This window comes from Canis lupus, chromosome 15 (genome assembly GCF_048164855.1).
Source record: "Canis lupus baileyi chromosome 15, mCanLup2.hap1, whole genome shotgun sequence".
Taxonomy (NCBI): Eukaryota; Metazoa; Chordata; class Mammalia; order Carnivora; family Canidae; genus Canis; species Canis lupus.
In genome coordinates this window covers 36759957-36832045 of record NC_132852.1, presented here as the reverse complement: position 1 = coordinate 36832045, position 72089 = coordinate 36759957, and the positions used below count along the sequence as shown (strand labels likewise).

The 72089-nt window shown below is 40.6% G+C and overlaps 1 long non-coding RNA gene across 1 annotated transcript; it reads left to right on the top strand.

The window, feature by feature from the left end:
* Positions 1 to 29174: 29174 nt before the first annotated feature.
* Positions 29175 to 60892, top strand: LOC140604897 (uncharacterized). Its single transcript, XR_012007716.1, has 3 exons — positions 29175 to 29221; positions 33661 to 33700; positions 60636 to 60892. It is a non-coding gene; the product is annotated as an uncharacterized lncRNA (long non-coding RNA).
* Positions 60893 to 72089: the final 11197 nt, after the last annotated feature.

The following is a 72089-nucleotide window of genomic DNA, read 5'->3' as shown; positions in this document are numbered from 1 at the left end:
ACAAAAGTCCTCATTCAGTATGCTGCCACCAAGTCTGCTAGGCATCCCCAGGGTCTGGAAAGATCTAGGCAAAGAAAGCCAGAGGTGTTCCAGATGTCCTTGTGCCACTAATGTAGGAGGTTGAGTGTAAGAAGGCTGCACCATAAATTCTGTGGCTGAACCTCAAATGGATGGCAGAGCTAGATGGTTGTACCTAAGGAGAGAGTCTGGTAATGATGAAAACTGGGACACTGAACAACCATCTTGGGCATTCCAGGATTGTCACAGTCAAGGTCAAAGCTCTGACAAGGTGTTCGGGGTACCCTGGAGCCTTCCACAGCTGTTATTTACATCTGATGCTTCAGTATACCTGAGACTCAGCAGTTGGGGAGAGAGAGCTACAGAATGATTGCTTATATTTTTCAGATGGGAAAAGCAAGTATTGGCTTATTAGAATCAAAGTATAGAAATGGAAGAGATCTTGGTTATAAATGCTTACCAAAGGGATTTGCAATGGCTCACCATAAACACAGAGATCCTTATATACTGAAGCTGTTAACAAAGACTGAAAAGGTGAAAGGGACAGAAGAAGGAAGAGACATAAACAAACCCAAACCCCAAACTCCTCTTTAAAATCTGTAGCAACTGGAGCTTAAGCTTCCTAGCAACCAAAACAAAGAAGAACAAATGACCTCCAAGAGCATCTAATCCAACCCTTCATTTTATGGATTAGGAAATGAAGGCCTATATTATTTTTAAAAGCTTTTCATCAATGAAATGTGTTTCTGTAGTCTGTAGCTAAGCATGGAATTATTTCCACTTTAATGTTTCAGATTGATTTTTTTCAAATGGGCTTTTTCACAGGGCACTTCTGACCTCCCAGAAACCAATTATGCACGGGAGCATTGCAGAGTGCTACATGGAAAGTTAACCTTCCAGGTGCTATAACATTTCATGCAACAACAACAACAACAACAACAAAAAGAAACAGTGCCTTTACCATGAGTGCCATTCTCCTGAGAGTCACATATTCTAGAAGCCCTCTCTGCTTTATTTCCTTCTGTCAAATCACCCCAGAGCCCTATATCCTTTCATCGTTGTCACCATACTGCCCTCATATCTCCCCACCTCTCCACTTCTGCTCATTGTTGTTGGGTATAGGGCAAAGTGAGAGAGGCCCCCTGAGAACCCTGGTGTGATGTTGAATATTCGCTTAAACTTATCTCAGGAGTTGGGCAATCTACCAGGTTATCTGACAAGTCAGAGAACAGAGTCCTAGTCCATTTGACCTAGACAAGGAACACTGCCTTTTGATAGTATTTGAGAGGCAACAACCGGTCCATGGAGACCTGAAGACTCTGAGGCAGGAGAGAGGTAAATCTTTGGGATAGAGCCCCTTTGTATCACTGAAGTGATGGGAATTGTGACGTTTGGCTGCTGTTAGGTTTTTTCCAAAATGAAGGGTGGAGAAATAAAAGAAAAAACAGCAGAGTCAGGCAGTAGGTTCAAGAGTGCTTTTAATGGGGAGCGCTCCCGGGCAAGGTTCCGTGACTCTGAGAGGTGGCCCGAGTCAGGGAAGTCGCACCTGGGTTGGGGAGTGTGGGGGTTTTTAAGCCTTATTGGTTCCGGGTCCAGATCCGGGTGGGTCTCTTGCCAAATTAGGCAAGGAACATGGTGTCCCTAGGTGATTGGCTGGGGGTGGGGATAGTACAGACGATGGGGCAGTGGTCCCTGGCTGGAAAGTCCTGGCTGGAAAGTTTTGGTTTCCTGTCTAGGCTTCGATTTACTGGAGATGATGTGGTGGTCATGGCTGCTTTGGCGGGAATATCAACCATTTTGACCCAATTTGAGATGTCTGCCATTTTGGGTGCCCCTCTCAGCCAGCCCAACAGCTGCTAGCATCACAGAGAGCACTCTGGAATAAAGTGAGGAATTGTCATGCATTCTGCACCCATGAGTCTCCCTATCTAAGGCATAGTATTAGATCTGCTGCATCTCACTCACTTCTTGTCTCAGCTGCCATTGCAGCAACCAGCTCTACATGGGTTGCAAACACCTTCACACAAGTACAGCCTTGCAGAATCTCACTTGGCCCCCGTGCCCCTTGCTCCCTTTTTCAGAGTGTCTTGGCTTGGCAACCAGTATGTATGACCTGTGGGTTAAAACTTTGCTCAGGGGGAAATAAGGGCAATTTGTACCACTTCCTCTGTGGATTGTCCTCAAAGGCACAATGACTGGTCATGTTTAATGATGACTCTTTCATTAGGGTGTTTTGGATTGTCTCTCTCCCCTTCCCTTCTTCATTCTCCTCACTCCTATGTCCTGCTCTATGAAGTTCCCTAGCGAATTAAAAAAATGAAAGCCTCTGCTTTAGGCCCAGCTCCTTGGGTAACCTGGCCATAGACAAGTATTCACCTTCTGGGCCATTTCTCCTGCTTTCAATTATACTGGATTGGGCTTTCTGGTCAGGGTCACTGAGAGAAGGAGTTATATTCTATGGCAAATTTGATTTTTAATTTTGGTCACCTAGAATTGACTTCTTTTTAAAAAAATCTATTTTCTTGTGGCAGTCATCTCTTCTCCACCCTTGGTTATGCAGATCCAGTGAAGTTCATTCCAAATCTAGCTCAAGGAGTGAATATGTGGTTTGACTCCAGCCCATCAGGACACTGTATACCCCCAATCCGTGGCTGATCAAGGTTGGTCACATGACCCAAACCAAGCCAATGCAATACTATAAAAAATATTTACCAGGACTATTGGATAAGAGGCATATTTTCTTTCCACTGCACTTGAAGGCCTGTACCTAGAAAATGTGGGAATAGAGCTGAGGCAGCCATCTTGCCAACCCAACAGGGAAAGCCACCTCAAGATGGCTCCAACATAGGGACAGCAGAGCTCAGAGAAATCAGGATCTGGTGACATAATTTGACCACAGTCTTCCTTTCTGTTCTCCCCATCAAGCTATAGCTGAGGCCCTAGACTTTTCATTTATTTGAACTAATAAATTGTAGGCCTTTTTTATTGTTGTTATTATTCATTTGCCACCTAAAGAATCTTGACTGATGTAGGGATACAAATTTGCAACTAATGGATAAATAAATCTTGGAGATATTATGCACAGTATTGTGACCGTAGCCAATAATACCGTATTACAAACATCAGATTTGCTGAAGACTAGATTGTAAGTATTCCAGGCACAAAAAATAAATGATAATTATGTGACTTAATAGGGGTATTAATTAATGCTACAATGGCAATCATACTGCTCTATATAAATGTATCAAATCAACCCATTGCTCACCTTAAATTTACACAGTGTTATATATTACAATTTAAAAAAAAATTCTTGACTGATATATGAAGCTCCTTCTGACTCAGATTCTTTATTTTTATGGTCCATTTTGGTTGTTACCACCAGAATGTTTTAAAATTTATTTGTATTAAATGTTAGAGATAGGAAAAATAATACTTGTAAGATTTAAAGAATAGCCGCAATTCAAACTCCCAATTATTTGCTATCCAGTTTAAGAAAGAAAACATGGCTGTTTGAAGTTCTGTCTACCCTTTCTGTATACATTCAGAAGTAATCACTATCTTGAATTTTAAGTTAGATTGCCTTGCTTTTCTTCATAATTTTATGACGTTTGTATTTCTAAATAATTTTTTGTGGGTTTGTATGATTTTCAACATCATATAAATGCAAACATGGTATATACATATATATATATTATTGTTTGACTTGCTTTTTAAATTCAATATTATATTCTGGGATTCTTTGGTATTGTTGTATACAGTTATAATATACTTATTTTTGATGTTGTATGCACATACAACAATTTTTTTCCTGCTGTTAGCAGACATTTTTATTTCTAGATTTTTTTTGCTTGATATTACAAACAACTTTGATATGAAGATTCTTGCACATGGGTCCTCATGCATATGGGCATAGGTTTCTTTAGGGTTGGTATGTAGGAGAAGACTCTATCATAGTTTACCTGAAGTTTCTTATTACTAGATAAGTACAAATTGTTTTTTTAGAGTGATTTTACTATAGTATAATTCCACAAGTCATTTTAAGTATAGTTTCTTTCATAATTTCTCCTAAAGTTGGTATTATTGGACTTTACTGTTTTCCAATGATGATGGCAGTGAAATTGTATCTCTTGTGTGATTTCAACTTACATATATAGTTTCTGATCAGTAATAATGTTGAAATCATAACTGCATTATAAAGATTTGATCAATGTTTCCTCTAAAGGTAAAAAATATATATTATCATCTTTTATTTTAAAGTGAACATTTGACAGATATGTTTAATTAACAAGAAAACCAACAAAATAGTGAAGCTGTTCCTGAGAAAAGGAAGAATTTGTTGTGGCTGATGCTTGGATGGCTAAAGTTCATACAAAACTAGTTAACACCCTATCATGTAATAAAACTCCAATTTGGGGGATTATTCTTCCTATAATACAGAAATCACTTGCATCTATGCCAAACAAACAAAAAAGTTGACATTTCCATCAGATAAAAATCATTTGTAGTGCTATAAGGTTTTCTTTCATAAGTTATCTTCTATACATACAGAGTTGAAAACTCCCCTAATCAATAGTAAATAACAAGTCAAACAGAGAATAACATTCCAAAAGGAGACATTGGCACAATTTTTCTGTAAAACAACAAGATAGTAAATATTCAGGGCTTTGTGGACCATATGGTCTCAGGTGCAACTATTCATCTCAACCCATGAAAGCAACCATAGATGATATGTAAATAAATGAACATGGCTGTTCCCATTACATTTTATTGATCTATAAGAAAAAAGTGATGGCAGTGTTTAACCTGTAGACATACTTTGTAGACTCCTGACCTGAAGAATCAGACAATCTGCAGCTGGGCCTGCCAGAAGATATTCATAAAGAACATTTAATAATCCTTTTAGTCTTTTTTTATAGTTTAGGTAATTTTCTTGAAAGTCTCCCTTTTGATCATAAATCATCTCCAAAGATTATTCTTGACCATGGAAAAGCTGGCTCATTGTGCTAAGGCCTAATCCATTTACATAGTTGCAGTAAAAGATGTTAATTTACATATATAAGACACCTTTTGATGCTGTCAGCAAATCTAGGGCCCTATGGTGTTAAGCAACTTGTAAAGCCAGAAAATGAACTTCTGCCTGGAGAAATGGAAATGTTGCAGTATATCACAGACATTTTACATTGTTCTTACTTTCTCTTCTAATTTGAGTCCAGGGAATCACACTCAAGACATTCATCTCTACTAGTTTTATCTGCAATATGTATAAAGACTGATGTATATAAAAAAGGGAGTCCTTTACTAAAGTTCATGGCCGGTCAGAATGCAGCCTTTCCTTACTACCCATATCAATAGTAAGATTTAAGGCAGGGGTCAGCAAACTCTCTATAATGGTCCAAATTGTAAATATTGTATACTTTGAGGGCCATGAGGTCTGTGTTGTAACTACTCAACTCAAGTGTTGTAGCACAGAAACACAACATGTAAATAAATGGGTGTGCTTGTGTTCTACAAAAATAGTTGGTAAGTTGAATTAGGGCCACAGCCCTACTTCTACTTTAAGTCATAGGACAGATACTAGCCAGTTTTCTTCTCATATTTCATAGAAAATAAAGAAGAATTGACCAATATTCCAAGACAAAGTTGTCACTTTAACAGAGAGAAAAACCTAATTCCAGGTTTACATCAATATAATATATCTTTTTACAGATTTTACTTATTTATTCATGTGTCTCTCATGAGAGGCAGATACATAGGCAGAGGGAGAAGTAGGCTCCCTGCAGGGAGCTTGATGCGGGACTTGATCTCAGGACCCCAGGATCATGACCTGAGCCAAAGGCAGATGCTCAACCACTGAGCCACCCAGGTGCCTCATCAATATAATATTAGATGCTAAAGGAATGACAGCTCTTTAGAAAGATCTTTTGAATAAATTCATTAAGACCAAACACCTTTGGCAATATGATAATACATTTTATGACTTCTTTTCAGGCTTATACCATATACCATGGTATATACCATGCATATACCATAATTCAAGGCAAATAAAATTCCCTTCTGCAAAAGGAATTCAGTTTTGCTCTTCACTATCCTTTTTCACATTTTAGAAGGATCATTCACTTTATTTTTTAAAAAATTATCTTCTTTTTTCACTTAAGTCAACAAAGACACATTTACCTTACATACTAAGTTGTACCTCTGTGCTGCTATTGCTTCTAGTAACCTCATAGTTGTGCATGCTAATTATACCTTTACACCAAAGTGTACATCTATTTGACAGAAAGAGCTAGGAGGTAGGTGACAGCTGTTATATCAAGCATTTTAGCAGAACTGCAAAGCTCATTTACATATATAACATGACTCTTACAACCACAAATATTTATTTTCTACACGTTTTTACTTTTGTAAAGTTGCAAAAATGAACACGTTTGTTGACATTGCCCAGTGAAGTAGCCACTCTATACTGCATAAAAATAAAAAGCTAAGAAGATTTTCTTGATAGTATTCTATCTTACTCAGAAATTAGCCAATTAATATAAGGGAAGGGGGAAGAAATGTGTGGGAAATATCAGAAAGGGAGACAGAACGTAAAGACTGCTAACTCTGGGAAACGAACTAGGGGTGGTGGAAGGGGAGGAGGGCGGGGGGTGGGAGTGAATGCGTGACGGGCACTGGGGGTTATTCTGTATGTTAGTAAATTGAACACCAATAAAAAATAAATTAAAAAAAAAAGAAATTAGCCAATTATTCAAAGATTATATATATTAAGCCACACAATTAATACTGCCTTAAGATCTTAAAATTAACTATGGGATTTGGCAATTATGTTTAAATTGACATACTTCCAAACATAATAACTAGTGATATAAAAACATTTGTCAGAATTATAATTCAACTTAAGCATATCATTTTATGTTTTTCATGATCTGAAACATTTATGGGAGTAATATAAGCTTCTTTAGTAAATAAACCAGCATAAGAAGTTTAAGAAGATTAAATCCACCAGCCTCTTCACTAAAAACATAGAAATAAAGCACAAAAAACCAACCCACATCTCCCTTTAAAAAATAAAGTGTGTATTTGTATTACACTCGGCACTGGTAAAGCCAGGGAAATACATATCACTGTTCTGAAAGCAAATTTATCACATCAGTCTGATCTGCTCAAGGATTCATTTTTATGACAGGAGCATAGCTTCTGATTTAGCAGTTTTATGAGATGCTTTTTTTTCCCCCCTTTAAAAGTTAGCACATTTGAAGCATTAGTTCAGTTTCTTTGTTTTCTGGGAATTATGAGATTATTGAATTTAAATAAATTCTTATTAATGTTTGTAAACAGATGAGAACAAAGCTTATTTATTTGAAGGGAATTTATGAATTAATTTATTAATATATTCTGTATATTAATATAAATGCACACATGCACAAAACACAATGGGAGGAAAAGGTTTTTCCCAGGTGCAAACACAGAAACCTTGCAGTTTATGCTTTACACCAGGACAGAATAACATAGAAAGCAAAATGCACCAATACCAATGTTAAAGATTTATTCTCATTTCCAGTGGAAGCAAGACATTTTCTTGCATAAACACACAAACAAAAAAAAAAAATCTAAGAAACCAAAAATCTCTGTTACTGAGACTAGATCCCTATCTTTGTCTGATAGAGATTACGTAATGGTCCGATCATGAACCAGCCCACCAGTCATCCTTGCCACCAGTGAGCAATAGCTTATGCAATATATGCAAATAAGAACTAGAGCCCAACTGAGCCAAGAACCAGAAGCAAAGAGAAAACAAAACAATACAACATCCAGCAGAGTTAAGAAGAAAAAGTAGAAAAGAAAGGAAGGAACATATGAAGGGAGAGAGAGAGAGAGAAACAGGTAACAAAAGCAAATTTTCATTGCCTCTGAGGAGTCATCCTTATAAGTCAAGAAAAGACTTGTTTTTTAGTCTTAAACTGACATGAGGGGCACCTCTTGGGCAGCACAGTTTAATCAGCTATAGAAGGCAAGCTAACTGGACATCTCAGTGGGACTTCCAAAAGCATCAAATATAATTTTCAAAAAGCTAAAATCTATGTCTTCTATGCAAACATGAAGTAAGCATGTGTTAAAGATTTATGTAACTCATTAATGATAGAAGGAGCTAGAAAATAAGCTTGGTTCTCTTATCACCATTTAAATACTTACTGGCTCATTTTTCTGCCCAAAACCTTCACTTATTTTCTCTTTCTTTTTCCTTTTTGATTTTTTTTCATCTGATGTGGAAAATCAAAATGAAGAAAATCTTGGATTTCATAGAAAGCAGCATTTACAATAAATTTCCTACTTCTTTATCAGGACTTTTGACTCTGAATCCAGAGTTCCTTCTACTCTATTCTAACTATTTCTGCAGAGATGCAATCCTTGTCTTATAGGAGCTTGGAAAAACTTTGCAAACATGAACAGTGAACAAATAAGTAATCCAGGGTAGAAATTCAGTGGCCATTGTGGAGTGACTTGGTCATTACAATTCTCAGAGCACACAGGAACTGAATGTGTTCTGAAAGTCAAAAGTCCTTCAGTAAGAGAATTTTAATGAGAATAGACACTGATACTTAACTCATAGTATGTTTTGAAAGGATTGAAGCCAAGAAGAATGTGAAATGTCAGTTGAAAACCAAAAAGTTGTCTTTTTTGTGTTCTTCACTAGTAGTAGGTTTTGTCTTTTTTCAGAACAATAGAATATAAAATATTTCCTGGATATCCATATTATCTACAACTTATTTTTATTATGAAAGCTCCAGACATGAGTGAGCAGTAAACTTGCCCATATGCCCTTTATCCCAGAAGCAAAATAATTTTGTATGTCAGCTTGAAGTCAATATAAGAAACTTGAACAAAAATAAGAAAGAAAAAGAGAGATGGGGAGGGGATGGGGAGACAGAGAGAGATGAAACTGGCTTGTCTGCAAAACTTTACAAAACAAAAGAAGAAACCATCTGCTAAATGAGTGGCTTAATGCAGAGCAAGGTATGAGTCAGAAATGTAGCCGGTTTCTAAATCGGAGGTATAGAAGGCAATGCTGGAACCTCAGGAGAACTTCTGTAACATCGATCCTTTGATGGAATTGGATCGAGGTAAACTTGAAATGTTTAAGGTGAGTAAGTGAGAAAGAATGAGCGCTTATATAAAATAAGTTGCTGATCTGGGGGCCTTTCTTTTGTTGTTGCTACCTTTACCAGAGAAAGAAAATATGGTGTCTGGATAAGTCCCTCGTGGAACTACCTGCTGTGAAGCTCCTCTGAAAAATACAGAACTGCTTTTTACATGAAAAGTTAATAGCAAGTACGGTAGAAATTTCTCACTGGAGCAATATTTTTCAAAGAATATAAAACAGATAGGACTTGGCAGCTCCTCACATTAAAAGATTTGAAGTTTAAGTTTAGATTTCATATTACTATAGTTCTGCCAGGTCCAAATTTGACCTTCTACCTATTTTATTTTTATTCCACATTAGTTGTGTCTGTAATTCCCAACGGATGTTGACGATGGCCCATCGTCATAAATGGTGAACTCATTAATGACTTGGAGAATTTTTAAACACAGGAGTCCTGTGGCCTTGTGATATTCTAATTCAATAGGCCTGGAACAGGAAATTGGCATACATTTTTAACTACTCCTTAGAATTTCTGATGACAACAGACTTAGGGACCATTACCTAGAGTGTTGGGAAGAGAATTAAGGATATAGGTCAGTCTGCTTTTCTTGGAACATGCATTCCAGAGGATTGCAGATATGAGTTTTACAGGCAGGGGAGCAGTGGGAAGTTGGAGTAAGAGAAAGGAGGTGTGCTAAATCTGGAGGATGAATGTAAAAAAATTTTTTTAAATGACCTGAGAATTTTATATTTTGGACACTAATGAAGGTAGTCAAACTGTTCAGTTTGACTCTAAACAGCCAAGATCAAAAGTCTGAGTATTTCCCTCAGCCTCTTAGGACACAACTGCAGTGTGTTAGGACAAGCTGGACATGGCCATGGCTGTGAGATTTCCTTCTCTTCCTCAAGAGGGAGGGGCAGCAGGCATGTGTGCATATACTCAATGCAGTGCATACTCCTGGCCATCAGGTCAGGGACACATATCAAATATCTAAGAAAGCATTCTGGCCTACCTGCAAATCAGTACCTTTCTGAAAAAAAGGTCGTTTGGAAAAAAAATATGTTCAGGTAGGGCACAATTTGTTTCACTTTCATCACCTTGTAATTCAGCACTGGATGTCCCTTAATTGAATTTTCTCCATAAAAGAATGTGAGAAACTAAAAAGTGAGCTAAGTAAGAGTTAACACATGGGAACAGAAACATTATCTAAGGAAAAAAGACCTTCTTGCTCCTTGTAATGGGTTGAATTGTGTCCCTTTCCTCTGCACCCCCCCACCAAAGGTATATATCTATGTTCTAATTATTGGAAACTGTGAATCTGACTTTATTTGGTAAAAGGGTCTTTGCAGATGTAATTGAGCTAAGAATCTCCACATGAGATCATCCTGGATTATCTGGGTTGGGTCCTAATCCAATGGCAAGTGTCTCAATAAGAGAAACACGGCTAGAGACACAGACAAGAAGGCCTTGTGAAGACACAGGCAGATCACTGGAGTGATGTGTGCACAAGCCAACGATCACCTGGAACCACCAGAAGCTAGAAGAGATGAGAAAGGAGCTTCCACAAGGATCCTAGTTCTACCAACACTCTGATTTTGGAGTTCTTCCCTCTAAAACTGGGACAATAAATTGTAGTTGTTTTAAGCTGCTCACTTTGTAGTATTTGCTACAGCAGCCCTAGGAAACTGTATACCTCTATCATAACAAAGTGGGGCAATGTTCTCTCACCACTGTTTTGTACAACATGTATACGATGAAGAGGAAAGAAGAGATGAGGCCCATGAGGAGGTAGGTAAAGGTCTAGAATTATTGAGAATAGCAGATGGTCAGAACAATGGTGAAGGGGTGCATTCCAAAGAACCATGCTAGGAAGTGGGATACTATCAATAATGTGCACATGCTTGTCATGCACCCAAGACAGTAGCAAACAGTGGACAAAAACAGTAGGAGAGGAAATAGAAATGGCAGGTTTTGAGAATTTCAGTGGCCCAATGAGTGAGTAAATCTCTTCTGGATTGTTCCTTGGGAATGGAGAATTCATCAGAATATGAATCTCCCATGATTCTTCTAGTGGGAACTCCATGACAGAAATTGTTATTATTGCACCCCTGGTCTCAAATACCAGGCAGGTTGAAGTGAGATGGTACTAGGTTATGCACTCAGCGCTTACTCATTAAATGGTAGGTTCCAGTTTTTCCTGAGTTTTCCTTGGCCAAGATCACTGTTTCAAACAAAACCAAAATGCTTCCTAAAGGGATAATTACTAGAAAAAGAGAAGTGCCTTGGGAGAAATCTATGTTTTTGGATGCTCATTCGACCTTTCTCCTGTGCAGATTGATCAGAAAGAGCATTTCTCCAAATATCGCATTTGAATAATTAAGGGTCAGTATACACCAGGGCCAGATAAATAAAAAAAGGGTATCTTAGACAGCATACCATCTTCAAACTAACACTTTCTAAGTATGTATTCACCATTTATGTAGTAGAGGAGGAAACAAAGAGATTTCTGTTACTAGCTAGCTTGATGGAATTCAATATGCAATTTTTAAAGAAACTCTTCTACTTACTAATTTACTTGTTTTTGCTAAAGCAGAGTCAATATGCATGGGAAAACAAAGAAACAAACTTTGTAAAGTGTTTTCTATTTTTCCTTAATTCTTTGTTCTCCAATTCACTTTCATTATTTTCAGGAGCAGACAACTCCCTGGGACACATTAATAGTTTACAATGTACATAATTAAAAGAGTCATTAACTTTTGGTAAGTCGTGTTACATCCTGCATTGTTTTTCAGCTCTTCAGTTAACTAGGATTGCCAACATGAGTGACACACTCTCAACAAACCTAAGTCAGCACTAAAGAAGAATATTTTTAAATGTCTGCTCCAGACAGAGAAAGGCAAATACCATACCATTTCACTTATATGTGAAATCTAAAAAATAAAACGAATGAATAAACAAACAAAAGACAGAATCAGACCTATAAATACAGAGAACAAAATGAAGGTTGCCTGAAGGAAAAGGAGTGGGGGGAGATGGACAAAATAGGTAAAGGGATGTGGGAGGTACAGGCCTCCAGGTACAGATTGAGTAAGTCACAGGGATGAAAGGTAGAGCGTTGTGAATACAGTCAATGGTATTGTAATTGTGTTGTGTATTATAGATGGTAGTTATATTTGTAGTGAGCATAGCATAAGGTATAGAGAGTTACTTTGAGTTACTTCTTAGTGAATACAACTTAGTGAAGTTTTACACCTGAAAATAATGTAGCAACTTTTAAAAGAAAAAAAAGATCCTTTCCAGACTTGTCTATTTCTACTGGGTTAGAGGCAATTTGTGGGTGACTGGCCATATGAGAGATTGTGCCTGGAAATGAGTCAAGTGATGCACATTTCTTCGATTTTTTTGTTTTTTATAGGCAGAAATCTGGGGCAACTGCCTTTCTTTCTGCCCTTGATTCTGAGTCTGGGACTAATGCCAGTATCTCAGTCTGCTTTCACCAAAGACTTGCACTTACTGACAATTCAGATATGCAGAACATGGCCTACTAGTCCAAATTGTCTCCATCCTCGAAGCACGATACCTGTCCTGTGGTTTCCAACAGGCCTTTCTTTATGCTATAGGTCACACAAAACCCTTCCGTACCAAACCATTGCAATTATTACATATAGGTTAATTTGGGAACTTAGCTAATTAACATTTTCCATTAAAATTCAGAGTTTACAAAGTGCTTATCATGAATTATATATTCTAATCATCATGAAAAACCTGTGAGGTAGGATTTATTATTATTATCTTCTAATTTTAAGATAATGAAATGTGAAGTAATTTGCTCAGGATCACACATGCACTGGGGTAGCTGCCCCAGGATTCTAACCTGAGTTAATCATTCTTTATTCATTCCTAAATACTATGTTTCATTAATTTTAAGATGCATTTTTTGTTTAAATTTTAACATTTCCAGAACGTGTATGATGTGTTTAATTGGCACTGCTTTGTTTCTTAAGAGTATAAAATACAGTGGTTCCTTACAATGACGCTACCTTAGATCAGGTAGCATATTGTATTTTAATAAGGGTTTACCAGGAGCCAGGAGCTGTGAAGCACACTAGAAATAAAACTGTAAGCAACAGTCATATTTCCCACTTTTGTAGAGTTTTGTGTTTTACTTGCATCATTATGCCACCCAACCCTAGCCTGTTGTAAATTGTTTTCTGTTTTGTCCCATATGTTAGAAGCAATGGTCTTAACAAGATTACAAACCACTTGAGGTGCTGTGTCTGGCAGATTTGCCTTCCTTATATGCAACCATAGTGCCTTTCTAGTGTATTTTTTCTGATGCTTGTCTTGACCTTCCACACCAAATAGAATGGGTTCCAGGTGGGAGAATCATTATATTGATCCATATTTTTAAAATACTCTCTCTAGAACTTAGGAAATCACAGCTAGGCCAGTGATGTGGAGACACAGACACCTGTGTAGTTTTGCTATGCTGTAATTTTTCAATATTTAGGATCTGATTCCTTAGGAGCAGAGGAGTAGTTAATAGGTAGCTCCCCACCCCAGGTGTACTGTCCCCAAAATAGCACCATCATATTGCCGAAAACAAGACAAGACAGAAGCAGATTCTGTTTCTTTACAACAGCCTTGGTATTGGCAGCTGCCACATGATCAAATGCAGTGAGGCTCTGAAAAATAGTGCAGCTGAGAAAACTGAGCTTCAGCCTGGCTTTCTTGCTAACCAGCTGTCAGTCTCTGAACCTCCATTTACTTGTCTCTAAGATGAATGTATTAGTGTGAATGATCTCCAAGTCCCTTCGGCCTCTAGCAGTGTCAGGAGTAGAGGCCATCTAGGGCTTGATTTCATTTTTCCACCATGTGCTTTCAATTAAGGGTTACCATTCACAGATGCTGGCCCCTAATTAGAGGAATGTGACAACAGTTGGATAAGAACTGGCTCTTGGAAGATCCCAAATCAGCATAAGGAGTCATGGCTTTCATAATAATTTCTTAATCATTGTAGTAGTATGACACAGAGGAGGCTGATGGCTAAAGGCTCCTGTGACCGCCTGTCTCCTGATGAAAGAAAGTATGAGAAAACCAGGAAAGATCATTGTGGACGGGTAGGATTCTTCTACAGAGATTTGGACACTGTCTCTGTGGCTGCTTTCCCACCCAGGCGAGGTCTCATGGCCAAGCAAGTGACTGATAGGAACAAGCAGCAAATTAGCCTTCCAAGCTGGTATCACCTCAGGGATCTCAGGGATCTCAGGGATATCTGATAGCTAGAATTGAAATACAGGCTTGCAATTTTACTGCTTTCTCTTTGTTTATTTTAATTCTTGAAGTGAGGGACACCTGGGTGCTCACAGTTAAGTGTCTGCCTTCGGCTCAGGGCATGATCCCGGGGTCCTGGGATTGAGTTCCACATCGAGCTCCTTGTGAGGAGTCTGCTTCTCCCTCTGCCTATGTCTCTGCCTCTCTTTCTTTCTGTGTCTCTGATGAATAAATAAATAAAAATCTTTTAAAAAATAATTCTTGAAGTGAGACTATAATTGCATGTATGTGCCTTTGTTTGAAATCATATTTCCTAGAAAATAACCAGATTGCTTCATATATACAAGGCCAAATTTCCTTTCTCTGAACATCTTGTCTCTGAGAAGGGGCCAAAGTGTTGGGGATCCTTGAAATTCCTGAATGCTGATGACTTCCAAGCTACCGTTGCTCATTGAAGGCAATGAAGTAGAGCAAGAGATATAGTCAAAAGACAAACTGAAGCCAGTCAAAAAGTGGGAGGAGAACTTGAGGGTACTTTGACCCAGTGTTGTATTTTAAGAATGTGGTGATCTGACTTGCCCAAGGTTGTTTGATTCTTGAACCAGTGATCCTCTGCTGTCCGTTCCATCTCCTCCTCCCACCAGCCCACCTCTCAGCACTCACAACTGTGTGAAGTGATGAGGTATAGAATTCTGGAATCACGCAAGTCTTCCCAGGGTGTATACTCATCCAGCTGTGAAGTGCTGAGCTAAGAGACAGAGAGTTTGCCCAAGATGTTACCTCAGGGGCAGACACAGGAAGGAAGTGGAAAATATGGAACACCAAGGAGAAAAACATTTTAATCAGCAGAAATACAAAGTCAGAACATTCCCTAAGACTTCCACTTCACATTTTTTATTTTCTCAAATGAGAAGGACAGGTGACTATACTGCAAAGGAAAGCATACTAACCATCACATCAGATACCCATGTTCTAGTTCTAGCACTTTCCACTCGAATGGAGCAGGAATGGTCATACAGCTCAAAGGGAGATGGATGAATCATTCTGCACTACTTGCCACAGACACGTAGACAAATATTTCTAGTGAGTCTCTCTATATCTTGTGACAATGTATGGATTTCTTCTCTCTCTCTCTCTCTTTCTCTCTTCTCTCTCCATATATATATATATATATATATATATCTGCCATGTCTTCAGTGGGTGGATGGTCAGACTGTGGACATCCAAACTGTGGACTGCCATATATATATATATATTTTTTTTTTTTTTTACAATCACATTGATAGCTCCAAACATATGTTTTCTTACCCTTTTCAAACAGGAGTAATAATATATACTTGCAGAAATCTTGGTATAGTTGAAGGAAATGATACCATGTGTGTTGTATGTTGTAGTTGCTCAATAAACAGTTTCATTCCTCTGACCTTGCAGAATTCATCTTTGTTGTCTCCATCTCCTCATCACATAAAAGGGAATAGTGATAATCATAAGCCATAAAGCAGCCAGAATCAAATGACATAAAATATGTGAACATGCTATGGAAATGAAAGGCAGCCCTGTGGGATAGAAAGTCTGAAAGCAATGACATAAAAACCATGGAAATTATAATGTAAAAAAAAAAAAGAAATTATAATGTAATGCTATATAAGTTGGCATAAAATAACGCCTATTCCATAAGAAGATACCACTATCACTATACACACACTAGAATGGGTGATTTTTTTTTTTTTTAGAGAGAGAGAGAGCATGCATGCGAGCAGGGCTGAGGGGCAGAAGGAGAGAGCGAGAATTATAGGCAGGCTCCATGCTGAGCACAGAGCATGACTGAGCCAAAATCAAGAGTCAGATGCTCAATCGACTCAGTCACCAGGCATCACCTAAAGTTTTTAAAAGTGATAATACCAAATGCTGACAAATGTACAGAGCAACTGGATCACTCATACACTGCTGGTGGGAAAGTAAAATGCTACAGCTACTCTGGAAAACAGTTTGGCAGTTCCCTACAAAACTAAATATGCAATTACCATATGAACCAGTAATTATACTCTGAGGCATTTATCCCAGGGAAATTGAAACTTCTATTTACACAAAAATCTGCACATGAATATTCCAGTAGCTTTATTCGTAATAGCCAAACATAGGAAAAATCCGCCATGTCTTCAGTGGGTGAATGGTCAGACTGTGGACATCCGAACTGTGGACTGCCACCATAGCACTAAAAAAGGAAGGAGCTACTGAAACACGCAGTAATCTGGACTGATCCGTGGAGTGTTATGTTGAGCGAACATGTATCATGTGATTCTATTCATTAAAGCATTCTTGAATGACACTGCCGCTGAACGGGAGAACAGATCAGAGACTGAAGGAGTCAGAGATTGGAGAGGAGGTTGGGATGTGGTTACAAAAAGGCAACATGAGGGATCCAGGTGGTGTTGCAGCTGCTCTGCACCTTGACTGTAGTGATGGGTACATAAACCTATGAATGTGATAAACAGCACTGACCTACACATACACACACACACACACACACACACACACACACACACACACACCCCGGAGCACAGGTGAAACCATGAACCTCTGGATACAATCAGTAGATTGCATCAGTGTCAATATCCTGCTTGTGACATTGCACTATAGTTTCCCAAGATATTACCATGGGGAAGCCAGTAAAAGGTACATGGAATCCCTCTGTATTACCTGTGACAACTGGATGTGAAACAAAAATTATCACAACGTAAGTTTAATTTAAAAATGATGCCTACATTATTTACATGAAAAGGGAGCCTGCTTTTATAAAACATGCATACTGAAAGTTGGAAGAACACACAGGTTTCAGTTGGCCGTACCAGAATCCACTCTAGCTATTTAGGCACAGAGAAATTTAACACAGGAAATGAAGTGCTCACAAAGGCATTGGGAAGGAGTGGGCAGCAGGCTCCAGCCTGAGCTTCTGGTGGTGACTCTCCAAACCACACTGTAGAACACAGGCCACCAAGAAGCTGCTGTCTCTGCCACAATCAGAGGTCTTGCTGGCTCAAGATGCACCTCTTCAGTTGCTCTCATGCCTGCGACATAGGTGTTCTGTGCCTGGCTTGGACTTAACACAACGCAGGCCATGTGCCACTGCTTTTGCTGATTCAACAATCATGCTGCTGTCTGGAGAAACCGCAGACTCAGCAGCAGCTCCAGCTCTAGCTCATTTCCGCCTTCCAGACCTCGCACTGTGCTTTGGCTTAGGGGCCGGTGGGTCACATGGGAAACCCGAAGCTTAATGGAGCCTGAGAAATACTCAGCTTACATGTCCATCTTCTAAAATGAAGTGAAACTTGCTACAGGAATTTAAATAGAGCTCAGGGAGCCATTCTGTAGTACCTGCCACAGACATATATTGAAATTTCTAGTGCATCTATATCTCTATGTCATGTGTTAATGTCGTTTTTAAATTTTTTTTAAATTCCTTTCTCTATGTCTGTTTTTTAAAACCAGGAAAATATATGACAATATTAATAAAATCAAAAAGCAATTCTACTTTTGAAAGGCCAAACTAAACAAGTATTGAGTAAACAAGTTTGTGGGGTGGAAATAGGGCCATGGGGATTAGACTGATCACTCTTTAAAGTAACTTTTGAGTTCAAGAGCCTACATTTTCATGATAAATGGCCACTGCAGCCCAGAAAACTTTAGGTCCAAGGTTGAAAACTAGAATGTCTGCAATAAAAAAGTAATATAAATGAGTGAAACCAGCCAGATCAGATAATGGAAAATGGTGATGACTATGGCAAATATTCCATGTCCGAAGTGGAAAGTCACTATTTTGCTCCAGTTCATTACTGTCATGTGGAAATTCAGGCCCAGAAGTATCCAACTTCTGGTTTCTTTTTAAAGGAAAGTAGGAACAAAGGACTTTTATAGAAGATATGATGATTTAAAATGTTGGGTCCAATGCATTTAAAACTTGGCTTCTACTGATTGCCACAAAGACAACAGCTCCTTAACAGCCTATTGTTTAGGGACTCACTTCTGGAAGCTCAAGTTGAAATATTTTTACTAACACAGTAAAGTCCAAACAGAGTGCCCCTGTAAGCTAGATCTGTCCAGAGAGCCCCCAGTATGAAAGCTCTGCTATAGGCCCTTGCCACACCTGCATCTCAGTCTTTGAGGTTCTAGTAGATACTTTTCTGAACAACAGTGACTCCATTAGAGGAAATCCAGGCAGGCAGTCGGTATAGCTACCACGAGAACTCATAGGCTTTGATAAGTTTCCCCAGAGAACACGTTGGGACTAAGGCAGAGATGAGTTTAGTGGCTGTTTGGTGGTACCAATTGCTTTGTCTCTGCCTCTCCCATGAGTGTCATGTCAACTGTTATGTCAGATGAGGCACAAGGCAAGAAGGACACTCATGCTTTGAGACATCATTCAGTACTGAATTCAGCCTTACAGTTTCACCTTTGAATTTATTCCTAAAAGGAAACATAAAAGGATAAGAGTAGGCTACTGGGAAAGGTAGACCTGACTACACACAAGAACTGCTATGACTTTTCTGATACCAATAGCTAACATTTGACTATGTTTTCTGTGTACCAGGCATCGTTCTAAGCACATTACACATGTTAACTTGTTCAGTCCTTACAATCAGCAGTGAGATAGGCAGGTAGTTATTATTTCTGCCTTAAAGATGAAGTCACTGAGGCACAGAGACTTCTGGCAATGTGCTGGATTCAGTATACACGTCACTGGAGATCCAGGCCCTGTCTGGCCAGAGCTGGCCTAGCAAAGGATAACATTGCTCTCAGCATCATGGAACCAGGTCATTGATACTATTTCTACTCCCGCAGGCCAAAGGGCCACGTGTAGCAGCTTCCTACGCCTTTCCTTCTGCTTATGGACACAACCCCACCGTTTTTGCCTCATTGGGCTACCCATCACTCAGCTCCTACCTGGGCTTCCCTGTGGCCTCTCAGGAGTGAGGCCTACTAGTCACTCTTGCATGGACAAACTAGAAGTTGGGGGAGTTAACTCTCAGTGGTAGGGAACTTTGATCAATGGAAGGCAAGAATCTGTAGATAATTTCTCCTTTCTTCCCACAGGAAATAGTTTCCTACTGCTTCTTTAAAGCTATCTAGCAAGTCTGAGAAATGAGCTTGTCATGAAGCTACAATCAGCCCAGGCCTACACTTCCTTCTATCTATTCTCCTTTCCCTGCCTCACTCCCCTTTGCCCTTATTCCTCCTGTAGGGACTATGCTCCCCAGTGAGGGGTGAGTACAGAATCTTGTACCTTTGGCTCTGGCTTCTAGAGAACCCCACTAATGCAAGTAACTCACCCAAGTTTCCATGGCAAGTAAGTGCCAGTACTGGGGCTGGAGTCTGTCCCCAGGGTTCATGTTGTCTCATCACTCAGTATGCCACCTCTAAAGGGAAAACATAAAACCCTGGGTTGCAAAGTTCATGTCATCTTTAAAACTAACCTCTCCCTATCTGCCTGGTGTGTTGTTGCAATTTCCTGTCTTTCTCCAAACTTAAATCGAACCTTAACTTTACTAAAGGGGTGTTGGAAGTTTCCTCTGTAGAGTGCTGACCTTGTTTATTCTGTATCATCCAACTAAAGGATGCAGGCTGTTAGAGGGCAAGGTATACTTGACTGCAGTTGAGAAATCTCATAAACTTGTAACATGAAGTCATTAAATGATGGTCACACAGTTGTGTTTCAGAGTACATCTTTGTTTAGGTTGGGAAATTATCCCAACTTCTCTCCAAAAAGAAATAAATAAACCAACAACAGCAAACACAGAAACCCCCAACTTATTCTATTCTTATTATGAACCAAATAAAAGGACAAATACAAAAACATGTAGCCAGGTCAAACAGCCCTGTGCTCGAAGAAAGCTCCTTCTAGTGGGGAGGACAGCTATGTTAGGAAACAAGTTCAGCAGTGTGACCATTGTCCCTAATGAACTCTTGTTTTGTTTTGGGATTTTTTTGTGCTTTGTTTTCTTTCTTTTTTTTTTTTTTTAAAGAGGACTTTGTTTATTTGCTCAATTGAAAAATTTCAGGTAATAAGTAATGAGGATGCTAGTATTTTTTTAAAGGTGTGACATCCCAGATCCATGTAAAACATAGAAGTGTATGGACTATTCAGACACAATAAGCAGAATCACAACATATTTTATCTCATCCACAGGTAAATCATGTTCAACTACCAATCCATTAATAAATACTGTCTCTATCAAGTTCTTGCTTCATGTCAGGCTTGGCAAAGTCTCTACCTATTTTACCTCTTTTGAATCTCACAAGGGTAGGCACTATTAATTCTTTTCATTTTATGAGTGAGAAACTGGAGCACAGAGAGGTTAGGTAGTTAGTCTAAGGACACACAGAAAGCAGGTATATAATCAGCAACTGAGCACTGCAAGCTTGGCTGCAGAACCACCCTGAACCCCCATGCTGCCTACCTCCTCTCTCAGATGTGATTATCCATAGCCAGTAGTTGGAGACTTTCTAGCTTCTCTTAAGAATGATTTCTGGCTTTCTTTTCCAAACTATTCCATTAACCTTTTAGCAATAATTTTGAATTTCTCCATATATAACCTCTCGCAGTGATGAAATAATATTGAGTGTCCAATGTGGGATGCTTTTGAGAATAAAAGGGGAGCACTATTAATAATTAAACCAGGACAACAAGTGAAACCAGGACTGTTTCAAATAAACCAAGATGAAGAGTTACCTGAACATATAACATTTGCCCTCAAAGAGAAACAGCAGAATCTGTGCCATGTTGCATTAATAGTGTGAAATCCTGAAAAAGCTGTGAGACTATGACAGAGTTAGTAGGAGGAATCAAGGGCTCCTTGGAATGGAACCCTTCAAAGCCTTTCCAATTTCTTTACAGATATTTCAAACTTCTTAGTATGTCACAAAAGGTCTCTTATTTTCTGGCTCCTTGCCTACTTTCCTACCTTATCTCCAAACTCTTTCTTCCTTCCTAATACTGTGTTCTGGTTATGTTGGTTTATACTAATTGTTCCATTCTTTCCACACCTCTGTGTCTTACGCCTACCATTGCCTTTTCTTAAAATGTCATTTACATCTTTGAAGAACCGATTCAGAGCTGACCTATTTTTTTTTTCTTTCACTAGAATGTGAATCCCTTACCTAAAAACCTGGATCCAAGTTATACAAATAATAAGCAGTAGAGCCAAGAGGTTAACTTGGATTTAACTGGCTTCGAAATCAGGTGACCCAGCTCTCAAAGGATTAGGAGGAAGATTTTTCAATAGGAAAGTTGGAAAAGGAGGGAACCAAATTCAGGCCAAGGAACAGCATACAAAAAGACTGGGAATTCAGGAACATTGTGATGGAAAAAGGATGGGAAACCCAGAAAAGCAGGAGATGAGGCTGGCAAGGAGGAGGGGCCAGGTTGTCCAGGGCCTTGCTAACACACCTCATCACGGTAGTAGACTGAGTCACACGCATTGCCAAGGGTGATCCTACAAAGATACTCATTTCTCAACTTCATTCCTGAGAGTATCAGATTGCTCCTAAGATGGAACTATCAAACTCTCTTATACACCATAAAGAAGAACATAGTCTCTACATCTCCATTATTGCTTTGATTAGAAAAATGTTATTAACCTTTCAAAAACTTACTATTTTGTTTTCTTAGAGTTTGGTTAAGGTCCCACACTTATCTTGAAAATGCTAGTTTCTGCACTTTTTTTTAATTGAAGGGCTTTAGGGCACATTCAATTAAGTTGTGGTATATGAACTGAAACTTGCAATATATTAAAAATATTCTACTGCACAGTTCACCAATTACCCAAGTTCTAATTTGAGTCCCATTGTCATTCCAAATTTGCACTAAAACTCAGAAGTTATACTCAGAAGGAATGACTGAGGGCTTCAGCAATCACAGATATGTCCCCAATGCATTTGGGCTTACTTAAAGACAATCTATCTAAAATAATTCTAGTCCCAACTTTTACTTAGAGAATCACAAGGCTGGGAGGGAACTCATAGACCTTCTTTCAAATTCTTCCTCTTATAGATGAACAAACTGAGGTTTAAAGAGGGTTAACCATTCAACAAAGGTAACTGAGCTAAGGGTCAAAGCTCTCCTAGGGTTGGTTGGCTTCCTATGCCTGTTTTTGGGTGACATTCACTTTCTAGAGAACCTGTAATAAGGGTCCGGTGTTTTAGGCTGGAGTTCTCACAGCCCTAATCTGAGCCTGGTTCTCCTTCCCAGCTCCTTACAAACTACACAATCTACATCATTGGACTCATAATTTATTGCCTCCAGCCAGAACAGGATCCAGGCCCCACCCGTGCAGCATGCTCCCAGATTGCCTCTGGAACTATCTCCTCAAAATGTCCAGCCAGGAGGATGAGTAAGGGGGTGAAGTAGGCATAAGGCTGTAGGTCTGTATCTCTATTTAAGTCACTCTGTGTACTGGCAATACCAAAATGCACTTTAAGGCTAAATTGGAATTATCTATTAGCAATTGTTTTTCATTAACCACTGCTGTCTGCCTCTTGTTAGCAAAGCCAAATCTGAGCTGGTGAACAGCTGCTTCATATCCCCACACAATTGTTAGGGCAAATGTCCATAAATTATTATGCAAATGTGCCGACTGTGACTGAGTAGATAAAATGGTTTTCAATTGAATGTACTGAATTCCACGTGTCAGAAGTTTTTTGACAGGTGGAGCCATACCGCATCCAGAAGAATGCATTGCAGGAAATACTAGGAAGGACTCATAACATGGAAGACAGTAGCAACTTTTCCTCTGCTTAATAAATATTATTACAATTGCTTCTTTTTAATTAAAATAAAATGTTGAGAAACAGGATATAATACTGGTAATCTCATCACTCGACACAACTACTTCATTTCTGCCTACTGCTTTCCAGGCTTGAAAACTATTCTTGAAAATTTAAAAACCATCGTGAATGTGCTCCTTTGCAGTTTTGCTTTATAAAATTTAATATACAATCAGCATTTTTTCCCAATTTCTGGCTTTCACTTCTTACTTTAAATAATTCTAATATTTTACCCAGATGATGTGCTATAAAGTAATGTAACAATTTTTCTCTTTTAACTCTGTTGCTATTAAAAATTGCTACCATTAAATACATGTCCGATTTTTTTTTTCATTTATATAGAATAGCTTTCTTAGGAAAAATTTTCACGTTTGGACTAGAGATGTGAACATGTTTACAGCACTTGCTATTCATTATCATATTGATTTCCAAAAGGGATATACTTAATTTGCAATGCCATCAACACTATGTGTGTGCCAGTTTTCCAGGAATCTTAGCATCTTGTCCTTTATTTATTTATTTTTAAAATGTTACTAATTTGCCAAATTATAAAATGCACTCAGGTTGCTATATAGTTCTTATTTTGTCAATTGATTGATTGATTGGTTGAGTTAGTCAGTCAAGAATTATTTATCAAATGAATGCCTTGCTAGGATCTGGAGAAAGAGAGACAGATGAAGTCCTGTGCCTAAAGAGACCTTAGCATATAAGTTAGTGGCATAGCATAGCATATATAGTAGAGTGTTTTAAGAAATATGATACAGTTATACATAGGGCACTGTGAGAAAGCATGGGGAGGGCACATAATTTGGGTCAGAGGTGTAAAAAAGGATTCCAGAAATGAAGTAACAAATGGGGGGGGCGGTGGGAAGAATCACAGAGAAATCATGGACGAAGGCAAGGCTAGAAGCATGAGAGGGAAGATCAGCTTGGAAGAGCCATGGATCTAGCTGTAGAGATCTACGGAACAGTGCCATCATATGCCTGTAGCATAGACTGCATGGAGTTACGTGGTGAGAGAAGAGACAGGCATATTAGCACTATTTTGGTTTCAAGTGTCATAAATGTCAAGTAGAAATAGTTTAAGCAAGAAGGAGGAAGTAGAAAAGAAGGGAGAGAATTATTTGTCATAAAGGACTATAATATCTCAGTGAGCTTAAGGACAGCAATATATACAGGTCTTAGAAGCAACTATTAACAGAAAACTTAGGCCCTGACAAGCATTTCTCTCTTATCTCCTCTCTGTTTCTTTCTGGATTTCTCTTTCTCCATCTCTATCTCTCTCTCTCCCTCCTTTCCTCCCTTTCCTCTTTCTCCTCTCTCCTTACCAACATTCTTGCCTTTTCAGTTTATTTTGCAGGAAATTTAATCACTAGTGGCTTTACAGTGTACAGTTTAGACATTTAAACAGACTGACATTTCCTCTGACTGTCCTTGCTTGAGTCAGAAACCCACCTCTGAAACAATTTACTGAGGCTATGAAGGCAGGGCATCAAGGTTCTACATGAGCACGAAAGTTCATGCTGAAAATGTGATAGTCCCAGGCAGAAGTGACCATTCCAACAAAGGGATAGGTGAGTATTGAGGTGCTAGGAAAATAAAACAAGAGTCATCCATTATTTTTGAAGAGAAACCATCATTAGTGAAATTGAATAATATGCCAAGGACTTTCAATTTCCTACAGGAAATACAACTTTATTAACTGGCCAAAGTTTGTATCCCCTACTCTTATAGCTCCCTACTCTTCTTGTTTGTTCTGAAGGATTTGGTTTACGTGATCCACTCTTGCAGAGCTGGTGATGAAGAATGAGAGAGCTGAGAACCTCACGAGTCTTCAGTATTGGCACACCAGATGTAGATAAACTATAGTAATTGGAACATGCCTTGACCTTGATCTGAAAAAAGACATTGTGGGGTCCACATGTTTAGCCTCAGACCACACAGTCTGATTAAAGACTTACCCAAGCTGGACCAGAATCACTCCAGAGAGCTGCCATACCTTCTGTTCTCTTAGGCTTTTCTCAGCCTGTCTTGATCTGGAGCAAAGCCAATGCCTTCTCTTTCTCTAATCCCACTCTTTTTCAGTGCTTTCCAAATTAGTATAAACCATAAAGTCATTTTTCATTAACTAGTGGTTAAAAACAGGAAAAAGGAAAAACCTAAAGAAATTTTGAATCAGAATTTGAAATAAGTAGATGTCTTCTCCTTTGCAAAATTTTTTTAAAAAAAGTTTTTTCTTAATGTTAGAAAGGTCACTCTGGCAGCTGCAGAGTATGGATTGCTATAGGTTGAGGTTAGAGGCAGCAACAGCAATTAGGAAGATCGTTCTATTCCAAGTGAGAAATGATGAAAGCCTGAACAAAGACAGTGGTCTTAGAGACAGAGATGGGAAGATAAACACTAGATATTATTAAGACTTGATAAATCATTTAGGAAATTTTTTTGAAACAAATAGTTGGAAAATGAACAGTACAAACTGGCTCTAACAATAAATAAATTTCCTTGCTAACAAGATATTAAGTCCAGAAAGAGTTTAGAAGTCAGTTACTTACCTTGATTTCTACTGTGTATGTCCACTTGATTTTCTGTGCTCACTTCTTTGTGCTGATTTTATTCTCAAGATGGTAGCAAGATGATTATAGCAATTCTAGACCTATTTCCTGTGCATGACATCTTCCATATAAAGAATTATATACAGAAGCTTACCCATTAAATATGAACAAACTTTCCTAGAAGCTCCTATTAAACTTTTCCTTGAGTCTCATCACCCTGGATTGGGTCATGTGCCCATTCCTGAATCAATCAATGACAAGGAAAATGGGATTATGGTTAGGCCAATCAGGAATATTCCTAAAGTTGATGGTGGGATTCACTTCCCCAGAAAACAGTGGACTTCGTGTGTGTATGCGTGTGTGTGTGTGTGTGTGTGTGTGTGTGTTTGTAGGTGGGAAGGTAGTAGTTAGAAATCTGAACAAAATCAGAGTTTCTAGAAATGAGGGAGGTGAATATATATGTGTAGAGACAGTCAACATTATTCAATACGACTGGTAATTATTTTGATGTGGGGAAGTGAAAGGATAAGTCACCATGATTCTGATTTACTAAACTGGGTGATTAGGTAGATTTATCAGGATAAGAAACAGAAGGGGATAAATAGGTTTCAGCAGAAGATCAGTGTTGAAGGGCATGAGACATATCCATGTGAAGTTAGGCAGTTGAGGCAGTTGTAGGCAGTTGAACATGTTGAAGCTAAGGAGAGAATTTGGATGAAAGATATATATTTGGGAGTCATCAGCATATGAAAGTTATATAGCACACAAGTGCACTGCAAGGTCATTGTTGGACAAGATTAACCAAGGAAGTGTGCAAAGTAAAGAGAGACAAAGAATTCATCTCTGGAAAAGGCCAAAGTCTAAGGTTGGAATTAACTAAATTCATTTGCATATCAAAGAGGTGTTTCTTGCATTTGGATAGCTGATGCAATGAACACTTCTGCAAAACTAAATGATTTCTAAGCTCCATTTGACAGCTCATTATTTTTAAAGCAACATTCGCTCGCAACAGAATTCACTTACGCGAAAGAGTATGGAAAGGATTTTGGAGTTAGCAGCAATGAGATTTGACCTAAAGTAATAAATACTTCATAGATTGTAAAAGTGTTTAGAATCCTTTTATGACACAAATAATCAACTACGGTTAATAGACCAATGACTTCTCTTGGAATGAAGAAATGTTTGGTGAACCTGTAGTTGGTGGCTTTGCTTTTAGCTGTAACAAATTAAGCTTGACAATTTTATAAAAGGGCCTTAGCAAAAGCTCAAAGAATATTAAGGTCAAATCCAACTGGAAGTATAGGGGATCTTATTCTATCAAATCCAAAGTGAAAGCACAAAAACGTGTAGAGTGAAAAATTATCTCAGTTTGCTAGATTTCTGGGAGCTATAAGGACTCTAATCCTCCCCACCACAGTGCTGGGATGACACAAACCTCCTCCCTGGTGTGCATGCCCAGAGGCAGGAAGCAAAACCCTTCCTACTAGCTGACCATCCTAAGAAGTCAGGGCCAGCAAAACCCTGACTGAAAGAAAGTTAAGTAGTAGTCCCAACTTCCGGCCTTTCTTATTTAGAAGACATTTCCTAACTAGAAAAGGATATCATGAACAGAAGAAAAGCCAAAGAGAAAAAAGTTTTTTCAATGCTACATGGAAGCAACCAAAGGGTCAGTCCTGACAAATGCCTTAGGAAATTCAGAAAAAGTTTAAAAGTGAGGCCTTTCTACCTCCTCAGGGTGGAGGTGAAGACAAAAGTCAGTGAACACACTTTTCTTTCCATGCCTGGAATTCTGTGCTCTTGTGGTTGATAGGGACTTAGTTGTAGGGTAGGAGGAAAGGGCTGGGAAGCCTAATGTCACTACAGCTCAGCTGTTCCCTGGCCATGTCACCTTGTACCCACCACATTTCCTTGGATTGGCTATCTCCATTTGGATACTAAGTGGGTGGGATGACTCTCTGAGGGAGAGTCAGGGCTGGGGTGGAGAGCAAATTACCCTTGTTCACAACCTGGCTTACCTGCCTCTATGACCATGGGGGATGTTAGTTAACCTCTCTGTACCTGAAGTTCTATTCTTGCAAAAAGGATTTAGGGCCTCCACAACCCCCAGAATAGAGCCTGGTCCTTAGTGAGCATCATGTTGGCTACTTCTAGTCCAGCTTTAATTTTATGTAAATCTGTGTATGATTCTAGACAACATTGAGCATGGTTCTTCCAGCCTGTGTCAAGATTCCTAGGGATTAAAAACACTTCTGTAGACATGGACACATCTTGGGAGCTCATATTACTAGCTGCCTTTTTATTACTTTTAAATATTTCTAAACCCTTTCAGGGAAGATTGTTTTCAAAATAAAGTAAAGAATTTCAATTAGGCTTTGTAGTATCTTGTAAAACTGTGCCCTGAAGAATTTCTCTTCTTTGTATTAAATGTTGCTATATTAGAATTAATTACCAGAAGGGATAAATGAGAGTCCACGGGTTGCTTGATAAGAACTGTCACTGCCCCTGGGTCAGTAATCCCCACATCCCAAAGTGAAGTCCATTCTAATTGCAGGGGGATGGAAGGAAGGCAAAATGAGTCACCTCTGAGAAAAAGAATGCTGCTTAAACCTTTCCACCAGCAAGAAAAGTGGCATTTTAGGTTCTATCATTCATTCATTCTCAGTCATTCATCTTCCCCTTTCTTTATAACCTTTTAGTTACTGATGTAATAACTCTTGAGATTAGAAGTGTGTGTGAGAATTAATTGTGGTAACTTATTAAAATATAAATCACAGTCTTTTCCTTCGATTTTGTGGAGCTAGGTTGGGGCCAGCCATCTGCTATTTAACTTGTATGGTAGAAGAGCTGGGCTTCCACTTGGAAAACATTTTATAACCATGAGGCATGGTGAGGCCAATACAGGACAGGCTTGGGCAACACAGAAAAGGTATTTCATGCCTCTCTAAACTGATTTTCTTTAAGCATTTATTCAATATTTAATCTGTGGCATTTGTTCAGTGATATATTTATTTGGAAACTTAATACTTCTATTAATAAATAATCAGAGAAGATTTACATAATAAGTCACTTCTACTCTCTGAAGTTAACTTCATGCTGTGAAGATAGCTCAGTGGACAGGATTATAACACAAATTATTCTGATTTGGAATTTAGATTTTTGAATGCCAATTTCAGAGGACTATCATCTATCTTAGATCTGCACATGCAACATGCAAGTATTTAATTTTAAATTTTTAACTTACCTTCGAGGCCGCTCTGGAATGCAGGACCAATTAACACCTTACTAGTTACCTAATAAGTCCCTATGGAAATCTGAGTTAATTGGAATAATAATTCCTATTTATTGTAGTGATATTTTCATGTTCTTTTCAGATTGGCAAGACTGGTCGCCCATCTCCTCTTCCCAAAATCCAATCAGGTGAGACTACTGGATGTGAGTAGGACAGAGAGAAAGCCTGGGGCTTGGACCAGGCTCTAGATAATGTCAAAGGTCACAGTGAATGACCCAGAATAGCACTGTTATCCAAATATGCCCAAGGTGTTGGATGTCAGGACACTCCACAGGGTTCTCAGGGAAAAGTGGTAGTGGTAGGTTCAGTGTAGTCTATTTATTTGGAAAAGACCCTAGTATGCAATTAGTACTGTAAGGGAGTAGGATTCTCAGAAGGGATACTTTCAAGAGTCGGGCAGGTGTCAGGGCTCCATCACTTGGCCTGAGTTCAAGGCAGAGTCCAGTCCTGGAGTGACCAGCAAGAGCCCACATGTAGATGGTATGTACCCTGGGCTGCAGGGCCACTGGGTATCTAGAAGTTCAGTGTTCAATCTAAAGCCACAAGCCTATGTTTTAGGGCAGCTGGCTATAGCCCACTCACAATTGCCTCAAAACTCTTCTGTCTGGATCAGGATTGTCTCAGGATATAGGAAAAATTGTCTTAGACTTTAAACAACTGCTCTTAGTTCCAATGGCTAGGAAAAGAATAACTGGGTAACCTCTAATAATAGGGCTTTATGAAGTCTTTAACCTGTTTGAAAGATAAATGCTGATTGTAGAAATAATAACTCCAAAGGTCAAGTGTTAAAGGAATGGTGTGATCTTCAGGTTTACATAGAGTTACCCCCTCTTTAGAAGCCTGGAAACGTGTATGAAATGGAATTTCACTTCCCACACTTGCAGCATTTCTCCTTTTCATAGTACAGAGCCATTCCTCTAGTTCAGGCACTGTGCTAAGTGTAATGTGTACATGCACATATGCGTATTTCTGACTTACTCCACATGATAGCCTAAGATTTAGTATCATTATATAGATGAGCAAAATGAGTCTTCAAGAGGTTAAGTAACCTACCCAATCACAGGTAAGTGGTATAGATGGGATCTGGACTCTTTCAATCTGCCTGTGGATGCTGCCAATAACCATATTGCTCTGCTGTCGAGGGCTACATTGTATATAGTGTATATGGTGAAGGTTGTATCATATATAGAGTATATAGTAAAGGCTCTATTATCTATGGAGTATATAGGGAAGGCTATAACATGTGTAGAATATATAGCGCAGTTAAAGGAACACAGGGGTGGGAGGAGACAATAGGGCTCTAATTGGCAATCTGCCCTTATTAAACTTTCTTAATTCACTTATTTTCCATTCATTAAAGCAAACAAACAAACATCTTTAGAGTGTCTTCTTTTTTAAAAAAAATTTTTATTTATTTATTAGAGACACACAGAGAGACAGAGGCGGGGGGTGGGAGCAGAGACACAGGCAGAGGGAGAAGCAGGCTCCATGCAGGGAGCCTGACGTGGGACTCCATCACAGGTCTCCAGGATCACGCCCTGGGCTAAAGGCGGCGCTAAACTGCTAAGCCACCAGGGCTGCCCTTTTAGTGTGTCTTCTATGCCCCAAGCCTTGCTTTAGTTAATAAAACAGGTGAAGATTCCTGTCCTCATAAAACTTAAGTGACAGTTCAGAGTAGAAATGATAAATAATGAACTTAACATATTACAAATATAATGCAAACTATGATTACAAATTACATGCAAAAATAAATCTAATAAACAAATATTGTGTTGTCTGTTAACAACTAAGTCCTATGAGAAAACAGAAAGTACAACGAAGGGACATCAGGAATATGAGGGTCATGCATGGCAATTTTAAATAGGGATAGACTTGGATTCATGAAGAGGGTAGTATTTGATTTAAAAAAAAAAACTTGGTGAAAGTGAAGGAGTTCATGAAGCAGATGTCAGAGGAGAAAAGTCCAGGCAGAGGACCTGGACAGTGTCCGTCTTAAAACTAGAGCTCACCTGGGATGTTTGAAGAGCAGCAGGGGGCCAGAGGGGCCAGAGTAGCTGGAGTGCAGTGCAGTCAGAGATGATGGGTTTGAAGTCTCGAAGGGCCTCTTACATTGTCATAAAGAATTTGCCTCTCAAAAATAAAAAATAAAAAAAAAATAAAAAAAAAGAATTTGCCTCTCACTTGGTAGGAAATGGGTAGCCATGGCAGAGTCTTGAGAATAGGAGTGACATGACCTGAACTCACTTTTTAAAAAAAATATTTTTTAAATTTAAATTCAATTTGCCAACATATAGTATAAAACCCAGTGCTCATCCCATCTAGTGCCCTCCTCAGTGCCCATCACCCAGTTACCCCATCTCCCCAACCTCCCCCTTCTGCAACTCTTTGTTTGTTTCCCAGAGTTAGGAGTTTCATAGTGGTTTGTCACCCTCTCTAATTTTTCCCCGCTCAGTTTCCCTCCTTTCACTTATAGTCCCTTTCACTATTTCTTATATTCCCCATATGAGTGAAACCACATGATGACTGTCTTTCTCCAATTCAAAACCAATGTACAGAAATCAGTGGCATTTTTATACACTAACAATGAGATTGAAGAAAGAGAAGTTAAGGAATCAGTCCCATTTACAATTGCACACAAAACCATAAGATACCTAGGAATAAACCTAACCAAGGACATAAAGGATCTATACTTTAAAAACTGCAGAACATTTCTGAAAGAAATTGAGGAAGACATCTTAAGATTTGTATGGAATCAGAAAAGACCCCAAATAGCCAGAGGAATTAAAAAAGTTTCTAAAAGTTTCTAAAGTTAAAAAGTTTCTAAAAGTTTCTAAAGTTAAAAAAGAAAACTAAAGCCATGGGCATCATAATGCCTGACTTCAAGTTGTACTACAAAGCTATGATCATCAAGACAGTGTGGTACTAGCACAACAGACACATAGATCAATGGAACAGAATAGAGAACCCAGAAATGAACCCTCAACTCTATGGTCAACTAATATTTGACAAAGCAGGAAAGACTATCCACTGGGGGGGGGGGGGGGAAAAAGCAATCTCTTCAATAAATGGTGTTGGGAAAATTGGGCAGCCACATGTAGAAGAATGAAACTGGACCGTTCTCTTATACCATACATAAAGATAAACTCAAAATGGTTGAAAGAGCTAAATGTGAGACAGGAATCCATCAAAATCCTAGAGGAGAACACAGGCAACACCCTTTCTGAACTTGGCCACAGCAACTTCTGAACTCACTTTTTAAAAGGATTATTCTGACTGCCATGCTGAGAATAGACAATAGAGAAGCAGGAATGGATACCAAGAGACTCATTATGATGAAGCTGCCACAGTATCCAAGTCAAACTGCACAATGGCTTGGCCTAAGATGGGAGTGATGGTTGGCGTTGTCAGGAGTGGGGAGTGAGGTGAGGAGATTGGTAAGATTCTGGATTTACTTTGAGGGTTGAACCATCAAGTTTTCTTGATGGATGGGATGTGGGATGTGAGAGGAGAGGAACCAAAGGTGACTCCCAGGAGTCATGGGGATGAGCCTCTGGAAGGATGCTGTTATGTCATGAACTTTAAAGACAGTGACATTGGCAGATTTGGAGTCAATATTATCTGCTCATATTGAAGCATGTCAAATTTGAAATAGCTATGCGACATCCATAGTTTTGAAGGATCCCATTTAATATATGGGCCAGAGTTCAGGAGACACCTAAACTGAACATATTAAATCCAGGAGTCATCAGTTTATAGATGGTATTATCAGACAAGTTCCTGCAGGAAACAGTGACATGTTCAAAGCTTTTAACAGAAAAGAATTGAATAAAGGAGCTACTTACGGAGGTGTTGGCAGGATTAAAGGGGTTTATAAGGCATGGTCAACATCAAGAAAGTAGCAAAGATGGACAGCTGTTACCATTTTTAGGTCTGTTGAAGAAACAGAGAGGAGATGGTGTGCCTGAAACCCTGGGAGAGGTACAGCCATGGAAAACTCCATCTCCTATAGTTAGTTACCTTCTACCAGCTAGAGTCAGAAGCCAGTCAGCAAGGGGGCCTGGGAAATATCTGCAGTGGCCTGCCTCTTGGGGAAGAGGAGGGTAGAGAAAGAATAGGGGGTTGAGACTAGGCAGAGAACCAACAGCACAGGTCAGTACGAAGCCTGAAGATAAATAAAATCTTTAAGGGAGTGAGGGGGAATAGTGAAAAGAAAGGACAAAGGACTGAGCCTGGAGCTCTCCATCATCAAGAGGTTTGCAAGAAGAGGAAGAACTAGCAAAGGACATTATAAAGAAATGGCCTTGGGGTAGGATGAACAGCAGAAAGTGTATAATCCTGGAAGCCAGACAGGGTGCGATCAACTGGGTCAAATGCAGCTCATGAGTCACTTGAGATGCAATCTGAGAATGGACCCTTGGATTTAGCAAATGGAAGTTACTGGTGTCCTTAACAGGAGCCATTTCAATGGAGTGGTGGAAACAAACACCTAATGGCAATGGTTTTCAGGGAGGACAGGGTGAGAGGAATTTCAGACAACAAGATAAACAATTTTTTTTTTTTGATCTAGGAGTTTTGCTGCAAAGAGGAGCATAACCATGGGACAAAAGGTAGGAAAAAAAACATAGTCAAGAGAAATATTTTTTGAGATGTGTAACATGCAAATCCCCATCCATGATTATGGGAAAGATCCAGAAGAAGAAAACTGATCAGGAAAAAGGGGGTGGGGGACAAATACTTAGATGATGTCTTATCTTAGCTCATGTTTCTTCTGTGGAAATGGGGTCAGAATCTTCCTGAAAATTCTTCTAGAACCAACTTTAAGGGGTTGTTTGGAGAGTGAATGGGGAGAGTGAATGAGGTACTGTGTGGCACCCTCACTAGTGTCCAGGACCATTAGTGTCAGCATTTCCAACCTCCCCACCTGGATCTCAGAGCACTCTCAGTTCCCCCTCCATGGCAGGAACAGCCAGTTACCTGGCACTTTCTAGGCATCAGGCACTGAACTTCATAAACGTTAACACACATCTTCCCAACAACCCAGAGCTCTATCTCTAATTTGCAGATTGGAAAAGCCTCAAGGAGGTTAAGGAGCTTATCAGCCAGAGCTCAGAGGAGGCAGAACCAAATGTATATCCTGGTTGTTATTACAAAGCCCGTATTCTAGTCTGTCTCCTGGGTCAGCCTCACATTAGATGCTTCTTGCCCTGTATCAATTTTTCCTCGGTCTCTCTGGGCTCTTCACTGACTATTCCATCTTCAAAATCTCAACCTCCTCATTCCCAGCTGCTTTCCTCTCAATTAAAAATCATTTCTGCTAACATTAATACTACAGAGCAAGGAGTACTAGTTTTCTTCTAAAATGGGACATTCTTGCGAAGACAGAGCTCCCTCCTCCTCCCACAATGAATCTCTAATGGACTTTCATGTGTGGCAACCAATGGAGAAAGAACAGAGGCTTCCAAAAGCTTCTGAAATCTAGCCTTGCAGGGTATGATCTGTGCCTCTGGGAGATTGCTGTGTCTCTTCATGCTGTTCATTTAGGCTACTACTTTCTCTTCACATTCTCACAACTTTGGCAGGTCTGCACCAAACTGCCCGTTTTCCTGGTTAAAAATTTATCAATTCCAAATACTTGTCCACTTCATTCCAAGTACTCCTCTCTTTCTAGTTCTTTTCTCTCCTATTCTCTCTTCCTCTCCTTGTCTCTCTTCTTTTTTTTTTCTTTTTTAAGATTTTATTTATTTATTCATGAGAGACACAGACAGAGGGAGAAGCAGCCTCCCTGTAAGGAGTCTGATGTGACTCAATCCCAGTACCCTGGGATCACCCTGAGCCAAAGGCAGAAGCTCAACCACTGAGCCACCCAGGTGCCCCCCTCTTCCTGTCTCTGTTACATGTGCACGCACGTGCGCGCACGCGCGTGCGCACACACACACACACACAGCTCCTGCTTGAAGCTTGGAGAGGATTTGGGGAGAATGGAGTGACCTGTCACTGTTGCTAATAGGTCAGATCAATATCAAGAAATGTGCCACATCCTTCTTCATTTTCTCATCATGCAGCAATCTATAGCCTTGCCTTCCCTGTAAACCTTTCTCAAAGGTTCCACACTTTTCATTTCTGCTTGTTTTTTCTGAGCTAGGTCTGCTCTCTCTGAGATATCCGGGACAGAAAAGGAGGAGCTGGTCCTAAATATTCCAAGTTCACATGGATTGTGCTGAGTGCTGTGCTGCCTGTGACATGCGTATGTTCACAGACATGCAGTGTGTATGAATGAGCATGTGTGTGTGTGCATATATGCATGCTCACATGGCTTGGAAGTCAGAGATCTATAACATCTACTTTCCTTTATCCTCAAGGAACTTAATTTACCAGAGGAGGAACACAGTGCAGAAGGATTTATTCTTCCCTAGAAATTAATGTCATATGTAAAAGCTCCTTTGCTCTAATGACTTGCTGCAGCAGGCAGTTGGAACAAGAAAATAACATGATCCAGTTTTCAATGATGCTGCTCAACCCTGGTTTGTGATGCCAAGTCTGGATCCCAAAGCTACATGTTCTGATGAAATTCTCACGGGACATGTATCTGACCTTAGGCAGAGCAAGTAAATGTCAATACATTGTGGTTTGAGGGGCTAGACTATTCTGTTTACCCCAAACAGAAATGGCAGCTCCTTGTGCCCACCAAAGTACCTCAGATTCCTGTATTATAAGCCACCTAGGGCTGGATACTGAAGACACTTGCTGAAAAGTAAACACAATGTATCCAAGTGTATGGGGGGTTATAAATCCATTCATTGCTGATCATAAATTAGCATATCAGATTCGTATTAGGCACCTAGAATATTCCCAGAGAATGGAGTCAGTAAGGGTGTGGTATGCAGAATAATGCATCCCAAAGATGGTCACATCTTAATTCCTGGCACCAGTGCATATATTGCCATACATGGCAAAAAGCTCTTTGCAACTGTTATTGGGTTAAGGAATTTGAAATGGGGTAATTGTTCTGGATTATTCAGATGGGCCCAGTGAAATCACACAAGTATTAAGCTTAGAGAGAGGAAGTAGAGAACAAGATGTGATCACTGAAGTAAGTTAAGAATGATGTGACAAGGTGAGGACTCAATCTGCCACTGCTGGCTTTGAAGATGGCTGGAGGGAGCCAAGGCATGTGGGTGGTCCTTAGAAGATAGATAAGGAAAAGAAGCATTCTTCCCCAAAGCCTCCAGAAGGGCACTCAGCCCGGCTGGCATCTCGATTTAAGCCCAGGAGACTTGTATTGGTTGGATTCCTACCTAAAAAGCTGTAAGATAACACATTTGAGTCGCTTCAAGCGGAGACATTTGTGGTGTTCCATTTCTACAGCAATAGGGAACTGACAGAAAAGGACAGTTTTCAAAGAGAGAGTTCAGACTATCAGAAGCCTGGGAAAGAAGCTGGTGGGGGTCGGGAGCAGGCTAGGTTGATGAAGGGAGCCCTGGGAAGACAGGAGGTAGGGCTGGGGAGCTCATGGAGAAGAAATAAAGCATGAGGCAAATATGAGCCAACACAAGGACAGCTCTTGCTTATGCTCTGCGGTGTCATTTATGCAAGAGGTGCCTCTGTGAGGACTGTGCCAGAGGAGGCGGGACTCAGGGAGAAACAGGTGAAAAGGCCCTGCTCACAGCTCCAGGCTCTGCACAGAGAGAGGGAGTGGGCTGGCATGTTGTGCCCTGGTGGCCCCAACTTCTCTTCTAGATCATCAAAGGCATTTCATGTTCCTGTGCTAGCACCTGCCTGTTCATTCTGGTCTCACCAGCAGAGGTACCCCAGAAAGGACCTTCAAACTCATCAAGACTCTCGGCTATTCAGGTGATGAGATTCTGTGACACGTGATGTTTTGTCAAGAACAACTTCCCAGACAGAAATGAAAGGTAGGGGAAATAACTGTTTTCAGAGATCAACCCATATTTTGCAAATGAGTGAGAAAAAACATGTTAAGTTTCAGAAACCTACCGCATCTTTTTGGGGTTGCTGAGGTCAAAATGTGCTGGCACACAATTTTCAATGACAAAGGACTCCCAGCTTGTAGCTTCTACAGAGAAATTCTACTTCCACCTGCTCCTGGATCTTAAGCACCATCTACAGAGACAACACTTGGTGCAAGGCAGTAGATAATGATGGACAGAACTAACAATGTTGATCTTTCTGGAAATTATCTTCCCATACACCCAAACCAGATGAACTGGTATAAAAATTATCTGAAAAGAGGGGGACTTAGTGTATTTTATACAATGACAAGGTTTACAATCCAAGCAAGAGACATCTTTCTCTTATCATCCTCCTTAAGAATGCCAGAAGTGTGTACCATCTGAATCAGTAATTGCATGACATGAATTTCTCCAAGTGATCGGTTTCACAGGCTATTGCCAAGGGGCATCCCTCACCCCATCTCTGCACTACTGAGAATATTTGAATGACGGACACTCTTATCACAGTGTTATATTACAACGTGTAATGAACAGAAAACACTACACAAAATGCCAAGAGAATAGACTACAAGAAGAGTGTAGTAATTCCTGGTTACATTTGGCTATGGAACCCATTTACCTCAGCCATTTCCATGGAGAGTATAGTCCTTTCCAGGTGGCCATTTGAAGTTCAGAGGTGTACTTGATTCAATTTTTGGGTTCCCATCTCTGAAGACCCACATGGACTTTGAGCTGTCTCATCTTCACTCTGCCACTGGGACAACAGCCTCCTCTTTCCCTGAGCCTGCTGAATTTCTAACATGCCCTAAATGCTACTGCTGGGCAGAAAAGCCTCTCAAGCACGCCTTGGGGAGGTCCTATGGCTGCTATCCTCAAGAATCTGTGAGCCACGAAGGGATCTCCCAATGCCTAGCCAATACTTGTCCACAGCACTAAACCCATTTCTACCCCCAACAAGATGAAAAAGTTCACTTCCTAGTACTCTGCCACCATATTGCTTCTCCTGTTTCCACTCTATCCCTGTCATCTGTTCTTTGCTTTCCAGAAGGATGCTTTTCATTGAAATCCTCTCTCTAGTGTTTTCTGGGCTGTAACCACTATACTTTGGGTCAACATGTTATTCAGTTCAGCTGCTCTCATTGTCAGTCTGTCCATCCTAGAAGTGCTGGCATGGAGACAGTAATCTGCATTTCCTTTTCTCATGTGCCAAAAGTTTGAGAAATTCAGTAGGTTTTGACAAAGGGCTTAAATTTCATAGATCAGAATCTTTTACACTGACCCAGTTAGTAGGATATAGTGAGGTGGAAAAAAGGGAGCAGGAAAAGAAGGAAGAGAAAGAAAGGAGTTGGAGGAAGAAGAAGAAGAAGAAGAAGAAGAAGAAGAAGAAGAAGAAGAAGAAGAAGAAGAAGAAGAAGAAGAAGAGGGAGAAGGAGGAGAAGAAGGGAGGAATAAATAGAAAAGGAAGAGAAGGAAGAAGAGGAGGGGAGGAAGGTTTTTTGGCTTTTTTTATTTTATTTTTATTTTTTATTATTATTATTTTTTTTACTGTTAACTTCCAAACTTGAAAAGGAAAACCTTATAACAAGATTATAACTAGCAACCAAACATAACTGGAATTGGCCCTTTGGTCCCTCTACAGGCTGATTAAGAACACACGATGAATATGCCAGGAATCTGTTAACCAACAAGGCCAGGTTTCTGACTTGGGAATGATCAGCTCCAAGAGACACATAGGTCACCTTGCCATTTGCCACAGCCACTGGCATCGAAGGCAGTCACTGCACAGGTGCTGAGGGTGCAAAGACATCTGCAAGAATCCTTCCCGGCTAGGTTCTCCCTGTGCGGTGCTATCATGTGTCTCCTGTTCCCTTTTCACTCGCCCCACCTCTCTCTGTGCCCTTCCTCTGTTCTCACTGGAGCCAGAGGCTGCAAAAAACCCCAAATATCATAATCAAACAGGCCTTTCAAGTCTTTAGGGAACTGATGGGTAAATGAACCATTCCAAAAGTTCTACAGAAAATAGACATTGATCCAAACTTGGAGGTGAAGTGTGTGAAATTGTTTATAAATTGTCTGGATAATTGTAGGCACTGAAGTGGGACGTTAGAGCTTCCATCCTCTCTTGTTTTTGCACAGCTTTAATTAACTCTTAGACAGGAAAGAGAATACTGTTTAAAGCAGAGCAGAGCTGGATTCAAATTTTGCCTTGTAATACTTAAGAATCTGATGTTAGACCAGTCATATTTTCACCAGGTCACGTTTTTGTTTTGTTTTGTTTGGTTTGGTTTTTGTGAGCGTTTTTTCCCCATTTTATTTATTTATTTATTTATTTATTTTAAAGATTGTATTTACTTATTCATGAAAGACATACAGAGAGGGGGCAGAGACATAGGCAGAGGGAGGAGAAGCAAGCTCCATGCAAGGAGCACAACCCCTGGATCACACCCTGAGCCAAAGGCAGATGCTCAACCACTAAGCCACCCGGGCATCCCTAAATTTTTTAATTTAAATTCAATTAATTAACATATAATGTAGTATTGGTTTCAGAAGTAGAGTCAGTGATTCATTGGTCTTATATAACACCCAGTGTTCATTATATCACGTGCCCTCCTTAATGTCCATCACCCAGTTACCCGATCCCCCTACCCCCCCCCTTCAGCGACCCTCAGTCTTTTTCCTATGGTTTGTCTCCCTTTCTGACTTCATCTTGTTTTATATTTTCCTCTCTTCACCTATGATCCTCTGTTTTGTTTCTTAAATTCCACATATGAGTGAAATCATGTAATTGTCTTTCTCTGATTGACATATTTCACTTAGCATAATATCCTCTAGTTCCATCCATGTTGTTGCAAATGGCAAGATTTCATTCTTTTTGATGGGTGAGTAGTATTCCATTGTCTATATATACACCACATCTTCTTTATCCATTCATCTGTTGTTGGACATCTGAGTTCTTTCTATAGTTTGCCTATTGAGGTCACAATTTTCTTATTTATGAAATGGAGATAATATTTCTTTGAGCTATTGTAGTAAGACTTAAATGAGGTAGGTTGAGCAAAGCACATAGAATTCGATCTGGCACATACTAGGTGCTCATCCAACTTTGACTTCCTGATGTTTCTTGAATCCTGTTAGAACTAGGACCCTGCATCTCTCAGTCTTCATTCTGTATGAATTGTTATTTTCTCCTGAAGTCTGCTCTTCCTCCCTAACTACTGATCCATGTGGAGATTCTTGGGCTGGAGAGCATAGAGTCCAAGAGACTGGCATGAGATCTTCTCCCTATCTTTTTCCACTTTGCTTTCTGTCCCTGGAGACGTGCCTGAAAGGATGACACTAGTAGATTCCTGTGCACTTTGTTTCCATTTGGGGATCAATTGGGAGCCTGAGTAGGAAGTTGAGTGAGAGGATAATGATCTTATTAAAAAGATCTTGTAAGGACTTTAGGGATCCTTCCCTGGGAGGTCCATTTGCTCTGGAAGTATCCCTTATCAGAAGATTAAATGCTCCATTCAAGGTGGTCTGCTCTATAGGACTTGCCCTCTTGATTTGGGTAACTGTTTTCTTCCCTGTCCCTTTGAATCTCACCCCCATTTCCTGTACAGTCCCTCATGGTCCCCCTGTACCCTGCCAATACTTCTGTAAGGAGACCATTTGTAAAACAAAACAAAGCAAATAAAAAACAAAGACTCCTCAAATGATCCTAATTGAGCATCATCTGCTTCCCCATAGCAATTCTCATTAACTCGGGGCCAATGTCTCTCCTGCTGCTCAATCAAGAATCTAGAAGTCGGAGACCCCTGGGTGGCTCAGCAGTTGAGCATCTACCTTCAGCTCAGGTTGTGATCCCGGAGACCTGGGATCGAGTACTGCATCAGGCTCCCTGCATGAAGTCTGCTTCTCCCTCTGCCTGTGTCTCTGCCTTTCTCTCTCTCTCTCTCACTCTCATGAATAAATAAATAAAATCTTTAAAAAATATATAGAAGTCATTTGAACCCACTCTCTCAAACTCCTGATTCCCACCAGTCATCCAGTCCTGTCAGATATGCCACACACATATTTCTGGAAGTGGACATTTCCATTCAATTCCAATGATTGTCTTATTGGCTGAGATCTTGATTATTGCTAGACTGTGTTTCCCAGCTTCTGGCCAAATGATTTCCCTGCCTCTGTTTCTACCTTTCTTCGATCCATCCTTTCTGTTCTCATCAGGATGGTACACAGACCAGTTTTCCCAGGTCCCTAGTTTTCAAAAGACAATGTCCAAGTATGCAGCATGGCACAAGTGCTACCACAGTGTAGCACTAGACCAACTCCCCCACTTCCTCTTCAATGCTTCCTCTCCACCTGCTCCCAGCTGCCACCCCTCAGGCCATCTATAAACTCTGCAGTCCAGCCATCTGTGGCCACATCCAGGCAGATTCTGTGGTATAGACTTGCCATGAGAGAAATGGGAATAGCGGGAGGAAGCAATAATTTAAACGGATGGAGTTTCTCATTCCTGTTGTGCTAGATGAACATTTGTCCTGAGATGCACTGAGAGACAGGAGCTGTAAACCCACCCCGCCCCCTCCGTCTGCTCTTCACTCCTTTGCCTCTCCTAGTGTGAGTGCCACCACTCAGCCTAAGGTTTGAAGATAAATACGTTTTGTTGAACATGACTTTGAAAGTCAAGCCAACTCCTTCATCTGCTGCTTAAATGAAGAAACACAATCTTGTTTCAATATTGGGAAACAATCTCTGTTGGATTTAGTAAGGAATGATACATCAGTCTCCTAAGGAGTTTCCAAGAGTATTTTGATGATTGCAAGTTTCCCTTTGCAGGCAGACTGGCTACTGGTGGCTTTGGAATGTCCTACCTTCCTCCATACCAAGGGCCTCTGTCATGCCGCTCATCTGCTGGGAGCATCCTTGCCACCCTCTTCTTTCTAGAGGAAACCTACATCTTCTCCAAGAGTCAGCATAAACAGGAGGTGCTCCTTCTTTTCATCTCTAAAAGCCCTTAGTAGATGCTTCTATTTTGATACTCATTGTGCTCTAACTGGTTACTGGCCTATCTCCCCACTGAACTATATTAGCCCTATGAGGATAGAGGTGAGTTCACTTCTATAGCTCTTGTTGCACTTTGTTTTTCCTTGTTACCTGTCACTTGGTCTGCTAGGGTTCCAACTACGGATCACACCACCTCCCTTGATTAATGTTTATAGCAAGGCTGCAGAGCTGTAGTCATTTATTGAACAGGGCTGGTGCCCTGCTCCATGGCCTGAGAGAGGCCTGGATGCACCAGGGAACCACCAGATGTTGCTCCATTCTGTCACAGGAGAGAGTTTTGTCATAATGTAAAGCCATGTTAACCTCTCAGAGAAGCTGGGATGGTCAATCACTCACTCTCTTGTGGGTATTTTTCTTTGCAAGAAGCTCAGTCAGTAGCATTGAGTAGTTCCACTCAGCCACTGAGTTGGAGCTTAATTAGAACTTTGCATCATCGCTGTATAAATCAGAGTCCAGGCATGCTCAAAGGGTTTAATGAAGGGACTTTACAGAGTTGTATCCAGGGTTACTAATAAGGGACCATGAAATACCCAGAGACTGGCAAAAGCATAAACATGATCACACCTAGGCTGAAGGGGCAAGGGGAGGAAGCTGTTCCTGGACCTCAGAAAGTAGGGGTCTGCCCCATGCAAGGTGTAGCTATCAACAGGGAAGGAACGGGAGGTCTAGATGCCCTGAATTTTCTTACCCTTTTCTAATTCTGAAAGTACCTCCTGATGGATGAACCCAGTTGGAAACCCAAAGGTAATGGATCCCTGGATGAGCAGTCCATGAGCATTGGCTCCATGGGGCCCAGACCTGGGAGACAAGGCTGGAGAACAGATTTGGAGGGGCAAATAAAGAATAGTGAATAGTCATTTCGAACATTGTGAATTGTCCATCATACTCTGCAGAGTGGTCTGAAATCCTTAGGGTCTGTTATGAACTGTGTTCCTCCAAAATTCATGTTGAAACCCTAACCCTCAAGGTGATGGTATTTGGAGATGGGATCTTTGGTGAGGAAATGAGGATTAAATGAGATCATAAGGGTGGGGCCCTAAACCGATGGGATCAGTGTCTTTATGAGAAGAGACATGAGCATTCTTTCTCTCTCTTACCCTCCACTCTCTCACTTATACTCCCTTCTTCTCTCCCTCCTTCTCCCTCCCTCCCTCCTCACATGTAACACACACAGAAGAAAAACAGCTATCTATAAGCCAAGAAAGAAGTCTTACCAGAAACTGACCTCACTGGCACCTTGAGATCAGACTCCCAGCCTCAGAACTTTGAGAAAATTATTTTCTGTTGTTGAAACCACCTAGCCTATGATATTTTGTTATGGCAGACCAAGTAGACTAATACAGAGTCCTTGGAAGGGTATGCCAAATTATGGCAGAAGAACCATTCCTTTTTCCACCTACACCAATAAGTATGACTTGGCAAAAATTACTCCATGGGGCTTCCGAGGAAACCAAGATTTCCAACATATTACTTATGATGTTAAAGCCACAAATTACCAGAGATGGGTAAGAAATTTAAATTTCTTTATTTTCTACAACTAATATTAGCTGCTACTTTGAGTTCCAATTTTGCCAGGTAATGAAAACTTACTTTCAGTTAGTTCAAAGGCCTTTTAATATAGTAGCTTCTATAATGCCAAGGTTTGAGGGCGGGCATGTGGTGTTTGATGTCCTCTTGTGTCCACGTAGTTCCCTCTTGTAGCTTCTCATCCTAGCTGCAAGGCTTCCTGTGGGCTGTGACGCCATGTGCCATGTGCACAGGGGAGGCATTCTTCTATTTCTACTCTTTCTGTACTGTGAGAAATTACAAATCTGTTTCAGACACACCTCCCCAGATACACCACATGGCCATTGGTTTCTTCCCCTTGTTTTTTCCATTTTAGTAGGCTCTCCTTTGGAAGGGTGGGGACTGCAGAGGGATGTCACTGATCCCTTCTGATCTTAGAGTCTCCAGACTTTTCCAGGATCTCAGTCACCTCCTCCCGAAGGCTTAGACATCTCCAATATTAAATTATCTTGGCTTCCTTTCTGATTCCTTCCTCTCCTTCAACCAAGAAAATCATGTAGAGTCTCAGGAATGCAGAAAGCTTGTTTTTCCTATATTTGTCTAAAGTCAAGAATTAGCTTCCTATCTTCATTTTGCTGTATCATCATTCTCCTGGGATAATAAAAGGGGAAATTTTAAAAATAGGAAATTTTGGGGGAAAAAAGAAATTTGGGGTGGCAGGAAGAGGAAGCATTGCTTATAAATACTACCTTCCCATACAGAGGCAATGCATGAGAATTGTCACTACCTAGGAAAGCCTAGGAATGGCAAGTGTCATGCCTCTAGTGTTGCTAGGACACAGAGCAGAGCCATCATGCTGCTCCACAGTGCTGCCTTTAAGTCCTGCCACCCTTTCTCTACTAACCCTGCTGCCAGCTTAACCCTCTGTCCTGCAGCGCAGCCTTGTCTTCCTATAGGCAATGAGTGTGGGGGACAAGAGCAACCTCATTCATTTTTCCCGCATGGGAAACAAAATCCCAGAGTAGTTGGGTTTCAGGAAAATGAATTATTTTCCCCAGACTTAAGAAAAGCAAGGAATGGGGATGGCTCAGTTGTTAAGTGTCTGCCTTTGGCTCAGGTGGTGATCCCGGGGTCCTGGGATTGAGTCCCACATCGGGCTTCCCGCAGGGAGCCTGCTTCACCCTCTGCCTATGTCTCTGCCTCTTTCTCTGTGTCTTTCATGAATAAATAAATAAAATTTATGAAAGAAAGAAAGAGAGAAAGAAAGAAAGAAAGAAAGAAAGAAAGAAAGAGAGAAAGAAGAAGAAAAGAAAGAAAGAAAGAAAGAAAGAGAGAGAGAGAGAGAGAGAAAGAAAGAAAGAAAGAAAGAAAGAAAGAAAGAAAGAAAGAAAGAGAAGGAATAAAGGAATGGAGGCTGAGTCATGGATAGATAACCAGAATCAAGCTAATACTCAGAGTTGGAGAGTGGGGTAGCCCATAGAGCATGTTGGAAAGTGAGACTAGAGCACTGAGGGAAGGTCCAGAAGGGCACTGAATCAGGGTAAGCAAGATTTGGCAGACAGAATGGAGATAAGAAGCCTAGAATTCAGGGCCAGGTGACCAGAATTAAAGTCACACCAAGAGGAATGTGGCCAAGAGGAGTGCAGGACTCTAAGTAATCTAGTTTGGCGGCCTGATGGGCAGCAGTGGTCTAAAGATCCTGCATAAAGGCCAAGTAGAGAAAGCACCCACCCTGTGATTAATGCAAGCTTTCCCGAAGCTTTTGGTAAGCACTCCCTGCTCTACCCAAGCATCTGTGGTTGGAGGAAAGTATTTTGTCAAAGACACAGTAATATTTTTACATATTTATGATATCAAGTGTGGAAATGAACAAGCATTGAGCTTAGGAGGATATATGTCCTACGGATCTCTCCAGCCTGGGAGGCATTTTATCTCTTGTTTTTATGAGCCATCTGGAAGGGCAAGATCACACAAAAATCCCCCAAGTTGCTATTGACGTTCAGCATTTCAGCAATTCCTCGATGTAAACTATTAAGCAGACAGATATAGATAAACTTTCCAAAGGTCTCTGTCCACTTTGCTAGGTGAGGGGTCTTGAGACGAAGACTAGCTGGCTGTTTTCCAAGTCATCTCATGAGGTGGCATTACCTTGATGAATTCACTGTGCCCATGGGATCCTAACTTTGTCATTGCCCTGAAATCAGGTGGAAGAAGGGACACTGACTCACACTAATCGAATTAAAATCAAAACACATCAGGAGATTGAAGGTTTATTAATACACAATGGAAGTTATTTTGATCCAATGAAAGGAATTATCATTTCTCCTCCTGAGGACAGTCCCTTCTTAGAGAGGTCAAAATAATAACTTTCAAGTTGCGTGGTAAGCATAGAATCAGAGCAAGGGGATATGGAGAGTTTGAGAGATTTTATCCAGGCCATGGCGTGGTATGATGAATCATTCCTGCCCTTTGCTACAGAACACCTCTCTAGTAATTAAATTAAGGTTGTCTTGCAGATTCAGTGTCTTCTCAGCTTGGACAATGCTGGAAAAACACTGCCAAGTTTTGTCCTGTTGAGCTACACTTTCTGTGATCCAGGCTGTTCCCTTATGTTCATGCATTACAATACAATTGATTAGGCCTTTGCTTACTAAATACTAACCGCATCTCTGAGATCCAGGTCACCTTGTGTGGAACTGGGGGACAATGCCAATCCCATAGTCACATATTTACAGACAAGCTCTTATTTACTCATCCAGATTTTTAAACACTGTGTGTGGCTTTTACTAGTTGAATCCTTAAAAGTTAATTGTATTTCTTTTATCTCCAAGCTCCTAGGGGACCTCTCACACTCCCTCCTCATACCTACAACATAATATTCTGTTAGAGGATTGATAAACTTTAGTGTAAACAAAGAGGTACATTTTAGGAAAGAATGTCTATGTGTTACCTATTATAAGCTAGGGTATACCTAAAAGTTTGAAAAGGGTTTCTTTTAAGGAGAACTCTTTAATAAGTTTTATAAGATAAAATTACAGAATCAACTTCCCAAATGGGAGATAGAGGTGAAAAATGTAATGGGCACATAGGGGCACCTGGATGGTTCAGTCACTTAAGCATCTGACTCTTGATTTCAGCTCAGGTCATGATCTCAAGACCATGAAATTGAGCTTCATGTTGGCTCTGAGCTCAGCAGGGAGACTGCTTGAGATTCCCTGCCTCTCCCTTTCCCTCTGCTTGACACGCACCCCCCCCCCCCAGGCATTCACTTTCCCTCTCTTTCTCTCTCTCTAAAATAAATAAATCTTTTAAAAAATGTAATGGGCATACAAGTTCTTGATAAATTCTTGACAGACCTTTATTGGTCATTAAAGGAAACAATGATATCTGGAGGTCATCAGTGAAGACAACCAGGCACTGCCATTAAAGGGATGACACTGGTCCAGGTGGACTATGACCCAGAAAGGCAAAATCTGCCTTTCCTCCTCACCTCCCAGGCATTAGCAGGTCAGGTTTCCTGAAAAACAGACTGAGACTTATATTTGTATGCAGAATTTTTACTACAGAAGTACTTTCAAAATTAATACCTAAAAGAAGTGAGAAAAGCAGGACCATGTAGCAGGAAAAGCTGGGTCATCATTTGCCAGCAACAGAGAAAGATCTGCCTGCATCTCATGAGAGACTCTGGAACTGGGATGGCCCTTTGCAGTTGTCTTGCTTTGAGGTAAGGGAGTCCAGCCTTCATTTAACCTCCCACCGCATGGGAAAGGAGTATGACCTTGGGTCAAGTGGCTGTCTTTGACTGAAGACAAATCCTAGAGAGGGACCTAAGGGAGAGCTTTCATTCACTAACACTCCCAGCAGCTGGGGAATAAGTGTCCAGTCCCAGAAGGTGCACAAGAACATCCAAACAACAGGTGCTCACAGACTCTGACCATTTCCATGTACCTGGTCATGCAGGCTGGGAACAAATTCATTGTTGGCAGTGAGATATTCCATGTCCAGTGTGTTGTTAGCTAAGAGATGACAGCACAATGTAAAACACCTTCTCGGAGTACAGTGACCATTTCACCATAAAGGCACTATATTTCCTGTGTCAAAGCACCTCTCTGTGACAAACCAAGAAAGAGCTAACATGTAGCCCTGCCCAAAAGCCTCTTGCCCTGCTTCATATTCCTAGAGGCAGGATGGTGCAGCATGAGTGATCTGGAAGTGATTCAGGGCGTGTGGCAGGGCAGAAAACATGCTTTTCAACTGTGACCCTGATTGTTGTAGAAAGATGTGAAAGAGAAGCTGGTCATCTGCTCATGGTCATGGCATGAGGCCACCTCACAGAAACTGATGAGGTGGATCTTGGTATCCATTTCCTATCCCTTCCCCTGCTCTGGTGGTGTGCCCTCACCGAGGCTCCCCTTCACCCCTGCCCCTCTCTTACATCACACCACTATCAGGAAATGACATGAAATGCATTAGCATTGAGGTGCAGATGACTCACAATCATTGTTCTCCCCCCACCCAGGAAATATTTAGCTTAAGTCTCTGGCAATCAGCTACAATGCGGATGCGGCATTGGCCAGATTCCTAGCAGGACAAGGCAGAGGAGCACAGAATTTCTGGAAAATGTGGAAAGAACGGATAGTTGACTGCCCATTATCCTTTTTGTTTTTGCTAACAGAAACCCAATTTTATTTTGAATGGCTGTGTACTAAGCTATTTTCCCCAGCTCCCATGTAGTTAGATGTGGCCAAATCGATGTAAGTAATGGTCACAGGGAAGAACACGGAGGAATTTTCAGCCATGCTGACTCAGCTGGCAGACTTTACTTTTGTTTAGCCCTTCTCTTCCCTTCTCCTTCATCCTGCTGGGAACATTGAAAGTGATGTCTGAGGAGTCAGCAAACACTTTAAACAATGAGGTAACCTTGAGAATGATGGAGCAGAAAGGCACCGGCAACCTAGTCATGTGAAATCTCCAGAGCTGCTATTCCAATGCCGGACCATCTACTACCTTCATGTGAGAGAGAAATGAACATCTACCTCATTTAGCTCGTCTATGTGGGTTTTCTTTACATGCAGCTGAAACATATATCCTAAGTGATAAAGAATTTGGTCGCTAGATATAAGATGCTTGAGACAACAGAACCCAAAATACCAACCTGGCTGAATGGAGGAGGTAGAAGGCAGATATTGAGTCTGATATTGTAGTCTGAAAACCATCCTGCCCTTGTTACTGCAGTGGTGAACCATTTTGTCAGTCTGTTGCCTACTATACCTTGGAATCAGACAACATGCTGGTCAAGGTTGAAGTGTTGGGAAAATGGTAGGAAGATTAAAAATGTTGATATGTTCTAGCCTCTTCCTGCTGCTTTCTATAGAGTACTACAAGAGAGAAAGAAGCTCAGAGTAGAGCTAGCCACACTATAAACACAGATGGAGAGAGGTACCAGTTTACTGATGGAGATATTCCCAGACTGCAAGCTGGGTAGAATAGGAGTCTCATAATTTAGGTCTTGCAGGGTTGAAAAAGCCAAATGAAATGCATTTGTACCTCAAATTGAAGCAGTTATAAGTAGTGTCTGTGAAATTGCTGTATTTACAGCACATAAGACTGATATCCTTTCATAGGAAGCTAGAAACCTGCTGAAAACATAGGATTAAAGTTATTACATTCCTGTCCAAGCTCATTATTTCAGATGAATCCAGGAAGTGACCATTATTTTGAGAAAGCAAGGCATAGCCAAGCACTGAGGCCAGTAAATAAAAGATGATACCCTTTCTGCTTAAAAGCTCTTTTTAGCCTACAATTCTTTTGTGGAAAACAGAGTAGAAGCAAGACTAGTGAAAGCCTGGTCAACTTTAGAGAAAACAGATAATAATCATAATAAACCTAAACAGGCCATCAGCAGCCTGAGATTTTTCTATCTTCAAAGCAAACTCTCACTCCCCAAACTGTACCAGCAGCAAGTAGGCTAGGAGAGATGTGCAGCCCTCCAAGGGTGGACTCTCCAGTACATACTTAAAAGGTGGTCAGAGGGGATGATGAGCAATAATAAGACTTCTAGAATGCAGGGCCAGAGGCAACAGAAGAAGAGAGACAGAGAAGAGAGTTCTTTCCAGAGAGCAGAACTGAGGCTGCCTGATAAACAAATACATCACAATTCCACTGAAATCTTCCACTGGAGGAGCTAAGAGTCCTTGCTGTTTTTACCCAAAAAGATTTGAAATTGCTATGGATTGTATTTCTCAATCTCCACTCTTCCAAATAGAAGGGTTTGCTTATTTGTTTGTTTTTATGGCAATACCCCAGTTCTTCTTCATCCTGGTATGTTGGTAGAGCAAATAACTTGCTTTTGGGGTTATATGCAACTGGATCACAAGAAGAAACACTCAGATTTGAGGTGAAGAATTTCACATTGTCCAGATACTATGAACTTTGAGCTAGATAGAACAATCTGATAAGAATTTGAAATTGACTCATTCAAGGAGGCGGTGAACATATTTTATGCATAGTCTTCTTGGATATTGGATAGTGACAGGTAGACTATGCCAGAAACAGTTGCCTAACCAGTATTCATTCTCCCCTTCTTTCTTTATAACAGAATTTGGATGCTTTTCTTTGAGACAATGTCCCCATTGAGAGAGAGAGAGAGAGAGAGAGAGAGATTACTTTTAACAAATTCCCTTAAAGCTAAGGGTGGCTAATGAAATGTAAGTAGTGGTCATGAGGATCTTCCAAGGAAGCTAATTAAAAGGGGGAATGATTCTTCTGAGAGGCACACTCTTTTGCATTCCCTCTTTTTCCTTCTTTCTGCCAAAAAGATGGAGTTCATGGCTGGAGCTTTGCCAATCAGCTTGGCCAACAAATCAGCCCTGAATATGAAGTAATGTTCTAAGATGGTAGAACAGAAAGAAGGAAGTTGTCCCCCTACTAACCACACCTACATATTAGTCTTCCTTATCTGGTATCAGTTTCTCTTTTCTTTTAAAAGAGAGAGGAAAGGGGCACCTGGGTGGCTCAGTGGTTGAGCGTCTGCCTTTGGCTCAGGTCGTGATCCCGGGGTCCTGGGATCGAATCCTACATCAGGCTCCCTGCATGGAGCCAGCTTCTCTCTCTGCCTGTGTTTCTGCCTCTCTCATTCTCTCTCTTTCTCTCTCTCTCTCTCTCTCTCTGTGTCTCATGAATAAATGAATAAAATCTTTCTAAAAAAATAAATAAAAGAGAGAGGAAATAAAATTTATTTTATTTAAGCCAAGCCACCTGGTATTTTCTATCATCTTCAGATTAATCGGTCCTATATGAAAGCAGAGATGAGCATAGACTTCACACTTCACAAATCATTGTTTGCTTATATTGCTTATTCATAAAGCTGGCCTAGGTGATCACGTAAATTCCAGCCTGAGCAGTCCATATACTGGGAATGAAGATTCTAAAAGCCTATGTTTAGAAGAAACTAGGAAACAGATCACATGGGCCATGGTCTTTGAAACAAAGCTTAGGCCCTCTAAGGTCTTCTGGGCAATAGAACTGTTGATAGGCTGAGACATGGAACAGACAGACATTAGGAAAGTTTGTGTTAAGCCAGCTTGCTAGGCGTCTATGCTACATGCTTGGTGCCCTAACTCTGTCTTATCAAAAGTGCTGTATCAGTGTCAATGATGAAGAGGTGTAAGTCTCATGGCCCAGCAGAGAGAAAATTCTAGGCCCTTTCCAGTTTTAGTTATGATCATATGAGAATAGGCACTATTGCCTGATTCCACTTTTCCAAAGTGATAGGGATCCCATTGCTGCTGTAAAAAATTGCCACAAACTTGTTTAAAAACAACACAAATTTATTCTCTTATAGTTATGAATGTCAGAAGTTCTAAAAGGGTCATCAGAGCAGTATTCCTTCTGACTTTAGGGGAGAATATATTTCCTCACTTCTTCCAGTTTCTACAAGCTTCCTGCATTCCTTGGCTTGTGGTACCATCCTTCATCTTCCAAGCCAATTGTGTGCTGTCTTCCCATCTCCTCTGTCTCTCTACTTCCATCATCACATTGCCTTCTGTCTGACTCCAATTTTACAACCTCCCTCTATAAAGACCCTTCTGATTACATTGGACCCACCTGGAAAATCTAATCTCCCCCATCTCAAGATCCTTAACCTAAGCACAACTACAAAGTCTTTTTTTTGCCATATAAGGTAACATATTCACTGGTTCCTGAGAATAAGACATGGACACACTGAAGTCAACCTGATATCTTCTTGAGTATATTTTTTTGGCCCATGTTTCCCAGATCCCTAAGTGTCTCCCTCTTCAAGCCTTTCATATTACCTGAATATTTTGCCATTAAAACTTTTATCAAAAGATCTCTATTAGAATAAAGAGATCACTTGCAGTATTAATGTATCAAGCTACCAGCTTTTCATTATTCCTAGTTGACTTGCACCTATCTTGGAGAAGAGAAGAAACTGGATGTAGGCCAATGAAATATTATTGGGGGAAAAGTTGGTATGAGAAGTTGTAATGCCAGTGTGAACCTGTATGGGACACTGCCATAGAGGCCCTAAACAAGATGGAGCCATCAGGGGTCACTTCATGACAAGCAGGTAATGGGAGTATATGAAGACAGTACTCAGGAAGAGAAAGGGTGTATTAGATGGAATCTTCTTTCAAGATTGTCTAGGGATAGTACTACTGGCAATAGCTAACATTAAATACATTTTATTATATGCCAATGTAGTAGACTAAATTATTGGTTCTAATTCTTCATACTTCTTTCCATGCAAATCCATATCCTTAACCATGTAACCTCATAGTTCCACCAATAACAATAACAAAAGAATATATTTCCCTGGTTCCTGATTTTGGGCTCATCCGTAAGAACAGTTTGGCCAACAGGATATCATGGTGAAAGAAAGAAGCAGGGGTTAGTGTGCTTACTTGTTTGGGCTTGCCCTCTCATGCCACAGTGGAACACTATTTCTGGCTAGCCCATTGGTCCAGGGAGGATGAGAGAAACATGGAATACCCCGATGTAACTTGCAGTTTCAAGCTGCCCCAGTTGCTCCACAGACCTATGAGAATGCTACTGAGATTTTGTGATTGTCTATGTCAGATTACTTATTTCCTCAGCTAGTTACAAATTGTTTGAAGTGTTTTACATGTATTAATTCAACTAAACCACACCCAGATCTTAAAAAGTAGGTATTACATTTATTTTGCAGATGAGGAAACTGAGGCCTTAGGCCATTAAGTACCTTGTTTAAAATCATGCAATGAGGGATGCCTGGGTGGCTCAGTGGTTGAGCATCTGCCTTCAGCTTGGGGCATGATCCTAGGGTCCTGGGATCAAGTACTGCACTGGGCTCCCTGCAGGGAGCCACCTTTTCCCTCTGCCTGTGTCTCTGCTTCTCTTTCTCCCTCTCATAAATAAATAAATAAAATCTTTAAAAATAAAATAAATAAGATAAAATCATGCAATGAATATGTATTGGAGCTACAGTTTTAATTTAGGTAGTATATCCACTTAGTTCTCTCTTTTTTCAAGATTTTATTTATTTATTTAAAAGAGAGAAATAGAGAGAGGGAGGGGAGGGGGAGGAGTAAGGAAAAGGAATCTGAAGCAGACTCCATGCTGAGTGCAGAGCCTGTCACAGGGCTCAATTCTACCACCACGAGCATGACCTGAGCAGAAACCAAGAGTTGGAGTCTTACCTGACTGAGTCCCCAGGCTCAGTCCACTTAGCTCTTATACAGGATCAGATTGGGTCACAGTCAATTCACAGTTTTCTTTCTCTTTCTTCTCCTTATGGCCCATTTTCAGTCTGTTTTAAAATATTTAAAAAATATCAGATGAGAAATGCATTGGGCTGAGTCTGAGGTTCTGGGTTCTTATCCTGCTACCAATAAGGAATGCAATGTTGCCCAGATATAAACAAATATTTTCTCAATTCATTGCCCATGTTTTCAAGGCCTGATCTGGTAAACAATATGCTGGAAAAACAAGGTCATATGCCTAGAAACCAACCCACAGTGTGACTCAGCTGACAGCCAGGGGACACCTAGTTTCAAAAGGCTAATTATGTTTGATATTTTTATAAATAATACATTCTTTGCTTCAAACTCCTGAGAAGGTGAGTTTTATTCTCCTTGAAACCTTTTGGAAGCTGAGTTTGTAGAAGGATGAGATAGGCTATGGAGGCAAGTGGTTATCTATAGATGAGACATAAGGAAACCAAAATGTGAACTGGAATGTAGATAAACATAGATATCAAAGAGTGAGATTCTTATGAAGTGAAGAATTAACAGATACTAGAAAGAGCAAAGGAAGTTTTGATGTTTCCAGATGAAAATAGGAAGCCAACAAGTCTATTGAGACCTAGAAGAAATAAAAATGTAGGAATTACTGACCAGGGACAATGAAAATGAAGACTTTTTAAGATTTGTTTTTTTTTTTAATTTAGTGACATATATGGTACCTGCTATCTTTTGTCTGGCAGTGATTTGTAAAAACTGTTAAAAACAAGCTGATAATGTTATTGTGGGAAGTGTCAAGGGAGTAGAGAGCCAGGAAGACCATTTTTACTGCTCAGTCTTGGATAATGATGATGATGATGATGATGATGATGATGATGATGATGATGATGGTAATGATTATGTCAACCAACATTTACTGCATTAAGTTCTTTATGGAATTACTCAATTTAAATGTTTTAAAACAACCCTATCAGGGAGACCATATCTCTTTTACTGATGTGGAATTTGAGTCTTAGAGAAGTTAAATTATTCTCTGAAGTTGCAGGGGTAGGGAACCCTGGGTGGCGCAGCAGTTTAGCGCCTGTCTTTGGCCCAGGGCGCGATCCTGGAGACCCGGGATCGAATCCCACATCGGGCTCCCGGTGCATGGAGCCTGCTCCTCCCTCTGCCTGTGTCTCTGCCTCTCTCTCTCTCTGTGTGACTATCATAAATAAATAAATAAAAAAAAAATTTGAAGTTGCAGGGGTAGTCAACGGTGGAACTAGTATTTAAATACAGAAGGTTTGACTTAATGTCTCTTAACAAACAAACTCTTGAAAACAGAGGAAGTGGTTGCCATTTTGGAAAGGAAAGATGTGACAGATTTCCTTGAATTTCTGGGATAGATGAAAAGGCACACATATTGCTAACTGGTGAGGGAACCTGTGATAAATGGGGAAAAGGATAATTTGTTGAGCTTTGATAGTCATGTGTCCCTGACTGACCAGGATGAGTACATTAGGGACTTCAGTCCCCCCTGACACCAACACAAGCCCAAAGCAAAGAGAGAGCAAGAGAAATTCCCCGGCTTCTCCCTTCCTTCTACCCTCCTGTGTTTTTCCAGCCTATTCAACAGAAACTCTATCCTCTCCCTGCCTGACACATCACTCCTTTGCTTTTCAGAATGCACCCTCATGCAGGGTGAGGGCTGGTCATGGCTGGCAGAGGATGGGCATTAGAACAGGGGCAGGGCAAGCATTCTGTAAGCCAAGGAGCCAGAGCAGAGAGTTCTTCCTAAGACAATAGGACATACCAGTAAATAAGAGTGGACTGGGTCAGAAGCAGCAGAGAAAAACAGTCCTGAAGGAGCCAGAGGTAGATATAAAAGTCAAATCTTTGACGAGCACTTGAGTGGAGCAGTCAGTTAAACATCTGACTCTTGCTTTGAGCTCAGGTGGTGGCCTCAGGGTCATGAGATTGAGCCCTGCAGTATCGAGCTCCATGTCAGCCTCTGCACTTAGTGCAGGGTCTGCTTAAGATTTTCTCTCCCTCTCCTTCTCTGCCGGCCTGCCCTCTGTCTCTCTATCAAATAAATAAATATTAAAAAAAAAAAAAGTCAGATCTTTGAAATCAGAAAATTAAGACCAAAAAAACATAGGTTAGGCGCAAACTGGATAGGCAACTTGGACAGTTGTTTGATATTTGAAACTGACTTCTAGAAGCCTGGAGGGCATTGTGCGCGAATGTGTTGGTTCAGCGTAAAAGACCAGACTTCTGTTGACACTGCTTGGACTGGGACCAAGGTTTAAGCGCTGCAGTGTTTGATGGAGGCCTAAATTCTGGGCTCACAGCAGGTCAATCCCTCCCTCAGGAACCCTGCTCCTTAAAGTACTAGCTGCTAGCTGGAATCAAACCCAAACATGAGTGGGCCACCAGGAAGCACAATGTGATCATAATGTCTGATCATACAAATCTTTTATAATTTTTTCTGCTGCTATCTCTTTTTAACCAATACCATTAGTTTGTACTCCCAAACCCCAGCACAGGTCCATGTGACCCCTGGCTCTCCACTGCACTCCCCCATTGCCTAGGCCCAGGTCTGCACTTATGTCAGTCTTCCCTGGCTGTGTCTGTCACCTCTGGTCATAGGCGTGTCCTATGTGCAGAGGGGAATCTTCCCACGACAACTGAGACTAGGTTAAGGGTAATAGAATTGACAGAGTAAACAATATCCAAAGTCTGTCTTTCTTTCTTTCTTTCTTTCTTTTTTTCTTTCTTTCTTTCTTTCTTTCTTTCTTTCTTTCTTTCTTTCTTTCTTTCTTTCTCTCAAATTAATCCTCCCACCCCTTTCCTACCATGACCTGTGTTATAAGAAGCTGACCCATGAAAACTACGTTTCCGAGGCTCCCTTGCTAATTTGTTGAGTCCACTAATGGGAGTCACTGGCAGGAGGCTGGAGGGTAGAAGGGAGGGACAGGCCAGGGAATTCTCTCCCTCACTCCCTCTGCTTTGCCTTCATCTCTAGAAGTGATTATGTCTCCCCCATGGTGTTAGCTCCCCTCAAACAATCCCTCTGTGGCCCCGCTCCTACAAGTGGCCCCTGATGTGGGTGTAGTTTCTCTGGATAGCTCTAGCTCCTAAGCCCTGGTGATGGCATCTCCTGTCTGTTTCTGCAGCTCTAGGGGTGATAGAAGTGCCCTGACATTGCCAACTCTGAGTTATCTCACAGTGCCCTCTTTGAATTTTTAGCTCTTCCGATCTCTTCTTTTTCCCCATACTAAAACATTTCTATTGGCTGGAACCTACCTGATACCCACTAAATGGCAAATTCAACCACAGTAAGGAAAAGAAAAGAAAAAGTGGAGAGAAACAAAGATTGCCTGGCACTGAAGCTGACTTTGGAATTTCTGGTGTTGCCCTGGGATTGACCCAAGGCAAGCAGGGAGCTGAGTGGGGCCACTGGAGGCTCCAAATGGAGTGCTCACTAACTTCTTTTTTTAAAATTTTATTTATTTATTCATGAGAGACCCAGAGAGAGAGAGTGGCAGAGACACAGGCAGATGGAGAAGCAGGTTCCATGCAGGGAGCCCAATGTGGGACTGGATCCCAGGATTCCAGGATCACTCTCTGGGCTGAAGGCAGGTGCTAAACCACTGAGCCACCCAGGGATCCCAACTTCTACAGATTGCTCAGGGCTCCCCCCTGCCATGAGGGGCCAGCCCTATCCCAATCCAAACTTCCCAAGAGGGGACTGGTCTGGGCCACCTTCCTTCTGTGTAAGTGGTCTAGAAATGCCTTGTTTTGGGGAATTCGTTTTTGTCGGGATTCAAATACTGTCATAAAATATCTTCATCACAATAAAAATGCAAAGTACAAAGTTGTTGTTCTGCACCACATCACAGAAGGATGCGGAGACATTATTCAAATGTGTTCAGGGCAATTGCTGCACATGCACTTGCAGGCTGACGGGGACTTAAAAATAGAACATTCCATTAAAAGGAAAAAAAAAAAGAGAAAGACTCTTTGGTAACAAAATAAGTGACTGTTCTCTTTGTCCCTTTTTTATGGACACCAGCCCCCTCACCAGACTCTTTGCAGAGTTGCAATTTTCTGGGAAACGTAAGGGACAAGCTGTAGTTGTAGTACGGGGACCCATGGAAGGACAAAGAGATAGAGCTAGCAACAGAAGATCTTAGGACCACCATCCCCTACTGAAGCCTGCTATTTCCCCAGCACCTGCACTACTTACCTGCTACTGTGTAGGAACCTCGGATTGTTGATGCTACAAGAAACTGTGTCAAGAACTGCTGTAATGTGGTATTAGTGAGTGAGGTTGACCGGGGCACTTTGTAGAAAGTTCAAGTTGTCAGGGATTTAGAGATCTTTTTTTAACTTACCCACTTGTATGGTAGATAGAGAACTCAGACCCAAGAGAACCAAGTGACTTACCCACAGCCACTCAGTTAGTTAGGAGTTGAATGAGAATTTAGGGTCCCAAACCAGTGTCCTTTACACTCTAGTCTACAAAAGAACAAGTCTAGTAACTTGAATTTCATTTCTTCATCTCTACCTAACTCAAGAAAGCTAAGATGATGGATGATAGCTAGATGATAGTAAGATAGGGAGAGTATTCACCCCCAAGCATATGTAATAGAGAGGCTCCCATTCAGAAGCTGATGTGGCATAGGCGTGCACAGAGGATTGAGAAATCTTAGGCCTGGTCCCTCCTGGCTCATTCTAGATGATAGAATTGGGGTAAATCATACAAACTCTCTGAGCTTCGTTTTCCTCATCAGCAAATATTACATAAAGACACAAATCATAACTACCTCGTTGGGGTATTATGTTGCTAAAATGAATCAAAGTATAGAATGTGGAAAATATGACATGTTTGCAGGTATTGGGAAAAAGCAAGGGTCAGCAAACTATTCAAAAGTCCAGATAGCAAATATTTTAGGTTTTTAAGCCAAAAACAGTCTCTATTGCAAGTATTCAACTCTGCTGTTATAGCACAAACACAGCAATGGACGATACTCAATGAATGGAGGTGGCTGTGTTTCACTTACACTTTATATACAGAACTCGTAGAGGGTCAAATTTAGCCTATGGGCCCTAGGTTGCCAATCTTTGGGACAAAGTCCTCCCAGTTTGTTAAGGGCATCCTCACTGAAAAAGCCTCCCTACCTTCTCCTCCATCACATCCCCTCCCTAGTTCTGGGCTTGATGACTCAGCCCAAGCCTTATTTTTGGAGCACCAGCTTTTTAAGGCAAAACATAGCTCACTTGAGGGGTTTAAGACACATAGTCATCTGCACCAGTGAGATAAAAAAGCTAAAAGCACATTTATATCCACAGTCACAGCCATCTTTCTTTATGAATATGTTTATGTCTGCATTTAGACACACAGCCACATACATAAAATGATGAGAAAAAGGAATGTGGCTGTGGATGGAAAAATATATCAGTAGATTTCATTGAAGCTGTAATATTGGACTAGATATAAGCATAAACAACAACACTTGATATTTATATCTCAGTTCTAAATTTTTAAAGCACATTCTCATTTACTTTCACTTATCACTCTGAGATTGTGAAGGCGTTTTGACAGATTGGAGAGGAGAAAGATACTTAGCTCGAGTCACAACCTGACTTGTTGCAGATAGTGGGGTCAAACACACACAGAGGTTCTGTCTTGCAAACCCAACTGAGCACTTTCCTCTCATGCTGAGACCTGGTTGGCCACAGAGCAGCAATTTAGTGATGGGCCTGTTTCTTACCAGAATATCATGGAGGCAATCTTCTTTGAGGAAATTACCTCTTTTCCCCTTGCTTAAAATTATGTTCATTAACTCAAAATGAAACTATTTTAAATGCTCTGGGATAGGTGAGTAAATGCATAAAACAATCCTCAAAAGGAACTGGGGACTGGATCAGGCTGGATTGATCGTTTCTTGGACCATGGGTAGACTAATCTGTGAGTGAGCTGAAATTAGGAAAGCTCCTCAGGCTACGAGCATGAAGTGAGAGATATGCCTGTCATTTCCACTGAATCTTTCGTGGGTGGGGGTCCCCAGCCCTGAAACAGAAGAGGCAGGCATCTGAAACTGGCTTCAGAGGAAGGATAGGGAACACAGTGTAGCTGCTGGCTTCATCTCAGAACAATGAAGAAGCCTCACAGTGGGGTTGGAACAACTAAATCATGTAGAGGATGGATATGTTTCAGATGACTAAGCAGACCACCAACGTGGAGACTACATTTCTATGGCTGAGCCATACAGCCCACCTAGAGGAAAATAAACTGCCTAAAATACAAGTGCAGGATGGCTCTGAACCCAGAAGAAGAGCATAGGGCAACATGAAAAGGCACCTCCTTGTTCAAGGGAGCCTGCTGTTGTTGAGCGATCATCTTGAGGATTAACATATTAGACAGGAAAAATTCTAAAAAGAGACAAAAAGTCCCTCTGAACTATTGACATAACATCCACATCTATATAAAGCCCTACTCTTACACCTCTTTCTGGCATCCACCTGAAGCCAACCTCCACTCAAGTCTCAGCTGGGAATCACAGACTGGGGCAGATAGACTGTGGCTAATTTATAATAACGTGTGGTCAATGAGAATTTATTGGAATAAATTAAATTTAAAGACAACATTTGTTAAGTACTAATTGTACTTAAAATTCCTCATGATTAGAATCCTTTCAACATTTACCATTTTATTTAAACCCTGTGGTTTACATGTAATTAATCCTTGCTTTTCTAAGGAAAAAAGCAAGAATTTCCTGATTTAGAAAAGCTGAAGGCACTTTCCCCCTAGGGATACTAACATATCACTACATTAGTGCTCAAGAACATGTGAGCCTACGACTTGTGCAAGCCAGCTCCATGCTGTGGAGCATTGTTTCTCTCAGAAGGTGCTCCCAACAACTGCTTTATAAACAGCTGCTGTCTCTGAGTTCATTTTTAAGTTTAGGACTGCCGGTGTCATACAGGTGTGTGTGCATATGTTTATCCAATATCTCTCCAACCCCCTTTCTGTCCCACAGAATGAATACCTGCTCTTTCAGAAGCCTTTATTTTGTTTTAAAGGTCTCATGTGAATATGTTCACTTATTTCCATTTCTTCCCATTCCCATCAAATGAAGAATTGTCTGCCAGAAATAAATGCTTCCAGCAGCACCTTCTACTCTCTGTCGATTATATTCCCTGAAGAAATCTGCCACCCATGGGCTTTATCTCTATTGAGTGGAGTAAATAGAATCATTGAAGCTGTATTTCTTTTGTATTTTAAATAGCAACAGAAAAGAAACGGGAGAGGAAGGAGCCCAAGTGGCTTTCTCCTGATTATACTCACAGTCAAGGGATGGAAGAGCTCCAGAGAAGTGAGTGCAGGACTTCAGTACACCTCTCCACACCACAGCCCTCCAGACAACTCATTCAGGTGACAACTGATCAAATCATTGGAGAGAATACCCCACTAGAAACAAAAACTCCCACCCCCTCTCAAGAATTGTGAATCTCTACTTCTGGGGGAAAAGGGGAAGAAGGAGACGCTATCAGAAAAACATGTATTAAAAATACACCACATCATTAAAAATAACAATAAAAAAGGAAAAAGAAAGTAAAGGAAATTCCAGCTTCTGTCTTCTATTCATGAGTCCACCAAGGAAGTAGATGCCAGGAATTAGCCTTCCTGGCTACCCTCTTGGCTCCACTCGTGTGGTAGGTATCCAGAATCACATCTATCATCTCCAATTCTCTTTCTAGGACAAACCAGGGACCCCTGCTCCTCAAAGCTCCTGGGGCTAAACTCATTTACACACAAAGCCCCACAGAATACTAGAATGTATAAAGACTGAGGACACTAGAAAGTTTCATATTTTTAAAAAACAAAAACAAAACTAGTATGGTTTGCAAAAGTTTCCCAGCTCAGACTTAGCCAAAGGGAACTTAGTGAATCTTTCCACCTGGGCCAAAATGAAGTGGAGATTTAAGCTGATTTGGCGAGAGTGGGGATGATCGTGTGTGTCTGCCTGACAGGCTGAACAATCGAGATCACCCATCCATATACTTCACAATATCTGTGCTATAATAGAAAGTATATGGAACTTGAAGTGAAAACCTGCGAGTGAATTTCAGCTGAACCAGTTACACAACCGTTGTATGACCTACAAATGATATTCATACTTTCTGAAGCTCAATTTCTTCTCTTACATATACATTGATGATGAGAAGTGTTCTTGTTAGCTTCAAAGTATTTTCTGATAATCATTGTGAAAACATTGTGAAAACTGAAAAAGTGCAGTGCAAATAAAATGTTGTATACATTTTAACACTGTTTATAGGGGGCCTAAGCAACCCAGGTGTTAATAACTCACTGATTTCCAGTCTTTCAAAAAATGGATTCTGAGTAAGCCTGTTTTTAAGACTTGGCTAAAATATAGGTGGTGACTTTAGCTATATAACAAACTCATTATTTTGGTCTATTCCTGTTCATTAGTTACATTCCATAGCGTTGCTATTTGGATACTTAGCATATAAATTGACAAATGAACCATTGTTCTAATTTAATTAGGTTTGGAACAATATTTTCAGCACGTAATGACTTTCTAATTTATAAATTTACATTTTTTAAATTGGTGTGGGTAAATAATAATAATTCTTTATATTTATATACTATTTCATAGTTTACTAAACACTTTCCTACATTTTACTCATTTCATTCTCTCCGAAACTCTATGAAGTCTGTAGAGCATGGATTATTGTATCTATTTTACAGATGATAAAGCTAAAATTTAAAGAGACTATGTGACTTTCCCAAAGTCACAGTAAGTGATCAGACCCAGATACAGAACCTATAAGGGCAAGAGCTCTCCCCATCACAAAACAGTATTTGTCCCTGATCCCAAGACCCTTATACTACTGCCTGACCTTCTCACACATCTGAAACCTTTAGTCTATTTGTGTCCAGTGCTAGAATTGGTGGGTTTGTGAATATATGAAATTGCTGAATCATTGCCACTCACATAATGACAACATCCATCTCTTTTCCTGGTGAAGGAAAATGGCAGTCAGACACCCAAATTATCTAGTTCCCTTTAGGTACATGCCTGATCCTCATGATGTTCCCTTACCAGCAGGCTCCCTGGGAAACTTTTTGTATGCAGCCATACAGCAATTTTCCGGGGTCCTGACCATCCTGCATTTGCATGACTAGCAATTTATTTTCCTCTCGGTGGGTTGTCTGGTCCAACCATAGAAGTGAGAGATATCAAGCAGAATGGAAGCCATTGTATCCTTTATTACCTAGTCTTAGAAGGGACATACCATTTTGTTGTTGCTGTTGTGGTATTTTATTGGTTTCACAGACCAACCTTGGAGCCATCTGGAAGGGGGTTATGGGGGGATGTGACTACCAAAAGGCACAGGTTATCAGACTGCCTGAGACACTGGCTACCACATGTAGCATGGGGTGGGGGGATTAGGAGCTTCACAGATGTTGCTTAGGTCATCACAGAGTACAAGCTGTCAGAGGAGAAATGGTTGTTCTCTCTGGATCCCAAGAACAACCACGATTATGGCACTCCTCCTGCTACTATAGCAAGGAAGAATAAGAAAGGTTCTACAGAGTTGGTCCCATGTGCCTATAGTGAACAGTGGAATCAGTGGAATCATTTCCCATATACTGAGACAGGCAATGTTAACAATCCTGAGAAGCAGAGGGGCTCTGGCAATTTCATGGTTGTGGTAAGAGTATATAGCTACAGATGGCGTGAGGACTACTCTTGCTACTGGTCAGATCCCGATTCTCTTTAGGCCAGTTTGGGTTATTTCTGGGAGATAACAGTAGCCACCAAAGAGTATAAGATGGATGAGGGCTAGCTATCACTTCACAATCATGCTGTGGGATTATAGTGAAAGAAAGTCTTAGACTAAGTTCTTCCTCACATTTGGACATTTACTAAATAAACACTTATTGTTAGCAAGTAGGCATAAAACAATGGGATGAATTCTAGCTTTCTGTCCTTAAAGCTCATGAAACCATATCTGTATTAAATCCTGTCTCTTGACAGGATTCTGTTATCATAGGACTGCTCTGTATTACATAACCAAAACCTCCTATCCTAAAGCCAGTCACAGGACCATAGAGAGATCAAGCCTCAAGCACTTGCTCTCCCTTAGAGAAAAGGTTGCACAGCTAGTTAGGTGTTCAAGCAAAAGTAAGGGGGTGTCTCTGCGATATTCTAGCTAAACTGTACCTATTGAATGTCACTAATCTATGAGAATCCATTGTTCTAATTCCTAAAGCCTCTAATATTGATGACAGAGATAAACTTTATGTAGTATTATTCGCGCATTAATATGACTCAGTATTTTCAAAGCATTTTTCCTAGTACCTGACATAAAGTTAATCTGTTCAGTTTAAATAAAATCAGAAGCTAGTAACCACCCTAAACTGTGCCAGCCTACAATGCCAGGGGTGTGAGCTCCAGAACACAGCAGCTGACTGTTCTAAAATGTCATTTTAACTAAGCACAAATAATATCACACTGTTGAGGCTGATGTAATTTTAAGTAAATTATAGAATCCATGGAGGTGCTAGCAGCCTGAATAAAATTTGCAGATGACCAAGGATCAGGTGCATTGAGTTGCATCTCAGTAGACAAGGATGGAAGCTAGGTATGGACATGGCTCCGTGCATGCACCCTTCACACACATAATGCCACAGAAGTCCCCCTGAAAGTCTAGAGAGAAGGATGAACCTGACAAGATGAAAATTGCTTGAAAGTGACTAAGTTGATGTTCTCTGCTCCACAGCTTTAGAAAAAAATGCAATAAGAGCTCTAGCATGTAAACTTGTTTAAGTCCTTTCAGGTTCTATAGTGGGATCCATCACTACCTTCGGGCTGCGCTCACCGCCATGGGATACTCTGCATTCTCTGCTCCAATATCCCTAACCTTAAGGCTATGCGTTTTAGCAGCTTGTAATTCTAATTCCATCGCCCTGAATCTGATGTTTTAATCCCTTTATTGAGTTTTAGGTGGGAAGTGACTATTTATATTCTTCATGCCCTGAAACATTCTCCCCAAATAAATCCTCAATGCCCCTTATCTCTATGGTAATCAGTGAGTATGCCCCCTCCCGGTGACAGCAGCTGTGTCTAAACCACCCATCTGTTGTCTTTCTGGGGCTCTGCCACATTCTGCTTCATGCCCACTTGCAAGTGTATCACATTTCTATTTAGAAACATTCCACCTGCCCTGGTTATTTTTGGCTACTTATCAGTGTGCACATCTTTGGCAATCAATGGAACTGTTGAACTGTCCTGCCGGGAGGGTGCCCACCAGGTAGACTGTGTCGGCGACAGGTAAAGATCATAACAATGGGTGGATGCCTTGATGCCTTCCCCCCTAAGGACTGGGGCTGGTGGTGAGGTGGCAGGATGTCTTAGTCCCTTCTGGCTGCTATAACAGAATACCATCAACTCAGAGGCTTATCCACAACAGAAGTATATTTCTCACAGTTCCAGAGACTGCAAATCCAAGATCAGGGTGCCAGCATATTGGGTTCTGGTGAGAACTCTCTGCTGGGATGTTGTTTCCCCTTATATCCTCACATGATGGAGAGTGCCAGAGAGGCTGAGAGAGCTCTCTGGGGTTTCTTGTGTTTTGATTGAGGTATGATTGACATATAGCATTATTTGTCAAGTATACAGCATAATGATTTGATATTTATATCGTTAATCTTAAGAAGAAAACTGCCAGTTATTTTACCAGTAAAAGATGTGTTTATTCCGGAATAGCAAAGAATTGCAATCCAGAACAAGAAATCTACAGCAAAACCATAGGCAAAGCCACAGAACAAAGGAAGATACCTCTTTTATAGAGAAAAGAGGGGAGGGGCAGCCCCAGTGGCCCAGCTGTTTAGCGCTGCCTTTGCCTTCGGTCTAGGGCATGATCCTGGAGACCCGTGATTGAGTCCCACATCGGGCTCCCTGCATGGAGCCTGCTTCTCCCTCTGCCTGTGTCTCTGCCTCTCTCTCTCTCTCTTTCTGTGTGTGTCTGTCATGAATACATAAAATTTTTATTTAAAAAAAAAAAAAGAGAAAAGGGGGAAGTTGAGAGGGCTGTTTTAAATAAAAAGCCCATTGGAGTAAACTGGGAGTTCAAAATACAGTGGCTTCTCCTTGGCTGAGTTATGACTGTCTCTCATTGGCTGGGCTATTGCTAGGGGAGGAAGAAACCTTTTTCTCCCTCCTGCTGGGATAGTAAAGTAGCATCCACCTGCAAGTCCCTCTTTTCCCATTGGATTTGCAATTGAAGAACAGTGATAGGGCATGGAAGCTCCCCCTGCTGGCTTCCCAATTCCATTCTAAATGAAGTTTCCTTTTATCAATTTTCACAACATATATTGCAAAATGATCACAATAAGTCTGGTTACCCTCTATCACCATACATAGATACAGTTTTTTTTCTCATCATGAGACTTTTAAGGTTCAGTCTTAGCAACTTTCAAATACGCAACAGTGTTATCAACTGTAGTCAACATGCTGTACATTATATGCCTGTTATTTATTTATTTTATAGCTGGTAGTTTGTGCCTTTTGATCCCCTTCACCCATTTCATTCACCCTTCACCTCCCAGTCATCCTCCCTCTGGCAACCACCAATCTGTATCCATGAGTGTGGGTTTGTTTTCTAGATTCCATATATAAATGAAATCATGTGGTATTTGTCTTTCTGTGTCTGACTTATTTCACATGCATAATGCCCTCAAGATTCATCCATGTTGTCACAAATGACAAGATTTCATTCTTTTGAGTGCCAAATAATATTCCAATGTGTGTGTGTGTGTGTGTGTGTGTGTGTATCTTCAGCCATTTATGGATTCTTAGGTTGTTTCCATATCTTGGCTATTGTAAATAATACTGCAGTGAATATAGGGATACATACATCTTTACAAGTTAGCTTTTTCATTTTTTTTGGATAAATATCCAGAAGTAGAATTGCTGAATTGTATGATAGTTCTATTTTTATTTATTTATTTTTGTTTGTTTTGGCAAGCGGGGGAGGGGAGGAGGATTCCATATTGTTTTTCATAGTGGCTACTCCAATTTATATTCTTACCAACATTCCCACCAGCACAAGGGTTCTTTTTTCTCCAAATCATCACCAACACTTGTTATTTCTTGTCTTTTTGATAATAGCCTTTCTAACAAGTGTGAGGTGACATCTCATTGTAGTTTTGATTAGCATTTCTCTAACGATTAGTGATGTTGAGCATCTTTTCATGTGTCTGTAGTTCATCTGTATGTCTTCTTTGGAAAAAGGTCGATTCAGATCCTCTTCCCATTTTTTACTAATTGCTGGGGTCCTTTTTTTATTAGAGCACTAATCCCACTTATGAGGGCTTTGACTTCCTGACTTGATTACTTCCCAAAGCTTCCACCTCCTAATACCATCACATTTAAGGTTAGGATGTCAACATGAATGTTGGGGGACATAGACATTGTCAATAACACACAGGAAAAGAAGGGAATGGGAAATGTAAGTGTTGGGAACTCTGGTCACATATCATCAGAATAGAAGTTCACATGAGTTTGTGAGTATACACAGAGCTTTGTTGTTGTTTTGTTTTGAGGTGAAATTTTGTGAAAGGTGAAATTAAATGGACTCATTTATGTGAGTAGGTTTTTAAATGGAGCCAAAAGACCACCAAAAAAGGTGGGTCTTATGTATGTCTTCACGGGGGAGTGGGCGGCAGGGGGGAACCATGAACTTTTGAACTGGTCCAAATGGCAAATATCCCAAGGACTCTGCAGAAACAACTGCGTCTTGCTAAGTAACAGGTAACAGACTTTTGCTTAGTGACAGTCCTAGCAACCAATTATGTTTAGCCAAGATTAGTTTTCTGCCTCCAACACACCAATCAAAATTCTTTGTAAGCAAGGGTACAGGCATTCCCTTTCTGTCTTTAAAAACCCTTTATGCTCCTTACCGGAGATTATTTGGTTGCTACCAAAATCTGTGCTCCCCTAATTGCAATTCTAAGACTCCAAATAAGTGCTTCTGTTTTATTTTAATTTTTCCTCTTTCCTTGGTGCATATTTCCATAACATATAATTTCCATTTAAAAATTTACAATTCAGTGATATTTAATGCAATCTTACTGCTGTACAACCACTGTCTCTATCCAGTTGAAAAATATTTTCATCATCTTCAAAGAATCTCCCATATCCATTAAGCAGTCACTTCTTATTCCTCCTTCCCCACAGCACCCAGCAAACAGCACTCAGCATTCTGTCTCTGTAGATTTACCTATTCTGGACATTTCATATAAATGGAATCATGCAGTATGTGTCTTCTTTCATTTAACATAATGTTCTCAAAGCTCATTCATGTTGCAGCATTTATCAGAACCTCATTCCTTTTTATGAATGAGTATTATTCCATTGTGTGTATAAACCACATTTTGCTTACCTCACTCATTTTGTGGACCTTTGGATTATTTCCACATTTTGGCTATTGTGAGTTAGGCTACTATGAAATTCCATGTATGAATATCTGCTTAAGTACCTCTTTTTAATTCTTTTAGGATATATACCGATAAGTGGAATTGCTGGGTCAAGTGGTAATTCTGTGTTTCACTTTTTGAGGACCCTCCATATTGTTTTCCACAGAAGCTGAAACATTTTCCATTCCTACCAGCAGTGTAAAGGGTTCCCATTTTTTTCCACATCCTTTTCAACAGTTATTATTTTCTTTTTTAATTTTATTATAACCATCCTAGTGAGTGTGAAGTGGTATCTCACTATGGTTTTAAGTTACTGTTTTAGCATGCTGGTGTTTTCCCAAATTCCTGTATTGAAATCTTAATCCCCAATGAGATGTTATTTGGAGATAGGGCCTTCCATAGATAATTAGGTCATGAGATTGGAGCCTCCACCATGAAATGACACTGCAAGATGATATCTGTCTACAAATCAGGAGAGGGCCCTTACCAGAAATCAACCACACTGGTACCCTGATCTCGGACTTGCCAGCCTCATAGCTTTCCAGAGTGAGTAAGGGTAGATTCCCTGGGAGGAACAGATGATTTTAAAGTATACCTAACTGGGATCCCTGGGTGGCTCAGAGGTTTGGAACCTGCCTTCTGCCCAGGGTGTGATTCTGGAGTCCTGGGATCAAATCCCACATCAGGCTCCCTGCATGGAGCCTGCTTCTCCCTCTGCCTGTGTCTCTGCCTCTCTCTCTCTGTGTCTCTCATGAAAAAATAAATAAAATATTAAAAAAATAATAAAATAAAGTATGCCTAACTGCTCTGGAAGGGCAAATGAAGACTTTTTTCCCTGGATCCTCTGAATTTTTCTCCTTGGGTTACCACATGCCAGCAGTCAGAGGGCTGGGCTCTCCTTCTCAGGGTAAAGTATAGCAGCAGAGAAAGATGGTTAATGTCTAGGGTATTCTGGAGTGGGTGGGTGACATGATTTTCTGGTAGAGGACAGTGAAATGGCAGTGCCACAGACCTCTGTGGACTCGGGTGAAATCATAGCTCTCTCCAGTGACTGGAAGCGATGCAGAGAATAGGTTCTTATGAGCCTCACAGGGACGGCAGGAATTTCAGTTTCTTAACTTCCTAGTGCTAAACAAATTATGTCATTTGCTTTTCCTGTTTAATTAAACTTCCTTTTCCGACACAGTGGTGTAAAGAAGGAAAAATTCTTCCTCTACCCTCAAGGTCTTCCAGCTGGACTAAGAATTACATTTGCATGAGACAGATCAACAGGAGAAAAAACAAAGTTGTATTCCATGTGCACCGAGGCCCAATAATGAAATTGAGACCTAAAGAAAGGACCAAGGCAGGCAGTTTTTATACTTTCCAGAGACAATAAATTTGTGACGGATCGACAGGACAAAGAAAACTTAATTTGGGGGGTTTCAATTTGTGAGAAATTCTAAACAGAATTTGGGCTGGGATAGGCAATTTGTAAAATGTAACAAGCCTTGTTTATACAGCCTTCTTGGCTGTACATTTCCCATGTCTTGTGATAAGTATATCTCTACCTCCTGGTGCAAGGAGGGTACCTTTCACATGGGAGACATATTTATTGCTTTCAGGAGACAGAGGAGGGTCTGAATGTCCTTGCACAGACTGTCTCTTGTACAACTTTTATTGGAAGCAATCAGGATGCCAAAGTGGCACATTTCGGGCCACCCTGCTCTTAGCCCCCACAGTGGCCAGAGAAATAGTAAGCTATGCACTAGATGTCCCCATAGCTTGGGTGGGGGATTGCTCCTACAGAATGAGGATAAATTCCCCTAATGTTACCAGTTTCTTCTTTCTACAGAGGCCCTAGGGTAGAGGTTACATAAGATAACCATCCTGCCCCTCCCTTCCTCTGTGGCTAATGCAGAGGCAGCTGTGCTGAGTGCACCCAATGTCCTAGGGGGATGTTCCATGCATTAGAAAAAGACACTGTGTGAGGAAGCCAAATCCCAGATGCATTTACAAATCTTTCCAATAAACTGAGGCTAAGGTGCTATTCTTCTGGAAGAGTTTAAAAAGCAAGAAAAATCTCAAAGGAGGGAAAAATTAGGTACCCTGGGACATCTTCCTTTTAAAGAAGAGTGAGAAACTGGTTCATACCCTGAAGCAGAGTGTTTAAACTTGAACGATTCCTATACCCACTGCTGTAAAGCAAACATGGGGCAACCAGAAACAAAGGCAAATCCTGTTGGGTTGTTCATCTAAAAAGCAATGGGCTAATGACCCTTAGCAATGCTACATTATGCAATTAGAAAGATAGAAAGCAAACTCCCTTAATTTGAACGCTACACATTTTGTTCACCCCCTGCAATGATTCCAGACCTCGTTTTTGCTGAACTCATCTGTCTGCTGCTCTTGAGCCATGAAATTATTTGTCATTTCTCTCTAGTGAACTGTTAATGGGGAGCACTAAAATTCAATTTAAAAGTGGGAGTTACTACATAGTGCTATTGTTGATGATGGATTATGGAATTTAAAGAAATGTCCACATCATAATTTTTTTAAGGTTATAAACTAGATGAAAGAAATGGCCTCTGTAATATGCTGATACAAAAGAAGCCAAACATGTTCTTGAGAAAATAGTTATTAATGAGACTTCATCATCATCACCTCATGGACAATCCTATCATCTAATTTCAAAGACTCATTTGCCAAACTCATCCCCAAGAATCCACTGGGTCTAGGTTGATGAAGTTTTGGAATATAGGTGAGGTCTGGAGCCGATGACCAAGAAAGAATTCTTGAGACAGTTTTGGTGCAAAATGGTGGTTTTATTAAACCACAAGGGACAGGACCCGTGGGCAAGAAGAGGTGCTGCCCCGGGGCTTGTGAGGAGTCGCTGATTATATACCTGGGAGTTGGGTGTGGTAGGGAAAAGAGAGATTTCAAAAGAATTTTCATATGCTAAGGAGGACCTATAAAGTACTGAGGGCCTTGTCATTGTCAAGTTAAAGATTGTTTTTCCTTCTAGCAAGGCAGTAACATTAAGATAATTGGAAGCTTCCTGAGGAATGTCACACATCCCACCCTGGGCAGGAGTCATTTGTGGGATATCAACTGTGCTCTGTCCATCTCAGATGGGATTATTGACAGCCAAACTCTTGTGGAAGAAACTTCTAGATGTTTGCCAACTATTTTTCCCTCCCTTCTTGGCCACAGCTCGATTACATTTCTCAAATCCCACTCTTGCCTGGTGTGGTCATGTGACTGGATGTGGGACAAGGCACATGATTAGAAGTGATATGCACCACTTCCAAGCCCTACTCATAAATGCTTTTGATTCAATATGCCCCATGAATTTTTTTTTCCCCCACACTCTCTTCCTTAGAAACCATGTGTAAAAGACAAGGCCAAGTTAGAAGAGAAGGAGTCAAGCCTCTGAACAATCAAACAGAAAATATTCACTCATCAGATCCATACTTTTGGGTTTTACATGAGTGAGAAATAACCTCCTACTGAAGGAAGCCACTAGATTTTGAAATTTATCTATCATACCAATGACAAATATTCCTTTCCTTTCTCTGGCTTAATTGACAAGTAGTTTTAAAAAGTGGTCTAGAACATAGGCTTTGGTGTCATCTGAGTCTGAATCCCTGCTCTGCCAATCTTGGCTGTGCAAACTTGGGCAAGTTTTTTAACCTTTCTGAGGCTCTGTTGTGGGACCCAAGGAATTTAACAAAAATTCCCTACCCCTGGACAAGCAGAGCAGGACTAACTCCATTTTGTGTTACACCCACCATCTTCTGTATGACCCCCCACATGACCTGATTATTGCTTAAGGCACTCCCCCACCCTAGTCAAGCCACTGAGCACACCCTTACCGGAAACTGGCTCATAAGAATGTAAACCCGCCTTTTGCCCACCAAACCTGCAAGCCAATTCTGACCAGAGTGATAAGCTGGTTCAAACTGTCACTATAGGGTAAATTGTAATTCAATTGGCCACCTGCGTGTGGACCGACATGACTGTGCAACTTTCTGTGTGTGTTACAATCTCATTGGTCACTGGCCCCTATAAAACTGCTACACCTCTTAGCCTCGGGGTCCAAGTCCCTGCTCTGCTGTGTCGGGTATACTTAGACCCAAGCTCAAGCTTGTTAATAAACCCTCATGTACTTGCATCGGTGGCAGCTCCTTGGTGGTTTCTCGGATACATAATCTTGGGCACAACACTGTTCTCTCATCTGTGAAAGGATGATGAC